We start from the raw sequence: 72,089 nt of genomic DNA, 5'->3' as shown, positions 1-72,089 counted from the left end.
GCAAAGTGGTCCCATTGGTCAGGATTTTCAAGCTCAGTTGGATGATATAGATGCGGAGTTAGAACGTTTTGATGGTGGGGAGAATAATGGGGAGGTTGTTAGGGGCAGCGGGGTTAATGATGTGGGAGTTCGAATGGGTGAGTTAGAAAGGGTGGTGAAGGATGTGCCTCTACAACCTGTACGTGATAGTGCTTCTTCCACGCAAACTTTGGAGTTTTGTTCTCTGAAACGTACTAGGGAAGATTCGAGCGAGGAAAGGGATCTTGTGAGAGTTAGTAGAAAGAAACAAGCAATTGTTCACAAAATTCAAACGGTGGAGGCTGATGCTCAGCCCCGCCGACAGCCATGAAAATCTTAGCTTGGAACTGCAGGGGGCTTGGGAACCGGCGTGCAGTTCAAGAGCTTGCCGATATTGTGCAAGCACAAGATCCCATGATTGTGTTTTTATCTGAAACATGGTCATCTAAGGAGCGTATGAAATGGGTTAAAGATCAGATTTTCTTTGATGGTTGTTTTACGGTACCTACGGATGATAGGGGTGGTGGTTTAGCTCTTTTGTGGAAAGCAGGGATTGATGTATGGGTGGATAGTTTTTCGAACTATCACATAGATTCGATTGTGCATGGTGGTTCGGAAATTGCGTGGAGATTGACTGGGTTTTATGGAGAGCCTGATACAGGGTGTAGGATGGAGGGTTGGAATATGTTACGTATGCTTAGTTCTAAACCTAAGCTTCCATGGTGTTGCTTGGGAGATTTTAATGAGTTGCTTGAAGTGCAAGAGAAGAAAGGTGGGGTACCTCGGGCCCACTACTTGATGCAAAATTTTCGTGATGCATTGGACCATTGTGGGTTTGCTGATTTGGGGTTTTCGGGACCGGATTTCACTTGGCATGGTAGGCGAAGAGGAGAGTGGATATGGGAAAGATTGGACAGGGGGGTTGCAAATTATGAGTGGTTGACTCGGTTCCCTACAGGTAGGGTGAAGCATTTGAATTGCTTTACCTCAGACCATAGGCCTATTCTTCTAACCTTGGATGCTGCAAATGAGTTCCAAAAGTGGCGCAGGAAGCCCTTCCGGTTTGAAGCAATGTGGATTTCAGATCCTGAGTGCAAAGAAGTGGTAAAAAGGGCTTGGGATTGTGCTCCTAATGGTACTCCCATGTTCGTTGCTGCCACAAAAATTAAGCGATGTAAGAAACGGTTGAAGTCTTGGAATAGGGTCCACTTTGGGAACGTAAAACAGCAGATCAAGAAAGCTAAGGATCAGCTGTGGCAAGCTGAAGCAGTTTCGGCCAGAACTGGGGAGCATGAGGAAGTGGTGCGGCTTAAGAAAGAATTGAATTTCTTATATGATAAAGAGGAGAAGATGTGGCATCAACGGTCCAGAGTTCAGTGGTTGCAACATGGTGATCAAAATACAAAGTTCTTTCATGGGACTGCTACACAAAGGAAGAGGAAGAATTTCATTAAGGGTTTGCGTGATGGGAATGGGGATTGGCAGGAGGATGAGGGAGTTTTTTCGGCTCTCCTTACTGATTTTTATACTCATCTCTTCACTTCTTCAAATCCACGTGATTTTGACAGGGTTTTGGATGGGGTTGAAGCTGTGGTAACTGAGACTATGAGCGAAGATCTTATGAGACCTTTTACCAGTGAGGAGGTGGGAGTGGCAATCAAGGAAATGGCTCCGCTCAAAGCTCCTGGTCCAGATGGTATGCCGCCTTTGTTTTATCAAACTTATTGGACTGATATAGGTATGGATGTTACTCAGGCTGTTTTATCCTGTCTAAATTCGAGGTCCATCCTCAGGTCTATAAACCATACCTTTATCAATTTGATTCCTAAAGTTCACAATCCTGAAAGAGTTTCGGATTTTAGACCCATAAGTTTGTGCAATGTGATTTATAAGATCATAAGTAAGGTGATTGCCAATCGCCTCAAGCCTTTGCTTAATTCCATTATTTCTGAGACCCAGAGTGCCTTCATTGCTGATAGATTGATTACAGATAATATTTTAATTGCTTTTGAATCTTTGCATCATATGAAGAATAGCTGCACAGGGAAGAAAGGTTTTATGGCTATGAAGTTAGATATGAGCAAGGCTTATGATCGGGTAGAATGGGTGTTTCTTGAAAAAATTCTCCTCAAGATGGGATTTCCGCCTGCTTGGGTGGCTTTGATTATGGAATGCATAACCACTATATCATACTCTATTCTTGTGAACAGTGAGCCAAAAGATTTGATTGTTCCTTCTAGAGGTCTAAGACAGGGTGATCCTCTTTCTCCTTATTTGTTCCTCTTTTGTGCTGAGGGTTTGAACGCACTCTTAAGGAATGCTGCATCAAAAGGAGATATACATGGTTTCTCACTTTGTAGAAATGGGCCTAAACTAACTCATCTATTCTTTGCAGATGACTGCTTAATTTTTTGCAGGTCTACTCTAGAAGAATGCAATAAAGTTCAAGAGCTATTGGCCTACTATGAGGTAGCCTCGGGGCAAGTGATCAATAAGGAGAAAACCACTCTTTGTTTTAGTAGAAACACAGATGAGGCAACTCAGGAAGCTCTAAAAGTGGCCCTTAATGTCCCTGCTATTAGACATTATGAGAAATATTTAGGCTTACCTTCTTTTGTTGGAAGGAACAGGACGGCATGTTTCACTCAAATCAAAGAAAGGATATGGGGCCGTATGCAAGGATGGAAGGAAAAGTTGTTATCTCAAGCAGGGAGGGAGGTTATGATTAAGGCAGTGATTCAATCTATCCCAGTCTATTCAATGAATGTGTTCAAGCTCCCGATGGGCCTTTGTAAAGATATTGAAGCCATGATTCGCAAGTTTTGGTGGGGAAGTGGTGATGCGAAGAAAATTCAGTGGGTTAAGTGGAGTTCTTTATGCTCTTCAAAATCAATTGGAGGTATGGGGTTTCGGGATTTCCAAAAGTTTAATAATGCGTTGTTGGCTAAACAAGTGTGGCGCTTTCTACATCATCGAGAATCCCTTCTTTTCAAAGTGTTTAGTGCTAAATATTTTCCGAATGGGAATATTCTTGAGGCCTCAGTTCATCCTAAATGTTCTTACGCTTGGCGGAGTATTTTACAAGCTCGTGGGGTTATTGAGAAAGGGGCAATATGGAGGGTTGGCAATGGCCAATTGATTGATGTGTGGCATCATAGGTGGCTGCCTGATTTGAACCATAGCAAGATCATTTCTCCAAGAGCTAGTTCATCAGTTCAGCGGGTTTGTGACTTATTCCTCCCTGACACTAGAATTTGGGACCCGGGTCGCCTAGCGAGTTGCTTTCTTCCGTGGGAGGCAGATATGGTGCGTAGGATTCAGGTTTGCGAGGATGGGGCTGAAGATACTATGATTTGGCCTCTAACCAATGATGGTGAGTATAGTGTCAGGAGTGCGTACCGGATGTTGGTTTCTGCTGAAGCTTCTCTTATGCCGAGCTCATCAACTTCAGACGAAAGTGGTCTGGTTTGGAAGAAGATTTGGAAGATCCGGACACCAAATAAGATACGGCATTTCATTTGGCGCGCTGCAAGGGATTCTTTACCAACAAAACAAAACCTGCTGGCTCGGCACCTCCCAATCAGTCCGGTGTGTGATGGCTGTGATGACCACACAGAAACAACCTTACACTGCTTATGGCTGTGCGATCATTCTCGCTCGGTCTGGATGTCAATCCCAGAGTTCCGCTCGCTGGTTCAGAAGAAGTGTCGGACTTTCTTTGAACTATTAGGGGAGCTTTTCAGTGGTGGATCAAGTTTCAGGATTGCTTTCTTTGCCACGGTGGCTTGGTGTTTATGGCAACGTAGAAATCGGTTGCGGGAACGACAACCTGTTTGGCCGCTGCATGAGCTGGGTGATCGGGCCAAGGCGTTGGTGATGGAATATGAGGAAGTGAATTGGCAGGAGCAGCGTGTGTCTATTCCACGGCCTAGAGTGCGTTGGTCTCCACCACCTGCAGATTGGTACAAAGCAAACTTTGATGCTGCTTTTTCCAAAGATTCGGGGTCAGCTGCGATTGGTGTTGTGTTTAGAGACCAGGCTGGGCAAGTCATTGCTGCTCTATGCCAGAATTTGGGCCAGGTTCAATCGGTGGATATGGCTGAAGCTTTGGCAGCTCGGAGGGCAGTGATTTTTGCAAGGGAGCTGAGTTTGTTTAATATTGTAGTTGAAGGTGATTGTCTCCACGTTATCCAGGCTTTGCAGCGTCCAGATCCTTGTTATCTATTGTTTGGGCATATCATTGATGAGACTAAGAGGATGGGCCAGCTGTTAAGAGGTTGTAGGTTTCAGCATGTTAGGCGGGAAGGGAATAGCTTAGCGCATAGTCTAGCTAAAAAAGCAGTTTTAACTGCAGATGCGGAGGTTTGGGTAGAAGCTCTACCTGAGGAGGTGGTTGATGTATTTCAGTCTGATTGCTCCTGAGTTTGTTTGGTTGTTTTTTTTTTTTTTTTTTTTTTTCTCTGAAGTTTTTTTTAATAAAATTTCGCTTACCTTTTTCTCAAAAAAAAAAAAAAAAACAAACAAAAACAAAGCACAAACATAGTGTTTTTTTTTTTTTTTTTAAACTTGACAGGCCATCAATAATCACAGTTTGGTTTGAGGTTCTATGCCAATCCATCTGGGTAAGATCATTCATAACATCATTAAAAGACCACATATAAACCTAAAATTCATTTAATTTTGAAAGGAAATGTTTCAGAATTTTTTTTTTTTTTTTTTGAGATGTTATTTTCTATGAAAGCCAAATAACTTTGTCCACCAACCATCATAATTAAGAATAATATCACCCGCTAACCACAAGGATCTTATTGCAGTAGGAAAAACCAATGTAAGAAAAGAAAAATATCTGCTTATGATTACAATGTAATGAAAACACATTAAAACAAAGAGAAAAACTAGCAGTGTTGCTGTCGGGGACGTTTTTTTTTTGTGTGCAACAAGGGCCGAGATTGCAGAGATGAGCCCAAAACTCCCCTTGGGTTCGTCAAATTCGTTAGTTATTTGGAGAGCCAAGCCCAAAATTCACAATGTGGGGTATACAAAGGCTAATGGTGCTTTATGGAAAAAGAAACCAACACAAAAATGAAAACATAAGAAAACGCAGAAACTGTATATTCATGAGTCAGAAATTTCAGCCCGCAGTCACACAGAGGAAGAAATTGAAGGAGGTCCCGAGCAAGAGAAGGAGAGTTCCTCTATCTCAATATTTTCACCCCCAACCCTTCAAAATCGTCCATACACTAGGTAGCTGACTAGGCTTTTTGTGTCAAAGTTTTTGGGTTTTTTGTGTGAAAAACCTCCCCCTTTTCTTGTGGGCTGGTGATGGATATTTATACCAAGCTTTAGGGGATGCTTGTGACCAGTTCTTAGGTGGGAGGAAGGCCTTGGACCTTTCAGATGCTATCTTTATGACTTGGTGTGTTATGTTTTATGCTTAGGGAAAGGTTTGGTTGCTTTTTGCATGATTTTGGAAAACAAAGTTGTTTCATCTTTATAGCTGCTGCCTCTGGTCTTTGTAGGCCTTGGGAGACTACATTTAGGTGGCTGAGTGGGCTAGGCTGCTCAGTCTTTTTCTTAAAGTCAGCTGCCTTGGTATGGGAAAATGGAGCTGGGCTGAAAATCAGGGGCACAGTCACACAGAGCATGGAGTCAAATTTGGGGTGGAAATTTCTGACATTGGACCTCCTTGATGGGCCCTAGATGCCCCCAGTGTCCCTAGCCCATTTCGTGGCACACACAGGCTGGGCCTATGTAAAATATCCAATGGGAACTAAACCACACCCACCAAAACCATTCCTATTCAATTCTCCAACTATTCGCATGGGCTTGGGCCACGCAACAGAGCAGAATACACTGATAAAATACATTAGTCGGACCCGCTAAGCAATTGGGCTTAGTAATTCCGTCGAACCATAAAATTTGTCGCGAAAATGACCATTAACAGTTGCAAAACAAACCCAATACAAATATTCATCAGTAAACATGCCTTTTTCCTTGAGACGGGTCTTTCCAACACTTGGTTTACTGGAGTTAATTGCAGGCTGTATCAAAGGAATCAAAATGATACATAAGCAAATTTTGTTGAGTGCATATTAAGTTTATCAAATATATAAATTCATATATATTATTTATGGGAAGAACTAAATACAAATTGAAGGAGTTTTTGAACTTGTTAATTGAGTTCATCGTAGGTTAATCTCATCTACATATCAAGATGAGAATGGACCTTTTTAATATTGTAGAACATATGAAGAATCATACTGTTTATCAATATATATGAAACTAATGACTTTAAGCACAAAATACCTTGGAGAGTGAATAGAGAATGGTTTCTAATCTTTGGTCACAATGAAAGCACAAACACCCTCTAGGGAGGGTCCCATTTGATATATGTCAAGGAAAGCCAAAAACTGTTTGAAGAACTGGAAAGATTAGTACATATATCATTAGAAGAAACTTTCAGCTGTCAAACTATCAAACTCCATTAAGCAAAAACGTAAACGTATGTAAACGTAAACGTATGTGAACATATACAGAAACATATTAAGCCAAAAAGCTGACACTATGAGATTGATTTGAGAAGATACTTCTAGCGCTTGCGAACATAAAAAGAATCATCCTGGCTCTCAACAAATTAAGACGCAGTCTTTTCTTTTGTAACATCAAATGTGGAAAGGGTCTTCACTACTTAGTCTAGAATAAAGATCTGGTTTTCTCATCAATATTCAGTAGTCAAGAAATGAATAAGAAACTCACAAACCACACTTCATGATAAATATAGCAACAACGTTAAGTCTTACAGCAAATCTAAAAACCTATACACAAAATTTACTTTAATTTTGGTTAAATAAAAAAAATTTACAAATTACCACATATATAGAAGTCTGTAGCACTTAAGAAATTGAATCAAAGGATTACAAACCACCTTTCTTAGAAAAATTTAATTAAACACATTACATGCAACAACTTTTTCTGTTCATAAAGTTGATCTTTCAAATAAAATAAACAAACAAAGGGATGAAAAAAAAATTGCATAAACATAGAGACAGTACATTCGTATTAAAAGGAAGAAGAATGATTAACCTTCAATTAAAAGCAAGTTAGGTCTAGCCTTTGAAGATTACTCCCTTAGTATCTGTGAATGTCTTAGGTTCATTTCACTTATAATAGATGAAAACAGGAACGTAAGAACAGTCATGTTAATTATGAGGAAGACAGAGAGGTTGGCAATTTGAAACAACTAAATCTTGTAGAAGAAGAGGAAACAACAGCTAAGCTTTTGAAGAGAAGACAGAGAGTGGAGTCCTACGTAGCACTGCACTGCACAATGTAAATGCTAACAGTAAAAAAAAAAAAAAAAAGGGGTTAACACGATGTTTTGGGTAACAGTAAAAAATGTATTTTAGCCCTGATGCATTAAGCCGCCTCTGAGCATTCTTCACCAATTTTTCACAAGATGAATTGCTAGTCAACAAAGTCTCAAATTTGAGAGGTTCATGGAAGGAGAACCAAGCCCCAGAAGTGTGCAGCTAGATAACACCGAGGTTGGAAGCAACAACAAAAAGGTGAAACACAGTAGTTTTAGGGAATGTCATTGTCCATTCATCCTTAATATTTTGATAGCCGACTCAACAGTTGCATCACATGAAAAAATTGTAACAAGAAAAAAGCTATTGTTACTTTCTCAAATAATAAATCTAAAGTCACAAAAATTTTAATTTTATTTATAAACCCAAATAAATAAGGAGAAATTATCATTTATCATCCTAACCGATGCCTCATATTACATTTGCCCTTCTAAATTATGGGAATGCATGTATACTTAGCTCCACTAAACTTTTACATCCTGCCAAGGGCAGCCCTAGGATTCTTGTATAGGGGTTAATAAGAAACATAAATTATATAAAATCTAAAACAAAAAAAGACTTGAATATATCAATATCAAAAAAAAAAAAAAAAAATGAAATTCTACAATTGTCAAAGTGCAAAAGAAGCTCATAACTCTATATCAAATCAATCCAAACACTTACAGTACCAGTAAAGAAACTCAAAATGCAATGGCTTCCAAAAAAAAAAAAAAAAAAAAACTCAAAACACTATAACCCATTAACCCCCATAGGCCCCATAGGCCCCCGCACACGGTCAGACTCACTCGGAGACTCAAAAATCAACCAGTCAACTACAAAAATCAGAAGAACACTATAACCCCACACACACTCGGTCTCAAAGATTCAAAACTCAAACAAAAAAATCAAAAGACCATAACAGTATAACTCCACACCCACTCATGGTGGTTCACTCACACAGATTCAATGAAAGAATATATCAAAACACTATAAACATACTCTCACAGTGAGAACAAGAGAGAAATAGAGAGCTGAAAAACCAGATCAAGCATAGCAGATCGTGGAGGCTACACAACGGCAGATTTTGTGTGTAAATCAAAGGCAACCTTTTTCCCTTGCACCCCACTGATTATTTTTCTTTTTAACTTGGATGGAAATTAGACTCCTGTACAAGTCATGTGACAGCTGCAAAGGTTGCATATTATCAAAAGACCAAATTGCCCCGTTTTAAATTGTTAAAACATCGCAAATGTCTAGAATGCCCTCCTCCCTCCTCTTAGCCCATACAGTAATTCAATATTAATTGGCAATCAAACACGGCTAGAAATTATTATTAATTTAACCCAGCTGGAGGAAGCACAGGTGTAACTCATAACACAAAGATCATGAAAGTAGCAGCACAAAGAACTTATTTAATTTAGGAGAAAAAAAAAGAAGAAGATAAAATTGTAATAGATTTGGATTGAGTGGAATTTTAGATTTTGGACAATAAGACCTAACTCATTCAATAAAATGTTTCCAAAACTTAACTTGTGTGAAAAAAATTATTGGTAGTATTACTTTTTTGACAAAAAAAGGATAAGATATTGTGTTTCATTAGACATGTAAAACCATGAGACAAAGATGAAGCCAAAAGGCAACTTCCCTTTTTAAGGGGTAATTCTAGTACGATCTAGTTTTATATACATTTTGTTACAATTTTACTATACAATTAACAATGAGGTGCGACAAATAGTTGTGAATTCATGTAAAAATATTAGATAATCAATGTAATCTACCACGTAATAAAAAATAAAAGATATGTAAAAAGGCGGGACTAAAATTATTTCTTTTTAATAAATTTGAGTTAAGATTGCATTAAACTCTCCTTCATAAATTTTTAGGACCCATTGAAAGGGATTAAAATACTCTTTTTTTTTTTTTTTTTTTAAGTGCCATGCAGTAGGGCCATGTCTAGATATAGGAGAGAAAAAGATATTTTATATTGTTTGGTTGGAAGAGAAAATAGAAAAAAAATCTTGGTGAGGCCTATTTCTTTTTTTTTCTTTTTTCTTTTTTTGGATCTACCCAAAACTTATCTTCCCAGTTTGGAGTGATTGAGAGGAGAGAAAATTGAGAGGAGGGGTAGATGTAAAATCAACAAATCTGCCCCTCCATTCATTTCCACTGTGTACGCACCTAAAGTTAGTTTTTTCACTTTTTGTTTCTCTTTTAATCAAAATAGGTAGCATTTCTTTTTCTTTTTTTTGAGGAACAATAGGTAGCGTTTCTTAACTCTACAAGTGTGGAGGATATTTTGTACTAGTTAGTTTTGTTTCAATGAAAAGAAAATAGTCATGTGTAGCTTCTAACCAAGGGCTGAAAGAGATCTTATTACCGAGGACCAAGCTACATCACAACAATTCCATGCTAAGAGAATCACAGCGAGTGGTAGAAAGTTTTAGCCCGCCTCTTTGGCCTCAAATGAAGATGGGATATTTGGCAAGGTTTTTAGGCTTGGCCTCAGTTTCTGCAAACTTGCTTCAGGGTTTCTCAGATGGTTAAGAGATGCATTGGAAGCTTTAGATGCGGGAGGGGATTTGCATCTTTTGCAATTACCATAATCTCATCTATACTAATACCACTATACAAGACATGGTCAGGGCTTTGGAAATTTATGGGGCTTGAGTTGATCTCAAATCCAGAAATTAGTATTTACTTTGGGCAAGACTATTTTCAATTGGGCTAAACTTTCTTTTTTAGATTCTTTGGGAGGGCTTGTGGACTTCGGAAAAATTTGGGGCCAAGTTTGATGGTTCAATTGGGTTATGAGAGTCTTTAGGTTCTTGAATGTTAATAATTTTGGATGCAGGTTAATTTGTTGAAAATAGAGGGGGCATTAGAGGGCCAGTTTTGTGAGTTTGGGCTTTTGCTTTATTGACTCTCTCCTCAAGAAGAAGCCATTCAGAATTCAAAAGTATATGGGAAATTTGGTGGGTATTCGAGCATTTAGATCAGTCTCTTTAGATTTTTAAGTAAACTAATCCAAAAACTCTAATTTTTCTAGTGTAGCAAGGATGTTTTGTATGCACACGTATCAAAGTCAATACTCTATTTTTTTACTACATTTTAAATATTAGTGAAATAGAAAGTCTAAAAATACGACAAAATGCTAAATATTTTTAATTGGTAAATTTGAACATAATATTTTTTATTTTATTTTAATTTATTCAACTTTAGCTACAGCTCAATTGTTGTGAAAATAATGTACCATTTTGTTGTGTTTTCGTAATACTGCTAGTCAAATTGTCAAGAAGTGAACAAATTATGGTTCCAAGAAATATTACTATTCATCTATCATAAAATTATTATCAAAACCACACATCATGATGGTAAGCAACTATTTTTAACAGTACATGTCAAAAATTGTATGAGAGAGAGAGAGAGAGAGATTAATTTTTTTGGAGTAGCAAGAGATAATAACTCACTCCTTCTAGTGAAGTAAAACTCAGTGTTAAATTATTTTGGTAGATTGTTGAGACTAATGCATAGACTTTTTGTGGTTTTTAGCTATATTTTTAACTTCAAGCTAGTTTATTGAGACTAATATGAATGCTCTTATTAATTATTATCTAATTGGAACTTTTGGATGGGATCCCTAGTTTGCTACCAAGGACATGAGTGGTATGATGGTAAGGTTTAGGAATCTTCGCATTTAGTTGAGAAAGTTTAGGAATGTAACTTTTGTTACAACTCTAAAGTGATTGACTGTAAGTGGTGTAGAAAAAGTGATAGATTCATATGAAAGTAATTGTTCATCATTCATAATCAACTATTTTTAAGAACAAAGTTTAGTTATAAAATTAGTTGTAAGCTAAGGTTACAAACTTACTAAATATCTTTTTATTGGAGATGAATTTTGATAGACCCACCATTGGATTACATCTTCTTTTTATATCCTTCATGTTTACAAAATTTCAAGAAAATTAAAGATCAATAGCTATGCCATCAATAAATTGTTTAAATTACAAGTTTTTGTAGTTTAAATTATGCATAAAATATAGACTTATAGATCATATAGTAAATAAAACTCAATTGACACAAAATTTAATATGTGTATTAAAAGTATAAAGAACATGCAATTTAACGGTTAAATTTTCAAAATATGAAGGAATGTTTATTTTATTAAATAAGATTATAACTTTAGGCTACAACCAATTTTGTATCTAAATTTTGTCTTATTTTTAATATAACTTTGCTCCATAAATAGTCATGGAGATGGGATTGAACAAGAGCTATTTTGACATGGTGCCATCAAAGCTAAATATAAGGAGCATTAGGGGTGATTGGTCTAGGATGGTAACGAGAAGACCTCATGGTTGTAGTATGTGGAAAGGCATTTTAGCTAGTTGGAAAATATTTCATAATTTCATATTGATTAGGGTGGGAAATGACAATAGTGACATGTTTTGGCATGATGTGTGATGTGAAGATCAATCTTTGCAGGTCTTATAACCAAAAAAAAAAAAAATCTTTGCAGGTCTTGTTTCCAAACTAACACTCCATTGCAGTGGAGAAGGTTGCATCACTGCATTAGTTGATTATGTTTGAAGAGGATGATAGGAATCTTTGATTCCATAGGTATTTCCATGATTGGGAGCTAGCTAGGAGTGAAGTAATTGATGGTTTACTTTACTCCAGGCTGATGGTAAAAAGGAACGAAGATTGTCTATTTTGGACTTCAAATGGAAAAGGGGAGTTTAGTGTGCTCGTGACGCACAACTAACTTTATCTTCACTTGTTGCCGGGGAGGCAATAGTGTTGTGGCTAGCAACAAAGAATTGCATTATGTGAACCATATGGAGGGATCCGAACTATTGAAAACAAAGAAGAATCAATATGCAAGATATTAAATATGCTCCTTGAGATCCTTTTTTTTTTTTTTTTTTAAATTGTACTTCGATTGGGGGGAGTGTCTTGAAGTTCTATTGTCATTTTTCAGACCTCATTTGTGTCCGTATGTATTTAAGGACTCTGTCCTTTGGGCGTTCATTCTTTCTAACAAATTATTCCCTTACTTACAAAAAAATACGAACGAGATTAGACCACATGCATATGCCATCAGTTTAGCAAAAAATAAAATTAAAAAAAAATAAAAAAGATGATAACTTACTAAAGTGATATCAAATAGTAATTTAAGTCAACAAAATCATACAATAAGTACCACTACCACTTGCACCAGAGAGAGAGAGAGAAGAAAGGGGGGGAAGAGTGTACAAACATAATTAAGCAGATCATCATGACAAACAAGGCATTTTGCTGTAACAAGGACCAGTATAAATCGTATAACGCAAACCAGTCATAGCCCTGTAATAAAAGTTCTCCCCAGTTTCTTAATTAAAGGAAAATGAACTACTCCACTTCAGCCAAGTAATCATCAATTTCAGCCGGTGTTAGTACTCTGCCAAAATTTAGATCATGTAAACAAGAAAACATAAGCAACCAAACTTCTGTACCTTTATAACCAAAGGGTGAATTAGGATAGTGAAGGTCAAAGCCAAAGTTTACAGAATTTAATTCAGAACTCAAATGGAAATATGATAGTGAAGGTCAAAGCCAAAGTTTACAGAATTTAATTCAGAACTCAAATGGAAATATGAACTTCTGTGATAAGTTTAAAATCAAAAACTGCATTGTTATAAATAACTGGGATTACTTTTAACATTCAACTCATATTTATGAAGATCCATAGTACATTTATGAATTAAAATATTATATCAAACAAAGTGTTTCATCTTCACATTTCTGTTAGGTCTTTAATTTTCAAATTCATGCTTGTACAAATGTAAACGAGTCAGGTTCAAACATGCCCCTGTGGCTTGGATAAAAACTAAGCCAAGCACAAAAATCAGATCTGTTTTACTTATTCATGCCATAGCATTATTCAACCATGATCTTAGATAAGAAACAAATACAAAAAAATACCAAGAAACCACCACCCCACCCTAAAAAAATTAAAAAATAAAAGGGGAAAAATCCACCTACAACCACGTGCAGTTATATGCAAAAGAGAACAGGGAAACTTGCCTGAACTTTTTGTCTGTACCAATTATGCCAATCTCAATGTTTTTGCTAGAGATTTGTCCCTCAAACCTAGACAGGACACAAGAATCATTAGCAAGCTGAATTAAACGAGAAGAATCTGGAATAATGCTAAAGTTAATACATTGCTACACAGTATTGTTGAAAGGGATTCCTCAGTGAAGCTATATTAAGCACGAATTTGATGAAAAATATTGAAAGAAGAGAGAATTAATTCCTCTTCCCTTAATAGATTTTAGGCAACTCTCTTTGAAAGGTAATGGGATATTAATCAACCAGAACAAAAAAGAACTAAAGAAAAATGCTTAGATTCATTTGATTGGCATTCATCAAAGAGAACCTTCACATTTGTACTGTGACAGTGGTTTTAGTATAGAAGTAGAACTCTAAGCTACAATGCCTACCCTTCCTTCAAGGTTAATATTGAAGTGTGGACAGCATCATCAAGCTCCATATCATCTGTATACCTGTAAGACGGACAGGTAAACAATATTATAGGAGGAAATTATGGCCAATGCAAAGAAAGTTGAAAGGGTAGTACATGTGAATTCCACATACATGAGCCCTAATTCAATTCATTTCATTGTATGAATTGAGACAAATGATATATTAACCCCCACCAACCAACCCCCCCACCCCCCCCCCCCCCCAAAAAAAAAAAAAAAAAAAAAAAGAAGAAAAAAGTTTCTCTAACACGTAGCTGGCAAGTGAATCAAACCTAATACCTCTTTTCAAGAAATGTCTTTGCATTAGAGACATTTTTCCCCATTGCAGAAGCTTTCCAAGAAAAATATGAACCTGATGGATCCACCTACAGCAAACGACAAATAACAGGAACATGTTAAGGTTGATGATAATTTCTACTGGAAAGTGTAATTTGAAAGAATAAATTCTAAAAGGCTTCCACGTCTGTGTCTCTGTTGCAAATCCAATTAAAATGCCTAACCAGAGTCTATCACATTTTTTTTTCAAAAACAATAGAAATGGGTTCAAGATACAAATCATGAAACTTTAACAATAAATAGACATTTATATGAGATTAATATTTTGTCAATCCTACTGTTAGATCACATGTTCTCTTTATGCTCATCATTTATTATCACATCCATGACTTCACACATTTAGTATATTTTTCAAAACATAAAAAACTCAAAATTTTGACATTTGTTAGATGAGATAGCCCTTAATTTCTGATCTTCTGTTCTATAGAAATGAACAAAAGTTTAACTTTGACATTTTTTTTCTCTGCAACCATGGAGCTCTCAGAAAATAACATGCTTTTTATCCAAAGCATATTGGAGGAGCATCATTTTGAACTCCAAAATCTGGGTTTTGGGTTTAGTTCAAACTATTTAATGCATGGCCATAGCATATATTATATATGGTGTCATAAATATAACTGGAACCAAAGTTCTGGGGAAAACAGAGCAAGAAAATTCAAGCCTGCTCATATGCATCACAAATATAAAATATAAAATCCATAGCTAACAGTCAGAAGACTGAAAAAGACTAGATCTTAACATGCCATGGGGTGTTATTCAAAAAAATTGGATTTTTACAGATGCGCACAGATGTTCTCATAAGCCCAAAATTTGTTGCATCACAGATTAAGAATCAGATCCAAATAAGATCTGACATTAATAATCTCTAACAGCTTGAGCTCAAATGCAATGGCATCTGAAAATTGGTTAACACAAGATTAGGACAGAACTGATGTACCTGATACAATTGTGGGCCTTTGTCGTCAAACCCAGCAACCAGTAGTGAAACTCCAAAAGGACGAACGCCACTAACAGAACCAAAAAAATAAAAATCAGAGTTCCAAAACAGGAATGAAATATGATTCTTTTGAAACTTTCCTTAGTTGAGTTTACACAAATCAAGCATCCACTAGTATTAAAGCTCTATAATTGAAAGTCAGGTTCAAAATCTGATTCATCCAATGACAATGCAGCTCCTCCTCCCCTTATAAGTTATAGGCGCAGGATGAGGTCATGGACTCATGACATATTGGGTGCATAACTTACCAATCATAAATAGATACAAAATCTAATTTGACCAACTTTAAGATCTTTTAAGTTTTTCGTGAAAATACACATCTAGAGAAAATCTTGGCAGATCATTTTCAATTATTCAAGTTTCTCAAACATACCAAATTATCCTCAACATGGAACAAATGGAAGTCCTGAGGGTCCCAAGGAACTCAATATAGGGGTATTCAAGATCATTCTAAAAGGACTAAAAGGAATTTTGGCAAACATGATTCAGTAATTCATTAGAAATCTGTTATTGATATCTTCATATCTTCTTTTTGTATGTAGAATAAGGTTGCAATTTGTGAACAATCAAGCCCAACAAGTGCGGGCCAAGCTCAACAAGCAGTTGGTCAGACCCAACCAATGGGGGCACCTCTTCCGTCGTTTTTGGGTAGTATCTAGGAAGCACGGGTGTGGATTCGGGTTCAGGTGTGGTGCGGCGACTCGGCAATTTTTGAAAAAGTAGGGTGCAAGTGCGGCAGAATACGTTTATTAATAAATTATTAAATATATTTTTATTTATATTTTCTATGTATTGCTAAGCATATTTTTTCATGTAATGGTAAACATATACCAATTTAAGAGCAATAGTGAATAAAAAACCTTTGGGATCAATTTAATATTTATAGCTAATATTTAGGGGTAAATTTTGCAAAATAATATTATTTTTTAATGATAAGTAATTATTTAAATTGATACAATTACTAAATTATTTGGCTATTATTAAGCTAAATGATATGAATTGTTGAATTTAATATAGTGTTTTAAAAAAATCATAATAAAGATATTCAAATTTGGGGGTTTTATTATAAATAAACAAATATGTTGGGATATTTGTAAACAAGGAGGCTTCCAAGAAGCTCCATTGCCAAGTCCCACCACTACCCACATGCATTGCTTTATTAATATCACATTCCAAGGCTCTATTTGAAAGCCTACACATCTCCACTTCGTCTTCTTCTTTTTTCTTTTTTCTTTTCTTCTTTCCTCACAAATCATTTGGTAGCAAATCTTTCTTCTTCTCCTTCCCTTTTTTTTTTCTCACGAATCTTTTGGTAGCAGATCTTTCTTCTTTCTCTTCTTATTCAGACAGAATCAGACCGAATCGGGGCCTGTTTCGGCCAGTTTCTCAGCCAGCTTCGGCGGATTTCGGCCCAAATTGGACCGAATCAACGCGAATCGGTTCCAAATCGGCTAGAATTGGCGCGAATTGAGGACAAAAAAAAAAAAAAAAAAAAAAAAGTGGCAAATCGGCACGTCGAGTGTGAATCGGCGTGTCAAAACAAGTTGGGTGCGGCGGCCCTGGAGCCGCACCCGTGCTTCCCAGGGTAGTATACCCCAAATGCCGCCACCACCTATGATGCCAATTCCCTAAACTTCACCAGACCCCTCACGATCTACTAAAGGGGTTATATCCGGCTTCTACATATCCCTTGAACAGACCAACATGGAACAACAGAAGCCACCAGACCAAAGTAACTTAGCAAGAGCTTGGCATCTGCCCCAAGTTACATTTTGTACTAGGAAAAGCAAAACTGATCCTAAATGAGTAGAAATTTCTCTGCAAGTTGGAGGCTACTTGAGGTAACAACTGGTGTCTAAACAGATGAAAAGTAAAATTCAGATTCGCATTGAATTTTAAACTCGTTTTGGAGTCATTTGCAAGATGATGTACTTGCATCCTTTCAAATCTCAATAACCTCAGCCTTGTGTCCTGTACATTTCTTTTTTCAAATCACCTATGATGAAGGTGCATAATGATACCCAACAGACTTCAACCACCCCCCCCCCCCCACAAAAAAATAAAAATAAAAATAAAAAACTTCCACTCTTCTCATAATGGGCATGAACTAAATGAAAGAAGCAAATCATATTCCAGAAGAGAAATAATTACCCAGACTGAGTGAACTCCTGCATAACAGCAGCAATTTCCCTTACAAGCTGTGTAACAGGGATGGGCTCCTATAAAATTCCATTGACATATCACTTAGCAACTTATAAATAATCAATTCACTCAATGAACAAAGTAACAAAAGAAAAGATTTTCTAAGTTGGGAATCCAAAATTTAAAAATAAAAAAAAAAAAAAAAATGCCATAAGTAAAACAAGCTAGTGAGTGAATCCAAAACTAAATTGACTTCAATCCAAATGAAGTCATACTTAACGCAAAGCATGTTCAACAAGATCAATTCAACTAATGTTCCTCCATGTAAGAGAGAGCAAGAAAAGACAATGCCCAAAAGAGGTGAATCATGAATGCCACTACAAGAACAACACAAAGACATTGCCACCTCAGAGATGGAAACAGAGTAAGATGCCAAAATGTGAATCTCTATTTCAAAAGAGCCAATGACCTTTAGGTCAAATAGCATTTCCCAGTCTCTCCAATGGAGTCATCCAAGGTATGAATTCCCCCTCTCTGGCCTCCCCCACATCAAAGAGTAGTGAAGTTTAACTCAAAATAGGAAGACGGAAACTAAGATTCCCTAATTAAAAAATCATAACCTAGATGCACAAATAATTGATGGTCCTCTCTTATTCTTCCGAGTAATTTAAAATATGTCAGCCCAAGGAAACCAGCAAGGGTAATCCAGGTTGTTTTAAAAGCCAAATACGGACATTAGTTAGCAACTAGTGGCATCTAACAGAACAAGAAAGGTCAAAATGGAGGTTTATGAAATATTATTGAAGTCTATGTAAATAAAACTTGATGGAACCACTATTAGAAAAAGATGAAAGATCGGAATGACAGAAAAGAGAAAGTCAGATGGTATGGTATGAAGACATGAGGTACAACAGCATATAATTAATATACAGCTTGAACTTTATTGTGTCGCAATGTGTGCAGAATGATAAATGCCAAAGAAAAATAAAATTGGTTACTATTCCACAACATAATGCACAGATTGATGATGATGATGATGAACTGACATGTCATTGGGTTAAAAACATCAAGAACCATAACTTGTCATCCTCACAATTTACATAAAATGAATATCTACATATATATATATATATATAGAGAGAGAGAGAGAGAGAGATAACTGGATGCTATTCCCCAACATAATGCACAGACTGATGATGATGATGAACTGACATGTCATTGGGTTAAAAACATCAAGAACCATTACTTGTTATCTTCACAATTTACATAAAATGAATATATATAGAGAGAAGCTTTTAGAAACATTATACCAGTGTATGATTCAGAGCAACTTCTGGAATGGCAGAAAATCAACCAAACAACCAAATTAATCATCAGTCACCAATAGAACCATGTAAAACAATCACCACATTCCTTAAAATTTTAAATGCAGAAAACAGCTAGTACTTCTCAAATGGAAGGCAACCAATTTCGATCAAGTTGGAAGGTTGTGAAATTTGCAGATTACCCTACGAGATCAATCCAGTCTAGGATACAGACTCCTAAACTATGAGTCTTTAGGAACACAATTGCAATCCAGTCAACAGAATATTATCTGCTTCAATCTAAACTCAGATCACTCTATCCAGGACACCAAAAAATTCATCCACGATAAATTCCTTTCAAAAAACTGTAAACAACCATTTTTTTACAAGTATGACATTGCCAAAAGCATAAACGATGTAGTATAAATCAAAGAGACAAAGGAGCAATAGCCTCTAATCAAAGCTTTACAACTTAGCACTATAAGTGAAACCAAATGATAATGTGACAAAATAATATCAAAGAGAGAGATATGGATGATGAGGAAAATGAAAAAAAACACAAAGGAAGTTGACACATACTTTGTATAAGCGGTGGTATTGCTCTGCCTGCTTTCTACTTTTTCGTACCAGAACTCGAAAGTCAGGACCCATGCCACTGCAGAAAAGTTCATTTTAGTTAAAACTCAATTGTTTACCATGTTTGAAGCGGAGGAAAAAATAAGTCCAACCAATACAATGAACACAAATAGAAAGGTTAATCATGTAGATAATGGCAACAACCAACAGGTTAGCTTGTTGTCAAGTGCCATTGTGCCAAATGAGATATCTCCTCCAACGAGGCAAGGAGAATAGTAAGAGAATTACAATGTAAATCAGCTACAATCTTATTTTAAAGGCAGGCATCCTTGCCATTTTGACTCTTTAAAAAGTGTTTCAAAAAGAAAATCATATGCTAAGACTTCCCCCAAAAGCTTAACATAAGCATACATACATCTTTGGATAGTAATATAAACCCGCAAATGTGGCAAATTCCATAGTCTATAGTTACTTACATTGTAATTCACAGTATGAGACAAAAGATGAATACATTTACTCAGAATTCACGTGATGACCAAGGCTAATATTTAATATGAGTAACCCAAGGCGTACAGCTGAGATGGTGGAATCACCTATTATACAACAATCCTCAGACATAACAACTAGTTCTCCACAAAATAACATTCCTAATCAAAATTGTCAGCCTAAATAAAATAACTAGCAAGGTCATATTTCTAAGTTAACCTAAATGTTACACAATTCTAGAAAAATACTTCTTAATTAACAAATAAAAGAAAAAAAAAATCCTCTATGTTTTCTCAAACTACTTATTATATCAAACACAGATATCATTACCAAGGGCATTAACACAATTAGACTACAACAAAACCTTAGTTCTAAAACTTTGGATTGGCTATAAATCCTCAACATATTAATTAGGTTCACCTCTTTGGGTTGGCTATATATCAGAATATATCATCAACATACTAATTAGATTCAGCTACATGTATACTTTTCATCATTCTTTCTGATCCAAAATCATACTCCCTCACCTTCTAACTTAACACGTCCTTTTTCACTATTTCTAGTTTTACCCATATATATAATTTTTGATAATTTAATAATAGGAGGAAGGGGGATTTGAAACCTATACATCTCCATTGGAAACACCAAGAGGTGCCAATTGAGGTACAAAGCTCTTGGCTTCTAGTTTTACTAATATTATTTTATGTTTTCCTCTTACCTCATTTTCATTCCCTCAATTTGAATCTAATAAGTTTTTCTTATTGGTACATTAATCACACTCCTTGGTGTATGACCAAACCATCTCCAACAAGTCTCCCTCATTTTCCTCAATAAGAATCACCCATCTTTAAATAAATTTCTTTATTTAGCATCCTATCTTTCCTGGTAGTTCCACTTATTTATCTTAATATTTGCATTTCTACTACTTCATTTTATGAACATGTTTCTTAATAGCCCAAGATTCAACACACACAGCATTGGTGTATGACCAAACCATCTCCAACAAGTCTCCCTCATCTTCTCATCAATAGGAATTGCCCCTATCTTTCCAAAAAAAAACCTTCTTCATTTAGTATCCTTTCTCTCCTTGTAGTTCCACTTATTTATCTTAATATTTTCATTTCAACTACGTTCATTTTATGAAAATGTTTCTTAATAATCCAAGATTCAACACCATAGAGCATGGCTGGCCTTATTTTAAGCAGTCTTATAAATTTTTCCCTTTAACTTACTACGTATTCGACAATCACACAATGGTCCACCCTTATGAATTATAGATCCAAGATATTGAAAGCACTCAATCTTTGGTATCTCTTCACCATCAAGTTTTACAATCCCTTCATCTTGGTTTCTACTTGTACTAGACATATGCTCCATGTACTCTATTTTAGTCCTACTTAGGCTACAACCTTCTAAAGCATCCTTCCAAATCTTCAACTTAGCATCAACTCCACGTCTACTTTCATCCACTAAAACTATCATCTACAAAAAGCACATGCCAAGAGACTTTATCTTAAATCAAGTTAGTAAGTTCATCCAAAACCTATATTGTGAGATATATACTTAATGTCGATCCTTGATACAAACCAATTATGAAAGAAAACTCATTTGTGATGTTCAACTTGTTCTCATGCTACTCACAACTCCGTCATACATATCCTTAAATCACCTTCATAAACTTTAGAAAAACTCATTTCTTTTCTAAAAACTGTCATATAACCTCTCTAGTTACCTCTTTAAAGGTGCATATGGTACTCATTCAAAAGAACATCTATCTCATCAGTTTTACACATCAAAATACAAAGGGAAAATCAAAATATGATTCCATTAATCAATTTCACACATCAAACGACAAAGGGAAATATACATATCAAAATATATATATACCAAAATTGTAGGGAATTCCCACTGCAGTAAAGACGTAGCAGTTGTAGCAATTATATACCCAATGATGAGGAAAAAAATTTACATCAATAAAATGCTGTGGGTTAAAACTAAAAGGTAAGAAGCATGCATTCTTTTGTGATGGCTTTAAGATGGAGTTAGGAGCATTAAGTCTAAGGCAGGAACCTTTTTAAGGCTTGTTTTCACATAAATGCCAAAAGAAAAAAAAAATGTATTCAGCACAAATGCAGCATCTATAGTCATGAGTAGTCCCCAATAAAAATCCATGATCCCATTATTCCTGAGGCAGTATGGCACAAAGGATGTAATATAACATTATATATATATATATATATATATATATTGAATAAATTAAACATGAAGGTCATATGGTACCTGTAAACAACTCCAATGTTTGGTGTTAATAATTGAATTTTCTGAACCTGAAAATCGAGCAAATTTAAAATATCAGCTCTGGTATACCATAAAAACTCTTGGAGAAGTTGTCCAAGAACCAAACACCACCAAAGTTCTGAAATAAAAAACTCATAATATGCACAAGATGTAGTTCATGGCATTTTTTTTTATAAGTACTAAAGAATTCTATTAACGGAAGGGCTTCCTAAAGATTACAACAGAAGACTTAAATGGTCAAAAAAGTCAACTAAATATTCCATTCCCTCCAAATAGGAGATAGTTCAAAAAACAAAGTGTGCATAAAACTTCCAAATCTTTGAATTCCTACAACACTGAAAGTTTCCTTAATAACATTCAAACATCTGAATCATCTTCTTTGACATAATAACATAACCAGACATAACCCAAGACACACCAAAAAGAGTAAGTACAAACAACCAAATATATCCTACCACTAGTCAATAAAGAAGGTGATTTACATACAATAATTCTCACAAGGATTACAGAAATTGTACTTTTGTCCTTAATACAAAATTGACCATAACTTGTTAAAGAAAAACTCAAATAGAAAAACCTGCTTCAATCCTAGGACACACATAATTAGACCTTTCAAATCACATGGATTTTATTTCAATTGGACTTCACGTGTGCCCCATAAGAAAAGTCTTGAATAGGAAAATTTACGAAGTAGTAACAAATTAATCTTCCATGGCCGCATCAATTGAGTTCAAATGTGTGCAAGTCTCCTGGTACAATAGATCAAAGAACAGGGATGCTCTAATGTTTATATTAGTATACAATTCCTTTAGGTGATGTAGCAATAAAAACATGTATGTAAGATCTCAGAGAATCTCTCCTAGTAAAACATAAAGAAAGGTTTGGAATGTTTCATTCATAACATAGTTTTTTCTGCACCAACAACATGCATTCTATAGACTGGGAAAAAAATGTCACTCACAGATGTTTCATCAACTAAGATAGATGGTAGTTTCTTCTCTGTTGCAATGACAACACCATTAGCAGCTGCAACAAGCAGTTGAACATATGTAAATAACAATAGCAATGACAACAAAGTAAGGCTAAATTATCGATATCACAAGACATTAAAACCTATAAAATAACATGAGAATGCAAACAATCTAGCAATTATTTTTAAGATCAAGGTTTCTGCTAGCAGGCAATAAAATCAGACATTATCCACTTAAGATGATAATAGAGAGAAATGTGATAATTTATTTTAAACATATTTTTAATGTAATGAACGAGAATATTAGAGAATATATAAGATAATAGGTGTATTTGAGAAAAAAATAGCAAACATGAACCTTTACAGTGAGAAGTTTTTTTAAGTTTCTACATACAAGTAATAAAATGAATAATCCTCAGTATTTCATGATTTTTTATATTTCTTTGTAAATCAAAACTAGAATATAATGCATCAATCTTAAGTTGTTAACCTTTTAAAAAAAAGGTAATATTTCATCATTCACAAAAAATAAAATAAAATAATAATAATAATAATAATAAAAGCTTTCAAACGAAAGGAAAACTGCAAGAACCTAAATTTTAAATAAATAAATAACAGAAATGTAGCGCAATGACTTATTTATTTTAACTTTATTCTAATAATAAAACTTTTAACAGTAATTAAACCAAATTAGAAGAGCAAATCTACTATACCACATCATAAACCATTACTTTACTACAATACCACAATTTGTTACTATTTTCCATTATCCATTGATTTTTATGTTTATATTGATTGAACTAACCATCCTGTTCAACAATTGGGGTGCATGTGTAACTTACCAAACACAGAAAAATGAATCCCAGGACTAACAAAGCATAGGCACTGTCAGATTACCTTTAATTCCTAAAGATGTTTGACCAGATCCCACAGCTGTTAGAGCATGTTCAATCTGGACAAGCTTCCCAGAAGGACTGTTTCAACATGTAACATGGTAATTGAAGATCAGGTGATTTAATCAAGGAATCACATAATGCTACAAAGTCATGTAACTTAGAATGTACATTCTAGCATACATCTGTGCATTCAGTTTTAAGTCCAAACCTGAAAGTGGTGAGAGAAAATGAGTACTGGCTATCCCCCATAATGTCTTGGACAAAAAATAACCCTGCAAAAAGGGAACTCACAAATGGTGAAATTTTTTTTTCAACAAGTAGTAGATAGTAATTAACCACAGACATGAGGCACACAAATGAGGCTACTATCACTAGGCTATCACTTGAACCCCAATCAGTCTTCTTGATATAAGTTATTATGGCCAAATTTCAAATGGGTTGGCCATCACAAATATCAAAACCCCTCAACCCTAGAAAACCTATATAATATCATTAAAATCATTAAAGTATCATTTTTTCCCATTGCTTCTCAATTTGTTTTTAGTTATGAACCATTTGAACGTAAAATTTCTGCTAGAGTCAATCTTATAAGACATAAATCCTTATTGGCTCAAGCCAATTGATTTTTTTCTTCTTCTTCTTTAAAAACACTAATCTAACTTTTGATTTGAGCAACGAAATCAATTTCAATTCTTTTACATTCTGAGTCATAGCCGTCACTTATTGAAAGCCATACCATTGATTACATCATAATTTATACCATACACATTGTATGTGTTAGATTCCCTAGAAAACCTATAAATGTCATTAAAATCAACAAATATCAATTTTTCCCATTGCTTCTCAATTAATGTTTAGCTCAGAACCAACTGAACATAAAAATTTCTGCTTGAGCCAAGTGTATTCATTTTCTTCTATAAATAAAATCATCTAACTTATTATTTCAGCAATGAAATCAATTTCAATGCTTTTACACTGATTCACAGCCATCACATATTGAAAGCCATATACCACTGATAACATTACAATATACAAAAACATGCTTCGAAGCTTACATTATATAGCGCACACATACACAAAGAGTTCAAATCTGTGTTAGATTCACAAGAAAAAAGCAGGAGAAAAAACGCAATACAAAGCGAGTTCAAAAATTTGAATCATAGGAAAAAAAAATTCTCCTAATCAGTCAATTTTGAAGCTTAAATTTTCATTATTTGAAAACTAAAAACAACTAAAAAAAAAAGGCATAAAGATCGATTTCGAGAAAAAAAAAAATTCTTAACTCTTCCGTCGGTTTTCTGAGCAACCAAACAGAATCTTAGTTAGGGTTTCTAGTAGAGATTTCAAATGTGTACCTGGATGGTTCAAAACGAGAGCGTTTCACACAGAGTGAGAGAAAGAGAGAGAGAGAGTTGAGGTTTCTTGCAGAGGAGTCTGTCGAATGTGAAAAATAAAGAGCACAAAGAGAACAAACACCGAATTATATAATATATAGCTTAAAGTAAAAAAATAATAATAAATAAAAATAAATAAATAAATCTAAACGACACCGTTTTGGGTTAGAGCATGCTATACTTTTCAGTGTTTCCGTGCTTTTCATTTTTCTTTTTTCTTTTTTTTCTTTTTTTAAAGTATTGAGAAGTTATACATTTACAATATTTTAACAACACATTTATAACAAATCCTAATTAGTAGATTCTTACAGGTTTCTTATTGAAGAATGATATATTCACAATATTTTCACAATATTTTTACAACAAATCGTAAGTAGTAAGTTGTTACTGGTTGTTATTGTTGGGACAAAAAAGTAATATTAATATTGGATTCAAATTTGAACCAATAACAACTAACCACTTATGATTTGTTATAAAAATATTGTATAAATGTTATAGACGTAACATCTCTCTTATTGATTTGAATCCACCACTGAAATTACTTTCTTTCCCACTAATAACAATAATCTACAACATAAGATTTGTTGTGAAAGTATTATGGACATAACATTTCTCTTAAGTATTACTATATTTTTCTCCAAAAAAAAATCACATACTTTCAAAATTCAATTCATACTCATCTTTTTCATCTAACTCACATTGCTAATTTTTTTTTTTTTTTTTTAGCAGAAACAACAATAGACTTATTTATACATAATCACATTGTACAATGAAAAAGAGAAAAGATGAATATTCTTTTACCAAACAATGACCTCATTTTTCTCTTCTTGAACACATGATGCAACAAACACTTCACCTCTGTTGTTGGGTATAAGAAAATCAAATCCCACTGATGTGATCTAGGAAAACCATCCACATCCAGTCAAGTTTTAGACCTTAAAAAAAAAAAAAAAAAAAAAAAACCCTATTTGGGACCTTCTTCTGTCTCTAGGATCCCAAGCCCTCAACAATTAAGGCTTAAAATTTTGATGTGGAAGGAAGGGGTGGAAGAGTACCACCACCAAAGGGTTGAGAAAGACACAAGCTATCACTATTAATAGCTTGTTTTTTGTGAGTAAGAGACTCTAACGGAGAAGGAACTATGGATGGGTGTTTGGTTGAATGAAGATAGTTATTTTGTATATCAAGAGATGATTGAATGTTGTAATTATCCTTCTCGCCTACCAATTGTTGCCTAGAGCACGTATCCTTCTTGTTATTTGTTGGAGTATTTGTATTTGAAATACTTTCCTCCAAAATAGTGGTAGACTTATCTGAAGGAAGTACCTCATTGGTTTTAGATACCTCCTGTGATGCCCTAATTTGATTGATTGTGTGATATGTGTGGGTGTGTGATGAGTCCCACATTGGGCATATACTAGGTTGAACTAGGCTTTATTAATAACTACAAGGAACCTCAATTGTGACTAGTCCTTTTGAGGTATAGCGCAAATATGACTACCGTTTTTCCTTAGATCGTTACATATGGTATCAAAGCATTGGTTTATGATTCTATAGACTTATAGGTTTAATCTTGAGATTATTTTGGAACAAGAGTGTGATCATGAGGAATTTTAGTGTTAGAATTATTTGACCTTTCATTGTTTTTTTAAAGCATGTAGGGATGGTTGTTGTACTAACTGTGTGCTTGGTTTGACCTTCAGGGATATTTAAAATATGTACTTATGATACATTGTTGTATTGCTTAAAGAAATGGCTTCACCAAGGAGGAACACAAGGAACGGTCAATCGAATGCTAGGGGAACCACTAATCTTCAGGCTATTATTGAAGTCATTGGTGGCTTAATCAATATAGTGCAACATCAAGTAGGAGCCACCAATCCAACTAGTGCTCTGGAGAAGTTTAGAAAGCTTGACCTTCCTCCTTTCAAGGGTACAAAGGATCCAATAGAGGCTGACAACTGGCTTAAGGAGCTGGAAAGGCTCTTTAGGGCAATGGAGGTTAGAGATAAGCAACGAGTTATCTTTGCTGTTTTCGTATTCAAAGGTGATGCATTGGAATGGTGGGAGTCCACGGTGAGGACACATGGGAGAGAAGTTATAACTTGGCAGCATTTTGTTGGGCTCTTTCGTAAGAGGTATTTTCCCGATAGTCTAATGGTCCAAAAGGAAGTTGAGTTCATTCACATAGCACAGGGTACTTAATCAATGTATAAGTATGAGCGGAAATTTGCTGAATTATCCTGCTTTGCTCCACACATGGTTGACACGGAAGCAAGGAAGGCTATGAATTTTGAAAGGGGCTTAAGGGAGGAAATTCAGGGACCGGTTTCCATGTTCAAATTGGAAACATATGCAGAGGTGGTATATCGAGCTCTCATAGCAAAGAGAAATTGCAATCGTCTCTCAAAGGCCAATGATCAGGAGAGGAAGCCAAATCAGAGTAATTTTCTTCAGGGAAAGTCTAGTGAAAGTTCATTCAAGAAGCAAGGGGTGCCTGATTCAAACAAGAAGACACATAGGACTTGTCCAAGGTGTGGAAAGGCTCATAGTGGAACATGTTATTTAGAGTCAGGAGCATGTTTTAAATGTGGCAAGACTGGACACTTCATCAAGGATTGTCCAAATTTGCGAGTTTAACAAACTACCAATACAAATGGGAGCCAACAAAAACCCAAGGTTCAAGGTCGAGTTTTTGCTTTGACTAAACAAGATGCCGAGGCATCCCCTTCAGTGGTTTCAAGTACACTTCTTGTTTCTAGTCAACTTGCACAAGTGTTATTTGATTCTAGTTCAACACATGCTTTCATCTCACATAGATTTACTCAAAGGCTAAATATGGTACCTAAAAGTCTATATTATGAATTGTGTGTTGCTACACCTTCTAGACAACAAATGAATACCAATAAAGTTTATAAGTTTTATAATGTTTTAGTTTCTGGGAGGGAATTAGAAGCATATCTTATATTGTTGGATATGTTTGAATTTGATGTGATATTCGGAATGGATTGGTTATCTACTTTTCATGCTTCTGTAGAGTGTTTTGGAAAGAAAGTGGTATTTAGAATTCCTAGAGAAACAGAATTCTTCTTTGAGGGAGATCGTGTGGTGAAACCACCTTTATTGGTTTCAGCTATGCAAGCAAGACAATTGCTTAGGAAAGGTTGTGAAGGGTCCTTTGCTTGTGCTTTAAAGGGTGATAAAATAGAATTAAAAGTTGAAGACATCCTAGTAGTGAAAGAGTTTCCATATGAGTTCTCAGATGACTTACTTGGATTACCTCCTGACAAGGCAGTTGAGTTCACCATTGACCTAGGTCATGGTACCAACCCAATTTCCAAAGTACCATATAGAATGGCCCTTGCAGAGCTCAAGAAATTGAAGGAGCAATTGCAAGACTTGCTTGATAAAGGCATTATTCGGCCTAGTGCTTCCTCTTGGGGGGCTCTAGTATTGTTTGTTAAGAAGAAGGATGGTAGTATGCAGTTGTGCATTGATTATAGGGAGTTGAATAAGGTAACCATAAGAAAAGTACACTTTGCCATGAATTGATGATTTGTTTGATCAACTTCAAGGCACTCAAGTCTTCTCTAAAATTGACTTGAGATCTGGTTACCATCAATTAAGAGTTAAGGAGGATGACATCCCAAAGACAGCTTTTTGAATTAGGTATGGTCATTATGAGTTCTTAGTGATGCCTTTTGGTCTGACTAATGCTTCAGCTTTTTTTATGGATTTGATGAATAGGGTATTTCATAAGTACTTGGATTGGTTTGTTATTGTATTTATTGATGACATCTTGGTTTACTCTAAAAGCCAAGAAGAGTGTGAGGAACACTTGAGGAATGTTTTGCAAATTTTAAGGGACAAGAAGTTGTATGCTAAATTGAGGAAGTGTGAGTTCTAGTAGAATCAAGTGGTGTTCTTAGGGCATGTGATCTCTAGAGATGGAATTATAGTGGAGCCTAGTAATATTGAAGCAATATTTAATTGGGCTAATTTAACTAACGTAAGTAAGGTCAGAAGTTTTTTGGGCCTTGCTGGTTATTATAGAAGGTTTGTGGAAGGATTTTCTAGTATTACAACTCCTTTGACTCGATTAACTCAAAAAAAAAAATGCAAAGTTTGATTGGACTAATGAATGTGAAAGGAGCTATGAGGTTTGGTAAGAAGGGTAAGTTAAGCCCTAGATATGTGGGGCCCTTTGAAATTTTGGAATGAGTTGGTTCTATTGCTTACCGGCTTGCCTTACCACTGGCTATGTTAAGGTTACATAGCGTATTCCATGTATCCATGTTGAGAAGGTATGTCCCTGATCCTTCTCATATTTTGAGTTATAAGCCACTCCAAGTTCAAGAGAACTTGTCCTATGAGGAAGTTCCAATTCAAATTTAGGATCATAAAGAGCAAGCGCTATGTAATAAGACTATAGCTTTGGTCAAAGTATTATGGAGGAATCATTCCACAAAAGAAGCCTCATGGGAGCGTAAAAATGAAATGCAATCCAAATATCCCCTGTTATTTCAATATTAGGGGTATGTTTTGAATTTTCGAAGATGAAAATTTTATAAGAGGGGGAGATTGTAACACCTACATCACTTAAATTTAATTTTTTTTCTTCTAGAGTGGAATTGGTGATTTATTTGATTTGTTTAGAAGGTGATCTTATTTTGTTTTATGATCATTACAAAGAAAATAAATAAAAGAAGATGTAACATGGAGAGTTACTTTGTGGGTTATTTATATAAAACCTTTAGTCTTCATTCTTATCAGTTAGGAAAAATGATAATGGATTAAAACCTATTTGAATTAGAAGTTTAAAAGTCTGTTTGGGAACAGCTTATTTAGCTGAAATTGAAAATTTTTTACTAAAAGTCTAAAAAATAAGGTTAAAAGCTAGTTGAATAGTATAATGAGACCCATGAATAGTACCAAAAAAAAGCTAAAAACTCAAATAAGCTGAAGCTTGTAGCTTATCCCAAACGGGCTCTAAGTGTTATTGGAATGTTTTAGAGTTCCAACCTATCTAAACAGATAAACCTTTATTTGGGGCTAATTGAGAATTAAAGTCTTGGAAGCATATTTAAGTTTTATGGGCTTCTTAGAGATTAAAGAGATAAGTTTTAGTGGATTTTAAACTCCAGCCCAAATAGGAAACATATTTAACGTGTAAAGCTGAAAAGTAAACTTAGGGTTTCTTGCGTGAAAGGTAGAGAAAGAGATTGCAAGAAAAAAATTCTGCATCCGTGTGGTCAGGTATATATCTCACTCAAAGATCTATGGGAACAAACTACGAAGCTAGTGTAGTCTATAGATTTGCATGATTATTCCATATGAACTCATGAATAGGTGTTAAGTCTTTAAATGTATAGTTACTGGACTTCGTGCAACTTTGGAGTGGTGCTAATTAAGTTCATGACCCTCGTAATCTATAATATTGTTTCTAGTTTCAAATACTTCCGTCAGTACATGCATAAACTTATTTGGATGCCATATATATATATATATATATATATTGGGTTAATATCATCAACAAGCATATGTTTATTTGGAAAGTCAACTTGTACTGAGAGAACTTCTAAATAACATAGATATCTACGTATTCGGCTCATTGGAATTGTTTACTAGGTATTGATTTTTGGAATACTTGATAAAACAATTGAGTACTAAATTAGTTGTAGTTTCAGAATAAGTTGTGATATAAGAATTTTAAGAATGAAATTTATATTTTCATTGCTGACTTAGGGTATCCATTCTTATTGAGTTGCCTTGTCCTTATTTAGGTTCTAGTTGACATTGATTCAAACAGTTGAAGTGAAGTTTGGTTTAGCAACTAGAGGTAAGTAGACTTCTAAACATGACATTTCTCAAGACATGTATATATATATATATATATATATATAAACATACTCATATTTGCAAAAGTGAAGTTTCAAAATCTTTTATCATTGTCAATGCTTTATACATACCTGAATTTTACTATTTCTTGTATGTTTCTTTCAAACTATATATGTTAAGAATGACTCAAAAACTATATTTTTGAGAAAGTATTCATTATATGATATATGATTACCAAATTGTAATAAAGTAAGAATGTTTTCTAGTGGTCAGTTAGACAGTCTGCAACCTTTGCCATATGGTAAGAATGTTTTCTAGTGGTCAGTTAGACAGTCTGCAACCTTTGCCAACACAGGCTTAAGTATTGGTCTTCGGGCAAAGTAGTGTTATTGTGGTATGGTGCAGTGTTATCATTTGCTCTTTGAAGCCAGTGTTACCTCTTTGAGGTTATTGTTATTGTTTCCCATGGAAATCACCCAAAAGTGTTTTTGCATTTTATGTCTTGTCGGCTAACCTTTCTAAACTAAATTATTGATTTATTGTTGTTGGCCTTTATAAGTGGAAAAAAAAATTGTTTATTACCATATTATACTATTTCTATTTGTCAGGAAGAAAACATTTAATTATAACTATGTAATCAGTAAATAAAATAGTAACCACTTTAGTTGGCCAAAATACACTAAATAGGTAAAAACAATATAATATAGTAATAAACAAATTTTTTTTTCCACTTATAAAGGCCAACAACAATAAATCAGTAGTTCAATTTAGAAAAGTTACCAGACAAGAAATAAACTACACTAAAACACTCGGTGGGTGATTCCCATGGGAAACAATAACAATAATCTCAAAGAGGCAACATTGGCTCTAAAAAGCAAACAATAACACTAGCTCCAAAAGACAAATGATAACACTGCATCACACCATAATAACACTACTTCGCCTGAAAACCAACACTTAACCCTATGTTGGCAAAGGTTGCAGACTGTCTAGCTGACCACTTGAAAACATTATTACTTTATTATAATATGGTCAATACAAATCATATATCATGAATACTTTCTCAAAAATATAGGGCACGTTTGGTAGACTGTAATAAGCACTGTAATGTAACAGTTATTCCTATAGTTTAGCTATTCAATAGTTTGATTATGTTTTTATTACAGGGAATAGTCGTTCCTTATGAATAAGAATTCTTTAAAATGAAGAATAACTATTCCTCTCTAAAATGGTTGTAATAGCTATTCCTTAGTAGATATAATAATTTATAACATTAATATATTTCCAAATAAATAAACTTTCTATATCCACCTAACAATTATGGAAATAAAAAATCATCAAAAAATAACTCATCTCTCTAAAATTTAAAATATATTGTTTTCTAGGAAATATAATTATAAGAATGAGATATTTCCAGAAATAGATCATAAGTTTTATTCTAATGTTACAACTCACAACCAAACTAATAAATAGGTTTAGTTATTCCATTACAACACATTTTATTCCTGGTAATAAAGATTACCATTCCTGTTGTAATCCACATTCAGTGTACCAAACGTACTCATAGTTTTTGAGTCATTATTAACATATACAGTTTGAAAGAAACATATAAGAAATAATGCATTGACAACGATATAAGATTTTGAAACTTCACTTTTGCAAATATATATTGTGGGGACCGGCCCAGAATAGTAGGTTGGCTGGGTCCTGGGCCCGTCCGAGGACCATTCTGTCCGAGGAGACGTCGCGGCCCAGAATCCTTGCTCAGGCCCACTGGAGCAAAGAGGACACGTCCGAGGAGTAATTCCTCCTCGAACGTTCCAAAGTCCAAGTCAAAGGTGCATCCCAACTACTGTAGCTCTCACTCCAAGCACGTAAAAAGAAAGGAGACCCAAAATATCCCAGCAAAGGCTGTCACCACCGCATTAAATACACCACAGCTACTCTCCTGGCCGCATTAATGAAGAGAATACTCCTGAACAGTGCTACCTTGGTCACCGCAACTCACAAATAACTAGTAGGGGTGTCTGATGGGACAGGTGCTCAAGTAGGGGTTTGGATGATCAACAAGTATAAGGCTCAGATGATAAAAGAGGGTCTATATAATATGTAAGAGTCCCCCAAGAGAGGGGGACGGAGGAAAAAAGGAGAGAAGGAATAGAGGAGCAAAGGTTCATTGTACGAATGCATGCCCATGAATAAAATTCCCCCCTTCACATCCACTTTCTTCATTCTTGTTGCTATATCTCCTGAGCCCATGCAACGAACCGTTTAAGCCAACTGGAACCAAGTTCTTCAGCCCACACTCTACAAAAATTCATTGTGTGGGACCTTTTGGGCCAAGGCCTGACCATCCAGGACCGAGTCAACCAAAATCGTGTCCCTATATATATATATATATATATATATATATGTTTTGGGAGACGTCATGTTCTGAAATCCACTTACCTCTAGTCGCTAAACTAAACTTTACTTTAACTGTTTGAATCAATGTCAACCATAACCTAAATAAGGACAAGACAACTCAATAAGAATGGGTGCACTGGTAGCAATGAAAATATAAATTTCACTCTTAAAATTTGTATCTCACAACTTATTTTAAAACTACGACTAATTTAGTACTCAATTGTTTTATCAAGTACTCCAAAAATCAATACCTAGTAAACAATTCCAATTCCAATGAGCCGAATACGTAGATATCTATGTTTTTTAGAAGTTCTCCCTGTACAAGTTGAATTCCAAATAAACATATGCTTGTAGATGATACTAACCCAATATATATATATATATATATGGCATCCAAATGATCTTATGCATGTACTGACGGAATTTTTGAAACTTGAAACAATATTATAGATTACAAGGTTTATGAACTCAGCACCACTCCAAATTTGCGTGAACTCCAGTAACTATACATTTAAAGGCTTAACACCTATTCTTGAGTTCATATGGAATAATCATGCAAATCTATTGACTACACTAGTTTCGTAGGTTATTCCCACAGATCTTTGAGAGAGAGAGATATACCTGATCACACCGACCACATGGATGCAGAATTTTTTTTCTCATAATCTTGCAGTCTCTTTCTTTACCTTTCACACAAGAAACCCTAAGATTTCTCTTCAGCTTTACACGTTAAATATGTTTTCTACCTGGACTGGAGTTTAAAACCCACTAAAACTTATCTTTTTAGTCTCAAAGAAGCCCATAAAGTTTAAATATACTTCCAAAACTTTGGGCCCGTTTAGTACGTATGTTTAAACGACAGTTTTTAGTTTTTGGAAATACGTGTGAATTAAAAAGTGTGTGAAAATACGTATAATGCTATTTAAAAACTGAAAACATGTGTTTAAGTTGATATACCAAACAGGCCCTTTATTTCCCAATTAACCTAAAATTAAGGTTTATCTATTTAGATAGGCTAGAACTCTAAAGGATTCCAATAACACTTAAACTTCTATTCCAAATAGGTTTTAATCTTTTATCATTTTTCCTAATGGATAAGGATAAAGACTAAAAGTTATATATAAATAACCCACAAAGCAACTTTTAGTGTTACATCTTCTTTTATTTATTTTCTTTGTAATGATCATAAAATAAAATAATATCACCTTCAAAACAAATCAAATAATCACCAATTCCACTCTAGAAGCAAAAAAAATAAATTTAAGTGAGGTTGGTGTGATCAAACAGATTCTAAGTCAATGCCTTCGTGACTTGATACTAAGTTGCTCGAACCCTATTGTTGATACCAAGCTTGAGCCTTGTGGCCTGGACTAGCACCGCTATCCCAAAGCTCGGCTACGATCATGGCTTGCTGCCAAACCCAAAATTATTGAAAAGCATAGGGTCGGGTGGTTAGACCCTCTCAGGTCTGCCCTCACCTCGGAAACTGACCTTAGTCAAGTTGGGTGGTATTCTACTCCTCCACTATGGTTACATTCGAACTCCCAGACCAACTTTATAAGCAAATGGATGCAATCTTAAGAAGATTCACAACTAGTTTGTAGGTTGAAAAATCCAAAGGTTGCTTCTCTTGGTAATAGGCCCATGGATAAAGAGTTCGATTCTCATTTGTTTTATAAGATTTGCAATGGCAAGATACATTTGATTTGATAGTTCTTGGGACTTACAGAGTAAATGCATAAGCAAAATTTTTGCCTTATTTGGCAACAGTACGCACGGAAATGACCAAGATAGCTCTTTAGGATGACCAGGTAGCTCTTTAGGATGAATTTTGAAGGATCTTCTGTCGAGGGTGACGTAATTTTTTGTTTCTAAATTCTCTTGGTTTAGTTTAATAGGTCTCCAAAATGTGGCTACAAGATAGAAGATAGTAGTCTTAAGCTCAGTGTTAACATATAAACATAATTAAAAGAACAAAAAAGAGAGATCCGCTGGCTGTAAATTAATGTGAATTGGATGATATTCCAAGTGGATAGAAAGTGAAATTTTGGCCTTTGAATTTTGAAGAGAAATAAGCTAGGAAAATTTTTAGTTACTCTCAGAGTATGGAGAAATGATACTTCCTCTTCTCACATTCATGATAGACCCTATAATGAATTTAATAAGTAGACCTCACTATAAATATAAAAGGAATGAGTACCATTCTTCATGCTTTGAAAGTACCTAAAAATTACTCATCTGCTGGACAGGCTTAACAATTACCCTCAACAAATGGCTTGCCAAAGGCTTATGCTGTCATCACGTTATTTTTTAACATTCTACTTTGATTTGCAGTCATTACTCATTAGTGACAATATAGAAGAAATGATGCACCCCAACTGGAATTCAGTTATAAAAAAAGAACACGTACCCCAGCTGGATATTTTCTCATTTGCTTAAAAAATAAATTATATTTAAGCACATATTATATACATTTTTTCTATGCTACCAAAAAATCGAATGGGGTATATCATGTATTTTTACAATAGATGCTTGGGGTTTGACCCAAACACATGCCTGTTGATTGGAATGCAATCTCATATTACCCCTTTTTTTTACATCGTCCTTGGTTTCTTGTTGTTCATCCATCTCCCCATTTTCATTGTCATTATCTTCCTTTTCTTGTTAGCACGATGCTTAGCAGCAATTCTCAACTTCATCTTGGCATTGCGCTTTGGATTGACAACAGCCATGATCTTTTCTTCTTGTTTCCTCTTATCCCTTTTCGCCTTGAGATTCTTCCTGATCTCACTGTAAATTTGTACAAAGCTCTGGATGCCTAGAACTTTCCTTAGAGTTTCACAAACTTCCTGCGCCAATTGCTTAACATCATCTGGAGGACATGGCAAACACATTAAAAGCAAATTCATTAGGTTGCACTAGAAAAACAGTACGTACACGACATGACATAGAGCATGCAATTTCTATCTGATATTGTGTGAGAAAATTTCAATCATATCAACAGATGATTCAAACCATAATATTGTATCACGTCAACTCAGGAGATTGTAGAAAAGATAACCATATTATGGAAGCACTGCAGGATTGTGCAGGTGTGTGTGATGTGTAAAAAAGCCCCACTTCAGCCCAGCTGCTACATCTTATTTAAGCCCAGAAGTTAAAAAGTTAATTCCGTGGAAGCTTTGACCAAATCATATACAAATTAACAAAATATCAAATACGGGGGAAAAAAATCAACGGATAGAGACGGCATAATACATTAATGTATAGTCCCTGTCACACATTCTTCAGACGATCAGCTAATGCCTAATAATAGACATCCATTTAATCATCCGAACTCAGTGGAAAGAAACCACTCCCCAAAAAAAAAAAAAAAAATCCATATTATTAATTTAATAGGCAACAATTTTGAATAATTAAAAAAAAAAACAAAGCTCACACATAGTAACCCACTAAAAGGATATTAAGATTTAAAAGATTATATTATAAACAACGGATAAAGGCTCAGAACCCAAAGAAAGGGAGTAAACAAAAAATCCCTTGCTCCCTGGAAAAAGTGAAAAACTTGATGCATAATTCATTATCACATATCTCAATTACTTAACACTTGAAACAAAACAAAGCACCTGAGCAACAATTCAGACAGAAAATAGATATATTTGTAATGTAGCATCACTATTCATATATGGAATCAAACTAGGAATGTAGAACAGTGGGAACCAAACTCACCAGGGATCACTTTCCCAGCAAACCCTTCACAAACTTTATATAGGGGTAGAAGGATTTCATATGCATAATGCAGGCAATCGTCCGGACTGATTTGTGATGAAATTTTTTCAAAACTATTAAATACAATTTTCATCTGCATAAACATTTAAAAGTTCATTAGTAACAAGTATTTTAGGAGGTAAAAACAGATAAAGAAGTGTGTTGATTTCAAGAGTATGACTAGTGTCTGAATAGGAATCAGAACCATTGTGGAAATTTTCAGGGAATATCTATAATGAACCTAACAAATCATATTTCTCAACATCTGGAAAACAAACCTGAATAGCATCCATCTGAAGGGCAATCTTTCCAATTCTTTTAAGCAGATAAGAAATGATCAAAGATCGAATATCTTTGGAGTGGTCATGATCCTTTTGATCACCAGATGTAAGAGAGAAATATACGCTTCTCCCTTTTCTTGAATCAAGCAATTGGAAAGCTTTAAGAAATCGGCCTTGCTCATGCTCTTCAAGGCTAGACCAGAAATTTGGAGAATCTATGTACTCCATTTGTCCCATTAAAGAATGCACACCCCATATTGTGAACACAAAGTTTTGTGTTATGAGGTTGCTGGCAGCATCATCATTGAATGGTGTCTTCAATTGGCAGCAGAGGGAAACAGCTATAATAAAAAGTCTACTTGGTTTCATAAGAAAATAAGTCCCTAGTGATTTCTCTTGGTTTTCTCTGCTAGCATCTATTACATTGGCAAAGTACAAGGATATAAGGCGACTTGATATGTGGCGTAACCACATGTGTGGGTGCAAAAGCAGCTCACAGATTGCTTCCCAGATATCCTGAAAATTATACAAAAGAATAAACAAACAACAGAAGAAATGAAACCAAAAGGGACTTATATTATTATTATTTTTTTTTTTTTTTTTTAAATCCAATAAACCCTTTGGGTTTGGCTTACCTCCAGTAAACCCTTTGGGTTTGGCTTACCTCCAGTACTTTTTCAACTAAACATTTAGTTAGTTTTTCTTTGAGAAAGAATGATGTGGTAGTGGATTTTAATCTCCACCAAAGGATTAGTTAGTGGGTGATGTGGCTGTTTCTCATGTCTAGTTAAAAAACTACTAGAGGTAAGCCAGACCCTAAACCCTTCAATCATCAAGTTCCAAAAAGAGAAAATTAAGGAAAGTCAACATAAACCAAAACCAGCTTAAAGCAACAAAATCCAAAATTACAAGGCCTTATCCAGCTACCAAGGGATTGTTGATAATTGATAAGCAAGAATGTCCAACTTGGTTAGAATCCAGAAAAACAATTTCACAATTTAACCAGACAATCACATTACAATTGCCTTGTTGGCAGCCAATTTCAAAACAATATACATTTTCAGTTTCAGATTATTTAAAAGATCATTATGTTACACTAGGAATAAGAAGAATTGGCCATATATTTCTCAGACAAACCATTCACCATGACTAGGCCTGTCAGAGGATTTTTCAAGGATATGATTTATGACTAGATAGCCCAAAGGACTTCATTCTAAAAGGATATGAAGAGAGATTATAATTTTGGTTTGAGCACCCATAGTACTGACCATCTCCATTTTTACACAACCACTACAATATTAAAAAAAAAAAAAAAAAAAAAAAAAAAAAAAAAAAAAAACAGTTGCGAGTACATTTAGACTAATAATGTAAAGATTTCTTGAACAATACTGAAATTCAAGGTTGGATTGTACCAGACCACCAACCACACTAAGTTCAACCAACAAAAGTCATTTTCAGAACATTATCTAAATGTACCCCATTCAATGAGTTAATATCAACCTAGAGTACTCAATAGCCCATGTCAGCAAACAACATGTGTAACTGTAGATTTCCCCAGCTATAACAGTTATAACTGCCCACCAAGGCCTAACTTCCACAGTCAGTGATCACTGGCTTAGCCAAGTAGGGAACAGTAGAACTTATTGACTCAACTAAATATTATGCAAAGAGTGACATACCTCAAGATCACTTTCAAAGAACAAATCATGGAACTGATGCAGCATCTTTTCCAACATGATGAGTGAGTAATATGTCTCTCTCCAGGAAGTAACAGCAGTTTCCTCAGGAAAATCTAGTTGCCTATTAGTGACAACATTGATGGCAGATTGCAAAATTTTTCTAGTCACAGGCAATACTTTATTGACATATCTTTGAAATCCTTTCTTCATAACCTCAACTGATAATCCCAAGACCTGTACCAAAAAATTCAAAGATCTCTAAACTATGAATATTTTAAAACACAAGAAAGAAATTTGAATGAGCATCTAAATTTATTAGGATTTCTGTTATACACAAGGGGATTAGATCATATCAGATCATTAAATCTAGTTTACAATGTTTGGAAACAAAATGTGATGAAATACAGATCCCACTGCACTTCTGGAACTGCTATTAATCTCATAATACTCAACAGAACACCTTATGACGCCATATCAAATATATGAACACTGCAAGATTACATATCCCAATGAAATGTAAAAGCACCATCCACTAATGAAAACAGCTTGGGGAATAGAGTTCTGTTTTAGCATGGTTGTTAGTGTTTAGATCAGCTGCTTAAAGTGGCTTTCCCACTTTTATTGCTACAAATCGGGAGGCATCTGTGAAGAAGTTGGTGGTGTGGCAGAGTGTGGGGGAAAGTCGGAGTTGGGATGTGCAATTCCAACGTGATTTTAATGATTGGAAGGTGGAGTTGGTGGGGGCTTTTCTTCAAATGAGGATGTGGATTGGGTGAGGTGAAAGTTCAAGAGTAATGGAGATTTTAACATCCACTCTTTTTATAGTTCTTTGGCATTGAAGGAATCTTTTTCTCCACTTTCCCTTGGAGAAGCATTTGGGGGTGAAAGCTCCACGTCGGGTTTCCTTCTTTGTTGGATGGCTACATGGAGGAAGATTCTCATAGGAAAGAATTTGAGGAGAAGAGGTTTCTCAATAGGAGATCAGTGCTGCATGTGCTGGTATAGCGGAGAGGATGTTGATCATCTTTTGATTCATTGTGAGGGGGCTTAGTTATGGAATGATGCTTTTAGATCTTCTGGAGTCTCTTGGGTCTTGCCTAAGAGGGTGCTTGATTTGTTAACTGGGTGGAGGAATTGGTTGGGGAAGCGCTTGTCAAATATTTGGAACTTGGTACCATTGTGTGTGATGTGGATAATTTGGAGGGAGCATCACAATCATATTTTTGAGGATTTGGAGTATTCAAGGAATCATCTCATAGCGTTGTTTGCAGGGAATTTTTTTTTTTTTTTGATAGGTAAGAAACTTGTATATTCAAAAAACTGCTAAATTTTGCAGGGACTTTGTTTGATTGTTCTTGGGCTTGGGGACTCACTTCTAGTTATTCCATTCCATTTTTCATACTCTCTTCTCTGGTACATAATTTTTTTTTTTTTTGGTTTTGGTTGCTTGTACATATGTTTTTAGGCTACTTCATCCTTTTCGAATGAAGTAGTCCTTTCTTTTAATAAATTTTTTCTTACTTATCGAAAAAGATTTGAAAAAGATTAGTAAGCACGCAGCTTAGGCAAGCTAGCCCAGACCAACCAGGCCAATCCTGAAATTGGGCAAGCTTGATTTGGTGTTTCTAAGCCAAGGTTAGCTTTTTGATGAAAATCCCATCCCTAATTTAGTTTGGGCTGGGCTAGGGTTGTGGTTCCTACAATCCAAAGCTAACCTGTCACTTCATCGGTTTATGTGATTTCATTAAATTATTTGTTACTGCCCAGATAAACCCATGATTATTTGACTTTGGTTATCTGCATTTTTTATAAGGTTATTTTACTTTCTTCTATAGCCATGTCTTTGGTTTTTACATATCTCTCATGTCTATGATGTCATTATTTGCATTTTGTAATTGACGATTAGTAATCTTATCATTTTATGTACCCCTTTGATATTGTTAGGTCATGATAATAAGGACAAAAATTCAAATTATTATCTTTCTAACATGAAACTAACTACCAGCCTACATTGACCTAAACCTCACCCTGCCTGAAGATCAATTTGACTCAAATTAAGCTAGCTTGAGCTATTCCAAACCCAAAAACTTGGTTAGGATGAGTAATATGACTTAAAGTTCAAGCTGGACTGCATTAGTATTTGAGGTTTAAGAACTTGGGTTGAGCTTTGAGCTTGGTTTGGCCTCCAACCAAACCAGCTGACCCAAGCTGGAGCACTACGTTAGTATGTGCACGGTATGCATGCTGGACCATTTTATAACTGCCCAAAATTTTTGAAGTAATGGTTCTACAACATGACAAAAGAGCCTGGTTGCCTGTCTTTGTTCCTTGTATATCAACTTTAGGTATCCCACTTATATTGACAATTCTATCATTAAGCCTGTAAGTGTGGGGGAGACAAGGGGGTGTTAGTGTCTGAATAGTTAAGATTTTTAAATTCATAGCTCTACAAAAAGTTTTTCTTTTTGATAAATAAGATAATTTATTAGAGGAGAGGATCGCTTCAAATAGTTCTACAAACAGTAAATTTCAAAAAAGCTGCAGGTATGCAAAATTCGTGGTGAAGACGATTTCAGTAGTTCTTGACATCAGCCCTATCTAGGTAACTTTGAGTGATAAAATAACTAGATTCAGAAGACATTAACACTTTAAGCATGTTTACAACCATAGTTGGAGGTAGTGGTGCCCCAGAAGGGGGAGGGGGGGGGGGGTGGCGCAAAGAGAGAGAAAAGTACCATTAAGTGCTACATGAGTATACTGACACTACTTTAATTTCTGGTTGATTTCTTCTTCTCAGAGAAACACACTTTTGTTTCATAAAATTTCACGAGTACTCCGGGTCTTGATATAATAGACTTATATACTTTTCATCTTTTTCCTATTTTATCTTAAACTAAAAACAGACTATTTTCTACTATTATAAATGAAAGATATTGATGATACAAAGTACAACGAGCAATACATGTATGACAGGATTGCACTAATGAAGACGACTAATCCACCCACATCAGAATTATCCACCTCAGAATACTTACAAAAACTGAAATAAAATTAACCACCTCAGAATAAAATTCACAGAATATTACCTGGGCAGCAGCACTCCGCAGTTTCTGTGTCTCTTCTGAATATGAATACCAAGATAATGTGTAGTCTAGAATGGAATGAAGTGAATGTGGGCTTACACACCCAATGAGTTTCTTTATAGCAGCACCAGTCATGGACCGAACTTTATTATCATGATCGTTGGATAAGCAAATCACCAGATGTGTAAATAATGTCAGTGATTGCTCATCAACATTTTTTTTTGGAAATTTGACTATGATTGCATGAATCATTTCGAGCACAGATTCTCTCCCAGTTGAATGCTCATATCTGAAAGAATTGTCAAGTCATTTTAGGAAAAATAAGGAATTTTTATTTTTTATAAAAAGAAACCAAAATTTACTTGCAGATACTTGCCTTAGATTTGAAAGCAGAAAAGCTAGATGTTGTTGCAAACGTTTTACAGAAAGCTGATAACCAAGTAAAAATTGCAACAAAATTTGACTAGATTTCTTTCGAATTGAATCCACTTGACTTGTCACCATCAATTCCCCAACTTGAGTTACAAGATCATATATCTCGGGAACAACTAGCTTGCGACTAACAATTGCCTTGAGCAAAGAAAGGGCAAGGCTAGAAGGATTTCTTTCAAGGTCAACAAACAGGGGAAACTGAATTAACAGATGTAACTGAGCTGATGAAAGGGTAATTTTGCTACTCCGCAGAAGCACAGCTAGCAATCTTAGACATGACTGCATTAGAGGACTGCTAGAAGATACCAAACCTTGTGCAATATCCAAGACTGCCACCTTTATTTTATCAGCTTGAGACTCAAGGGATTGTAAAGGCAGTCTTACCAATGGAGTAAGGCAACTAAGGGATGCAGATAAAATATCTTCATACCTGGAACCTAAGCAGTTGCCTAGAAGTGTGACAAAAGGATCCAACATTGATAACACATGTTCATCAATTTTGTCCCGTTTCAAACTTCTTATTCGTTTATGCAATATCCTGAGAGCAAACACAATAATAAGATGTGAAGAAACATTCACAACTCGGCCAGAAGTTATTCTTTTTCCACTCATGTCTTTTCTAGGATGTTTTCTTGCCTCTGCACCCAATGATTGTTCACCTTGACCATTTCCATCTTTAATCCCATCTTCAATGAGGCCATACACAAAGATGAATAGGTCAGTCTGATCTACAGATGGATTACGTTCAATGCCAACAGCTATGTGATTCAACATCCTTTCCAATTCTGTTTTGATTTTTGGTGTCATCTGCTTCTGCAAATGAGTTGTAACAGGTGAAAGAAGCTTCAAGGCATGGGTTTTGAATGTTATGCTCTGGGCTATCAATTCCAGTGTTTTAAAAGACATTCGTGTCTTTGTTTCTTTCATTTTTGAAGCAATCTTTCCCACTTCTTTTTCTTCGGCAACATCTCCCATTATGTCATTTTCTACTATGGAAAGGAGATCTCCCAAACAGTAATCCAACTTCCCAATGACAGGTATTAAAAGAGACTTGGACAAGATGAAATTGAGAGTGTATCCCAATACATGCATTTCAAATCCTCGTTTCAAGGTCGCTCGCAAAACCCTGAGCACAAACTGCAGGTATTCCAGCCCCAGCTCCTTCAAACAAGCAGCCAAAGCTGATCTAGCTTCATCACGTATACTTTCCAAACGATTCTTTAAGAAGTTTGCAATGCGATGAATGATACTTGAAAGGAGTGAGTCCATCACATCTCCAGGAAGCAACTTTAGTAGCTTCAGTGCAGCAAGATTGATGTTAACGCTGACCTTATCAGGCTCAAAATTCAGTAGCTTCTGTATCTTCGGGAGAACAGTTTTATGCAGGCACGTCTGTATCTCAGTTGCAATATTAAAAGTACTACACTTGTGCAAAATGGCTGAAGAATCACTACCAATGGTCATGGAATCAGAATCATTCACGAAAGAGTCGTTGCCTTCTTGGCTCTTAGAAATTTCTAGAAAATGAAATTGGTCCAGAATAGAGCAAGTTAGTCTCAATAAGAGCTTTTGCTTGTCTGGTTTCAGAGTAATCTCTCGAAGGCATCTAACTAATAATGCATAGTATGACTTCCATTCCGCATGACCAGAAATAGCTGCAAGGGCCTCTATGCATGCACCTCTAACATGTTCTCCTTTTCCGTCTTGTACATCAAACAAAATATTAAAAAAGAGCGGCACAAAAATCCTATTTATGATTCCCTGAAGCAAAATAGCAGCACAGTAAATTTCAGTACTTAGCAGCACATTTTGAGGAAGCAAGAACATAAAGCGTAACATAATTACCTCCGACATATTACTAGTACTGATAACATTCTTAAAACGTAATAATGCCCTTGCTCTCCTATGCCTCTGCAAGAACACGTGGATACATCAGAGGTAAGTCTACTTGCTTGGGAGAAACTAATGATAAAAAATATTTCATTAAAGATTATAGCATACTGAGATCTGTTACAAATAGTTATAACCATGACACTTAAAATGCTTCTCCCAATGTTAGAGAAAAGAAATGCAAAGGATCATCCTTATTCATTCTGAGTCATATTCTTTCAATAGAGCAAGGTGATTATTATCAAGAAGATTAGACATAAACAACTCTAATATCACATGTAAGACATGGAATGAATAAAGTTCAGATAATGATAAACAAAAAAACATGTGAAGCCTTAGGAGGAAATAACACAGAAAACTCACCTGCAAATGAATAATATTATTGAAAAAATCTACTTCAGCATCATTACTGCACAGCATCCCCAATGAATTAAGATTTGCTACTTCTGGAAGTTTCAACACCATTTCTCGTAGTAAATCTATCCATTCCTGAAACAAAAAACATAATGATAGAAAGGATTTAATTTATGCAATTTTGGTTAATTAAAATAATCATTATTATTTTTAATCATGAAAAAGTTTTAAAAGTTTTTTGATATTTCTGTCTGCCACCAACTCTTTGCACAGTCCTTTTAAAGGTATGGAGAAAAAGGTCCAAGTAACATATTGAACTATTATTAAGTCATGCATGCAAGGAGGCAAGTGCACTTGTCTGTCTCTGTATTTTTAATGTTAATTTATCATCAATTCCTACAAGATGAATCACAGAAACTTGATACCTTTTTTATATTAGTTTCTCTACTCAATGTATTCCCCACATGCTTCAAAAGAAATTTGTTTGCTATACGCTGAATAGATGCTCTCGTCCAACAACCATCATCAGAAGTAATCATCTTAGCAATTACTTCTTGGTGACTTTTTCCTTCTTGGCTGATAACTAGTGCAGAAAATTCAATAAACGAACACATTGATCTAAAAGCACTATGCCTTAAGATCAAGTCTTCAGATGACATATCATACACACAATGTGATAAAATGAGCAACACATGATCCTCGTGAATAGTATAGAAGAAATCAACACAAATCTTTTCATAAGCATTGACTATAGTGTCATAATCAAGTCCACCCATTTCTGCAGCAGAGGTTGCATTCAAGTCACGAACAAGTTTTGCCTGCATTCCAGTCAAAGAAGTAGACAACAGGGACAAATGGGTTTTAGAAATCAATTAGGTTCCGTTAACGCTCTGTTCATTTTATGGAAAACCTTGTGTGAAGATCGTTTTCCGCATTTTCTTATGTTTGGTGTGTTTGGTAGTATCAGAAGAAAAAAAAAAAAAAAAAAAAAAGTCACGGAAAACTTCCCTTATTTAACTTGGCATGAGATAGATTTGTTTTCCGCTAATTTTTTTGGAAAACAACTCTATCTTACGCCAAGCTAAATAAGGGTAGTCTAAGAGAAAGTTTTCCAACTTATTATAAGATCACTACCAAACATAGGAAAATGATATAATTTTCTAGAAAATGATTTTTGGAAAATTATTCATTTTCTAGAAAATGTTAATGTTGAAACAAACAGGGCATAAAGCAATACTTAAACGTAAAAATAATTGAAGATATGAGTATTACCACTAACAGGATAGAAGGATCTACTTCAGCAAGAGAATCAAGAAGATCACAAATAGACAAACGCATATCCAGTTCAACAGAAGTAAGTAGTGGAGAAACTGCATTCAAAATTGTTTTAGTACTGTCGCTCCCTAACACTGGTATAATATCTCGAAAGACTTGCACAGCTTCAGAACAAAGATCTGCAAGAAGAAATAGAATTTTGAAGAAAAATTTAAGACTCTTACAGAGAGTACCAAACTTATGTTTCATGAGATATTCTTACCAGAATTTTGAGCTCTTTTTGCTAAAAATGGGAGCAAGATATCTACAAATTTGCTTGCTAGCAATGGATCCTTTATATACTTTGATAATAATTTGAAAATTCTTATGTCTCTCTCCCCAGGACATTTGACCAATTTCCTGGTACATAAAAAAGGTAAGTCAGAAAGAGGACATCTTTAACAAGAAGCTTTTTCCTTTTCCATAAATACTTTTTACACTAAAGGTACATACATTCACAAACATAATGCATATGCAGAATGACCAGAAATAGAAGGGAAAATGGTGGTTTAAATGTGTTGATTCTGACCAGAACTGTCAGTATTTTTTGTTTTTCTCAACTAAAAATGATAATTTTCATTTCACTTTACAAGATGGATGTGAGTGTGGTTTATACAAAATTGTATGACAATAACAAGTGACAAAGAACACACTAGTTTGTTTCCAAAATTTTGGACACTAGGGTTTGAGGATAGTTTATTCCAATAGCATGAATGGAAGCATCCTTGCATATGTGGAGTCTGACACATGCAAAAGCACATGAATACAAAATAAATAAATAAATGCACCAAAAACACCATCCATACCTCTTGGTGGCACTATCACTTAGGAAAAGGCAATGCAAGCTGCAGATAAGTGCCTCAAGGTTTGGAAGTAGAACTCTTTTTGCAGCATCATCTTTATCATCCAACTCACTATCAAGATTCAACAAGTTCTCAACAAACTTAAGAACACATGATACAATAGCTTCAGAAGCTGACTTGACACTAAGTATTGAAAATATATCTGGAACAAGTTTTGTTTCTCTACTTAGCAGTGATACAAGCCTGTGGCTTCTACTCATAGCAACAAAGCAAGAGAATAATGAACTTGGCTTCTCACTACTGGAACCCTCCTGTTTAAAACCGTCAACTAAATTTTTCACAGATGCAAAGAACAGGTCCCAGAACTCACAACCGAATTCATGATCTTCATACTTATTGAGGACAAAAGAAATTACTTTCAGGCATAGAGACCTTAAATCTTTGAACTGCTTCATAGCACTGCTAGTCTGCATGTTGACCATAAATTTTTATTAATAAGTTGCCATGTTCTCATCTACAACATAACAAAAAAGCACACTAGCTTTCCCTAGAGCTCTTACAAGTCAAAAATATTGGCTGATAAAGAAGATATTGACCCTACCTGCCATCTTACTAAATTGGGACAATATTAAGCACTATTAAGATGGGTATTATTTACCTAGACAGCACCAATACAGATACAGAACATGTATGCAACACGGTACAAACATGGTGATACATCAATCTAAAATTTAGAATATGATACAGCATGGATACTTCAATAAATACATAAATAAATATTTGTAGGCACTTATTCTCTAATTTTATGTTTAAAAGATAAAGAAGAAATGCTAAAGTGTAAAATACAACTAAATAATAAAGGGTGACATACTAAAACTATCCTAAGGTTTGCACTAATACTAGGTACTATCAAGACTTTTCAAAAATATCAAATTTGTTCCCAAAGCACAAACGGCACTGAACACCATTTTAAAGTTCCGTACTCCTCCAAGTTCTCTGCATCCTTCCAACAGCTTGCCTTGACTACTCAAGTCTTGCATTATGAAAATTATATGCACGAGGGAGTTTCTGAGTAGCCAATGATTGATAAATAACAGCTAGAGATGGAGAGGATGTAGAAGCAGGGGAATTTTCAAACAGTGTTAGGTGATGTTTATGCTTAGGGAGAAATTTGGATATTTTTGAAATGTTTTGGTAGTAACTGACATTAGCCCAAACCTCAAGGATAGTTTTTAAATTTTACCCAATAATGAAACTAAATAAGAAGCTATTACTTTCATAGGGAGATCATAAGTGAGGGAGAGGAAGAGAAAAATTAGAAGGTTAACGAAGTATCCTGTGGCATCCAAGGGATCCGTATCAAATACAGAGAGTTTGAAGTATCCATGCTTTCTAGATTTTAACCAACCTAGTATCAAAGTATAAGATTAGGGGAGTTATCAATCAACTATGACAACAAAACTTTCAGTAGTATTCGAGATTCAGCACCCAAAATGATAAACATAGTACCAGGACATGATTTGTTGGAGCATCGTCTTTCTCAAGTAAAGTAAGGTCAGCACTAGAATGATCTTCAAGTGAGGAAAATCCATTGCACTTTGCAACGTCAATATTTGATGCACAGCTTCCCAATAGCCGAACAATACACCCCATTAATAGATCAAGAAAAGGTCTAAGATGCAATTCATCAAAAACTCCTAGAACATCTTCAATCACATGCAGAAAACCATATCTTTTCTTCCAAGACAGAGCTATTATATTATCCACGGTGAAATACTTTAAGAAATTAAAAGCCTGAAATTGATCCATAAAATTTTCAGGTGAAGTCCAAAGCCAACAAGCAGTACTATCAGCTTCTTGTGAAATAATTTGCAGTGGCTTTATTAACAATGCAAAGAAAAGAGGAAGCTCCTCAACATCAAGTTGAGCAATGAAACCCAAGACTGCCTTTCGGTGATTAATGCTTGCATTCTGCATAAAAAGGTAAATCATATTGAGTAAATTAGATGAGATTTTGAATGAAAAGTGAGGAAAACATACGGAGTGAAAACCCCTACAGATATTAACAAGATTGCATAAAGGAATGACCATCATAGAATTCAAATTAGGTATACCTTTCTAGAGGCAAGTGTCTTCAAATTTCTGACTTTCGGCATTAGAAGACGAATAACTATAGGAACCAGATAAGCTCTGTGTTGGTCTTCAATTAGATTAGATTCTTTGGATAAACTCCATGTTGTTAGTTCTTCTCGCAAATATTTGGAGCTTATCAACTTTTTCAGATGCTGATCATATGGGAGCAAAAAATCATCCTTCCAAATCAAGAGGCAATCAAGAACCTTCATCTGTATTTCAGCATCATTTTCATCCAAAAGCCTAATAGAAACATCCAAAAGATTCAAGGAAAAGCAAAACAAGAAAAAGGACTTAGTGCACCCGGGCTGAGATCAAAATCAAACACATCAAAAACTAAAAGAAAAGATGAGCATTAAATAAATATATATTATTACATCATTAAAACAGTGCACTAACCTATTTTGCAGAACCTCTTTAAGAAATTGACTCTGATAAAAGGACCTAGGGTTCCGCATTACTTTCAGCAAGTTCAACCATTCTTTAAGGACACCTTTCCACTCTTTGCCTTTACAAGCATGTGAATTGAAGATTCCCACGCTGCAATACAACATTAAAAAGAAAACCAACTTTTAATGGGATAGGTTATAAAGATTTGCTAGTTCACCGAGTCCAAAATATATCCAATAAAAGGCATAAGATCCTGCAGATGATTACCTTGCAAGAACATTGCAATCATAGCCAAGAAACTTTAAGAACAAAGGTACAAATTCTCGTGACCGAGATTCAATAACAATTGGAATCTTTTGTAACGATTGGAGCAACAAGGATAATATTGTTGCACAAGGAGTGCTCTCAGAGCCCGGATATACAAACGAATTAAAACGCTTGACAAGATCTGGAAAAAAAAAAAAAAAACTAGGTTAAAAACTGAACTTCAAAAGGAATTTTGGATTCAAGAAAGAGATAACTCAGGAAATAACCAGTTTATTATTCTAAAACATGCACAATAAAACAGCAGCTGAGTCAAAATAAATATCTACCAATACATGATAATATCAAAACTCGACTTGTCACATACCACTTGACTCGTAAGCTTTAGAATTCCCTTCATATACTCCATTAGATGTATGAAATATGGATTGGTATTGCTCAAGATAAGAAACAAATCTATCTCCTACAAGTCCAAAATGTTGGCTCATCAAGACTGCAAGGCACTCTATTGCTGGATTCCAAAGATAGCTAAATCGGTTATTCAATATGCCAATTATCCCATTCAAAACAAGGGGCGCATAGGCATCAGGTAATCTGCCGGCTGAGAGGCCCATTTGTATTTTAGAAATCAATAGGATAACTTTCCTGCTGGTAGAAATTGAAAGAGGAGTTTCCTCAATAGACAAAAGCAACTGAATAACCTGACATTTGAAGGAAAATCAGCCCAGGATCATCTAGTATGATATAGTGACAAACAACAAGAACAGCAAGAAAATAGACACATACATTAATACCCTGACTTTCCACAAGGGAATTTTGAGAGACTTCAGTTCTCATTTTCTTTGCAGCCGGTTGATCATTTGTAGAATCCACACACCCCAGAGGTTGATAGTGACACAATATTCTAAGAGTTGAGAGGCGAATCTCCTTGTTTGAGTGGCGCAAATTATCAGAAAATATGCTTACTGCATCCACAACCTTCTCGCCAGCAAGTTCTTGATGATACATTCTATTGCTGTTGACAGCTTCTGATGTAGGCCTAACATTTATGTAACATCAAGAATTTAGAAAAGCGGAGTTTTTAACATAGCCAGCAATCAACAAGCATTAAAATTTGAACAACGATAAGAATTTAGATTAGTAATATATTAATATGTAATCAATTATTGACACAGGTCAACTTACCCATACACAAAATCCAAATAATCAGCAACAGCAGACAATACCGGCAAAGAAGATCTGTATCTTTTCACAAGATGCAAAAATTTGCTCGTTTCTTCAGAGTCAGATTCTTTACCAAGATGTGACTTGTTGTAAGAACTCAAAGCAGCCCCAATTAGGCATTGCCAAGTTTGTTTAGGAACACCAGCTATGCAGCCTGAATGAATAACATATAGATGAATATTAAGAGAGACAACGACAGCATAATATTGTACAACAGAAAATGAGAAAAGTTCTATTTACTAAATAGAATACCGTTTGCTTATCCTGTTGTGAGCATTTAAAATTCATTGAGAAGGCCAAGCATTGTGGATATAGTGAAAAGACGGAAGAAAATGTCAACAGAAACAATCACAAAGACATTATTAGAATATCCTCCCTGGGATATAATACACTGATGGATCCATAAAGTGCATAAGTGCGGGATACAATACACTTTGATGGGTCCCATGAAGTACAGACACAAGACATTGACGGGTTCCATCAAGTGCATTAGTGCTTATATGAAAAACCAAGATAGACATTATATATTCAGGGTGTTTAGTATATCATAGAACCAGGCCAGCTAAGAACAACTTAACTGGTTTTAATTGTTTTTAGCTTGGTAGCTTTTTTATTCAAACTGAGACCATATATCATCCCTAATAAACTAGTTTTAACTTTTAGTTCTTTTAAACATACCTTCCCTACAAAATCAAGTTTTAAAATTTTGATGTTTTTCACATGAATATTCTCACCAGACTAGTTTTAAATTTGAAATTTTCAGATGCATATGTTATTAATACTAGATCTGAGCTGATTCTAGACAAACTTGATATAAAATAAACTGATTTGGTTCAGCTCGTATCAGAACTAAACTAATTCCGAGATTTGCCAAGCACCCACACTATCCTCACTTGAAAATAAGGTGAAGAGACACAGTGTTTCAAAGTTCATATAGAGCAAGAAATTAATCAGAATAATACAGAATGTTCCATACCAGCTTCCATCATCAGTAGCTGATTGAGTGCATCTATCAAATCCATTAAACAGGATGATTTCTTTTGGATATCAATCAATTGAGGATAGCATCTAATGATTCCCCACAGCAGAGCGAACTTAGTCTCATGAATATGAGTTGATGATGGATCTATGCGCACAATTTCTTTTATTTCCCTTATCCAATCAGAGACAGCCTCCTGCAAACAACTCTGAATCTTTGGAAATCCTTTTCCAAATGTGCCGACTAAAAAGTTGGACCCTTGTGCCTTCCCTTCCATTATTTCACAGAAGGACAGTAATAGATAAATAACTTCTTCCGAAGTCTCTACCATATCATTCAAAGCACTGAAAATTATATCAGAAAATTAAGACTGTCCTATAAAAAGAACCATATTGCATCCCAGAAATAACTAACATATAACATTACCTTAAGATGTTAACTCTGAAGATATCTACTATGCAAGGGTCCTTCTGTAGTAGTTCTCTAATAAAAGTCAACAAACTGCAAGACAAGCCCAACAATCTATGTCAAATGATATTAAGAAAAGGGAAAGAGGTAGGGGGCAGGGGGGCACCAAACTAGGAATTACCTTGAGTTCCTTAACTTAAATACAGGAGCCCATTGCAATGAACAACTTGAGATAGTTGACATATCATTAGAACTATGGAGCCCATTGAGAATGCATACAATCAATTCTAGAACCTTATCAACAACTTCTTCTTGATGATCCTCTGCCTTCACCAAGTCAGAAGGCACAACAAACCTTTGCACAAGCAATCCCACATGTTCAAGTAATGATTGGTAATCTGTGCAACATCATAGTAGTTTAGCTTGGTAGGACAAGAACACAAATATGCAATTGACATTATTACAGTAATTGAACTTAAAATGTACAGCTGTAAAACAAACCAAGCTACTCAAGCTCCACTCAAGAAAAATTGGGTGAAGTGATACTTGAACGATTAACTACATGGCTCAAAAACCAATAAGAACTGATCTCGAGCAACCTATTATCAGGATCGGCACCAATTGATTGTCTACTTTAGAAAAGTCAAACTACTAAAGCTCCGTTTGTTTTGAAATAATATATTTTACACTGAAAATATTTTCAGGGAAACATTTTCATTTTACCGTGTTTGGTTGCTTACAAGAAAATGCTGAAAATGTTTTCATTTCATAGTGTTTGGTTGCTTACATGAAAATGTTGTGGAAATTATTTTCCAATGTTTGTTTCACCGTAAAATAATAATAATAATAATTTTAAAAAGATTTCATATTTCATAAAACCCATCAAATGCAAGCACAGCTGCACACAACCGCTGAACCACCACCAACCACCCAAATTCAGAAAATAAAACAAAATTCCACTCTCAACGGTCAAAACAGACACACAGATACATGTATAGCAAGTACTAGGAACCAATCGAAGTAATCAAACTCAAGTGCCAATCGAGACAGAGACCCATGGCTGTTGGAGGGAGTGGACCTAGAAAGTCCACCACCAAAGTCGCCATAACCACCACAAAATGAGCAACCCACAAACCCAGATCCGAAAAAAAACCACCCAAAAATCTTAGCATTAGACCACAAATCCAGATTTCAAAACCAAAAACCCACGAATCTAAAATCCCAGATCAGAACTTGAGAAGCTGATTGGCGAGAGAGAGGTTGGTGGCATTTGCATTGGGTCGCGAACCTTAGAACCGGTGGGTGGCTTTTGCGTTTGGGTCAGACTAGAGTTGGGTCATGAACCCGAGAACCAATTTGAGGATTGATGACAGTGGAGCTAGTGATGAGTGGTGCCGACAATGGTGGATCTGGGAATGAGTGGCTGGTCTGGTTTGTGGGAGAGAAGAGCTAAGAGTGAGAAAGGCTAAGAATAGTCGAGAGTGAGACACTGAGAATGTGTAAAATGTTTAAGCAGTTTTTTAAGCTTAAAACATTTTACAACTTTTTGCCTTGAGTTTGAAAGTTCACTGAAAATATTTCACAATTGACCAAATATTTTACTACAAAACAAACATGGTAAAATGTGTAAAATGTTTAGTAAAAATATATTACTTCAAAACAAATGGAGTGTAAAGCTCATTGAAATTTGGCTTTATGGCCCTCATCAAAAAGCACATTTAATAAACCAACCAAGCTTGAGTAGCCAAATATTTGACTCGAATCAGCTTGCTTTACAGCCCTTCTAAAATTAAAAAAAGAAACACTAGTTTTGATATGTAAAAAGAAACACTAGTAAATACAAATATTATACAGCTCACCATAAACTATTTGTCCATTGTGGATCTGAACAATGGAAATAAGCAGCGACAATAGATGACTTAAATGCAAAATGCATCCATTAGTCACACACTCAGTAATTTTCTCATATAAGCATTTCCACATCAAATCCAACTCCTTTGGCTCTATGTTCTCACATAGTCTTTGAAAGGCAGTAATTATAACTTCAACAACCGCATCTGAACCTGCAGGGAGGACAGAGGCAGAGTCTTAGAAAGATTCATAACCATGAACTTGTAAATTGTGTCAACCTACATAGTAACACAACCATTGACCTACAAATTCAAGTAATTGTTTTTTAATTGGTAAGTTACACAAACCCAGTGGGCTTTGAACCCATGACCTCACCCTCCATCTAGAACTTGTAAGAGGAGGTGTCAGTTGAGCTAGAGCTCATTGGCATATTCTAGTAAACAAATTAATGCGGAGTACTATGATTATGAGCAGATGAGGGGAAAAAAAAAAAGTAGGCTTTTAAAGTTAACACTCGGAGCCAAATTCGGCAGTAGTATAGAGACTAAAGGAAACTCAGAAAATCACTTACTACAACAAGACCTATCATCTACAAAAAAAATCAAAATTCACAAGACTTATACCACTCTTGATTCTTTCTTCTTCTTTTTTTTTTTTTTTTTTTTTTTTTTTGCCTCCCCTTTTCCTTGTTCCACTCATAAATTTTAAGCTTTCTTCTTCATCACACTAGACAACAAGTAATGTCCACGTGCTTACATAATCTGCTCCATAAAGCACACTTCTTTCTTATGTTGCAGTTGTTCACAAACTACTGGTTTACAAACTTGCTGTTAACACACTAACAATAACAAAATTAATATCTAAATCCAAATAAATAAATATTATAGTTCTCTTTGATAGCCATTTTCAGACCATGCTAAAGACTGCATTATCATTGATGAAGTGCAGGATGTATTGATTTGTGCCCTTAGCCATACACTCATTTGATGCATGAGACATGAGATAGTATTTCTTCTTTAGGGACATATCATGCTATAAACTTCATTATCACTAGGATCAACTAATGATGATGCTGATTTCATTCCTAAAAAGGAGGTTTCTAATTTCATTATCATGGTTATGAATACATATATCTCTATAACCTTTTTTTTTTGGGGGGCCGGGGGGAGGGGGAGGTGGGGTGCATGTCATAATTATAGTAACTTATAAGATATGATACACCTATTTCTATAATTACTTATACTTTCCCTATGAAATGTACATCAATCACCTCTCTAGACATAGTCAAACAAATTTAAAATTCTTTTCAAGGTCCAGCCTTTCTCTCATAGACCAAAATCTTATCCGTGTTTATTAAAACTGTTTTGGCTTCTGCTGCAAAAATCTTATTCCATAAATTCAATATTTAAAGCCCACCTAAGCCTAAATGCCAAATTGATTGAATGCAACTACATAATGTATCCTTTTTACAGTTCTATCTTATCTGGAATGTGATAATGTCATTCACCTTTCAGCTGTAGATTTTATCCCTTTTTCATTTAAGACAACGCTTTTTATGTCCAAGATAAATGTTAATCGAAACTCAGTGAATTTCAGCTTTTATATTATCATTTATCAAAAATGTTTATAGCAAAATCATGCCCCAAAGCACATGGATAAAATTAATTTACAGCACTCCTATAGATAAAATTCTTAAATCTTCATTATTATCCAAAACAAACATCTTTAATCTTCATTGTTGGATGAAATACTACTATAAGTTCATTATGCATGTCAAGAATCAAGTATGCTTTCAATACCCACTAAATCAATAAATTCAACCTTCTTTATGTAGATGGAACAACGCTTCATGCCGGTCAGCTTGATACATAGAAAGCAAGACAGGCATGATGAGAACCATACATCTAATAGTGAATTTATATGAATTTTCCAATATGAGTCCAGTGAAAATTTTGAGTTAGAAAGTGGTATAAATTATACAGTTTTAACAGATCTCACCTAACATACGTAAGATCATGCAAATACCCATAGAGATGCATATTTAAGCAGGTATTTGTGGCCATAAATCATTAGAGTATGTATTATTTTAATTGTGCTGCATAATTGTAAATGGAAATTTATAACAAAACTCAAACATTTGTGTTGGCAGTGGCGCACATATGTATATGTATGTTTGCAATACTAGTGTGCAATGTTATAGTTGTAAAGCACAATTCTAAATGGATCTCTCTCTCTCTCTCTCTCTCTCTCTCTCTCTCTCTCTCTCATATATATATATAGCAACTGGAGCAAATCTTACATAACAATCAATTACAGAAAAATAGAGATCCTATGATATTAAGAAAGAAACTAGAAAAGATCGTCATAAGAATCTTGTGGGACTAAAAATAAGTATAAATTAGAAGTGAAACGCACAAATGAAGATATGAAATACATGCAAGAAAGTTGAAATCATCATTACCAAATATTGAATCGTCCATCAATAACCGCAATACTCGCTCTGCTCTTGAGTGGAACCTTGATGACGACCCTCTCATAACATAAAAAAGTAAAGCACTGATGCCACATTTCCTGGCAGGCAATGGTTTCTTTATGACTTCAGTCATGATCTTTTTAATACCTGTTCCAATCCCATGAAACATTTATTTAGTCAGCTTAGAGTAATGCAAGTCCATTAGAAGACAACTTTGGCTATGCTATATACCAACTAGTTGAAGTCACATAAATACCATTTACCAACACAATAGTCAAAGAACAAAAAGAAAATATGCACATACAATCCGTCTATTTCCAGCCAATTATAAAAACCCAAACCTTGACCAACCTTTTAGTGCCATGTCACTTCCAATGTGCCACAATGTCTGGCACATGTATATCAGTATGCAAAACATATATAAGTGAAGTTCATAACCAAATGAAAAACATGTGGGAATAGAAAAAAATGATGAAGAAGTGTAAGTAAAGCACCACGAAAAAATTACACAAAATCAACTTAGTATTCATGTGGTAACAAGGTTACAACGAAAGAACATTCTAAAACTTAGGACACTGTTTGGAAAGAATGCATCAATGTGAACATTTGATGAACCACAAACTAAAGGCTACTATAAATAGCCTATTTTGAGTCATTGTAGGCAATCTACCTTATGAAATTTGGAGTTGAATATTTCTTGAGCTCTTTCAGCCTAAAAATTGATATTTGATTGTTCCAACTCCAATCCTACTATCCTTTTCATTTGCTTTAATCTTATGGTTGCTGAAATTGCTTTTTACAACTTTCTTCTACACTAGATCTAAGTTCTCTTTATATGTATATATACATATATATATACACACAGATAAGATAAAAGTTTTTTTGAGAGGTAAATAAATTTATATATATATATAAATATATACATGTTGGTAGGAATCAACTTACCTTGAAAGAGACTTTACTACACTAGAACTTCATGTATGCACTTTTAGATGCATATTAATAAGTAGCATTATAAAATAGTATCTGGATATATTTTATTTTTATTTAAAAAAAAATTGGAAATAAATCACAAGTGCTTTTCTTTTTTGGCTAGGTAAACATTCACACAACCAATGGTTTAAAATTGTGCTTGGACTTTGTTTTTTTTTTTTTTAATACTACTAATAAATATTGCATACATCAAATTCTAGCAAAGTTATGCTCACTATGGAGATGGTGATACTGATAATGGTGGCATCATAAGGTCATTTGAGTGACAAGGTGGAAATAATTGTGGCAGTCAACGAGCAGCATTGATGATGTTCAGGTGGGTAATGGACCAAAATAATGCTTAGAAGTTAAAGTAATTTGAAACATGGAAAGACAAGTCCAGTATCTTTGTCAGCTTTATGCATAGTCTCAAGCAAGAAGAATAAATAGATGAATTATCCAAGTCATAGTTACTACTAAACATGATGAAATTTGTACAGTACAATTTTCAATATTTTTTGGATAAGTATATACAGTACAAAATATGAACGTACTTTTATTTCGAAGAAGTTAGAATAGAAGTATATGCTAATGGTATTTTAAAGAGTAAAGTTTACTATATTCCAATTAGTAGCACACTTATGCTACCTTAATATAATTTCTAAAGATAATATATTTATCAAAAAAACAAAAAACTTAAGATTTGAAAAAAATCAGCTAACATAATAATAAAAATTAAATATACCTTGCTATGTTGTCATACTTCCTCTTTCAAGCAAAGTAATAAATAATGCAAATATTATTTATTTCCTCATATTATTATAAATGAAAATAGTTTAATTTTTGTTCAAATATAAAATTTAAATACACATGTATGTGTGCGTGTGTTTTGAGTGTGTTATTTTAATAAGGTTGTATATATACATATATACAATGTATATGTATTTTAATTTAACACACATATTTGAAACTAAGATTTAATGATCTAAATTCTATAAAAATATTAATAGCTCAAAGAAAAAAGATTAAAATATACTCTTAAAGAAAGTCAGTCCTTCACGTAGATGAATGGGTAAAATAATCAGTTGTCCTTGTGGATCCAACATTAATCCTCTCACACCGACTAATTGGTGTTCTTGAGATGCATTTCCTCTAGTTCCCGGAAAAGACATCATATTAAATAAATATAAAAATTTTGATGTCTAACATAAATAGAACATGATGGAATTAAGATTTTTTTTTTTTTTTTTTTTTTTTTGATAGGTAATAAAACTTTTATTCAAAAAAATTGAGCATCATGTTCACAATGGTGAACATTCTGATCAAGAAAAATTACAGCAGTGTCAATAGGATGATTAAAGTTTAGTTGAATTGGAGTTTTTTGTTTTTTGTTTACAAAAAAAAAAAAAAAAAAAAAAAAAAAAAAAATTGAATTAATGATTACAAATGGGCAAAGAGTACAATGGTGTGGGGGAATCAATTAAGCCATGATTCACATATGAATACAAATAGCTCCTTATGGACAAACTTAGACAATAAAGCATGGTCTTACCTTCCTGCAGCTGCTCAGCTGGTGCATTCCTAAACAAGAATGATATTGCCTCAGCCATAAATTCTTGGACGTACTCCTTGGGATAATATCGTAGTTTTAATGTAACCCTTAAAAAAATTTGAGAAAACCATATAAGTACATATGTTATGTAGGTTTGTAGGTAAGTAAATATGTAATGAGGCTTCTTCACAAGGAAAAAAAAATGCAATGAGGTCTCCAGTATCTAATTGCTACAGTGAGCTCCATGACAGAAAAAATCTACACAAATGTATCAGATAACATGTAATCATGACGCTGACAATGAAAACCAACCAGATTCTGATAAGATAAACACCTTTGGGGAACACGAATTAAATCATACTAGTACAAATGTACTTACTTGAGCACATAAACAAGGTCACGAATTAGATATTTTTGCAAGTACATCATAATATATGACCACGACGTAAAAATCTGCATAATATCAGCCAAAAATTGAAAAGCTTAATGATTTTGAGGCAGCTAACAAAAAATACAGCAAAGAAAAAAATGGAAATTATAGCTAGACCTGCTCAATTATCTCTGGTTCCCTATCAGCACCAGTTTCCAGGAGAGACACTAAAGAATCAGCAATCCTTGGCATAAAGCTGGGAAAGCTCCAATACACAACATATAAGTCATAAATATAACAAACTATAGAGACATATATATATGTAAGAATACCACAACTCTGGCATAGGACAAATTCAAAGAAATTTATAAGGGGTAGGAAATCTTAAACAACAATCTAGGCACTCTCTTCTTAAGTAGAAATTCTAACAAAGTAAAATCAGGAACAAACAGAGTAGCAATTTTAAGGTTAGAAGCCTCCACGACTAGTTAGCGACAGGGAAAATCCTATGAGATATGTTAAATTCAAATAGAAAGAACTTACGGTATAAAATCAACCAGGAGATCTCTAGATAGAGCTGCAAGTAACCTGCAAAAAAAAATAAATAAATAAAACAATCAACCTACAAGAACTTAAGGAGAACACACAAACAACTAAAAAAAGAAGAAAAAAAAAAAAAAAATCAACAAACAGGTTGAAAGAAGAAAATACACAAGCTAGAATTCTTTTGATAGTTTACCTTATCAAAATTAACCCTAGTATTTACAGGTTTGATTTTGTACTGAATAATTAGTTTTTCTAGCAGGACGTCATTTTTTTTCTTAATAAATCTCTCAGTGTATAAAGCAGTGATATTACATATTGAATACCTATTGACTTCATCTTGAATTCTATAACAACACAAGCTAATTCCCCTACTTGTTGTCTACAGCAAAGAAACAATTCAAAGCCCAACACCAGAAAGAAAATTTAACAAAATAAAAATTGCAAACCCTTATAAAAGTTCAGGTAAAACTTACGTACACCAAAAATGTATATATCTCAGGCATAGCAAGTTAATCATCAAATGCACAATATGAAAGTCAAAAGGATCTGGAACCAGGTGGATGGTTGGGAAATAAAACATGGGAGTATTTTATCGTATATTAATACAAGGGTTTTTCCCGGAAAATAATATTATTTATGATGAATTATTAAAAATAGCATTGTGGTAAAATTATTTGCTAGAATAGCCTCTCTTTGGGAACCTTGTTTTGAAAAAACGATTTTAAGCATTTAAATTTCAACATTTGCACTGAAAATTGTGTTTCCAAAACAAGATTTCAGTTATATCACACTTTGCACTGAAATAGTGTTTGGAAAACACATCATCAGTGTAAACATGTTTCACACTGAAATTGTTTTTTGGAAACATGATTTCCAAAACATTATTTTCAAAGGAAGGCTATCCTCCAAATAATTTCCCCCACAGTGCTATTTTTAATAATTAAAAATAAATAATATTATTCTGATATTCTGTAAACTGTAGTTCTTCTGAAGAAAACGACTAAAATAAATAATTGCAAAAGAAGAAGAATGGTTGAAATGGCAATTCACATAACAATAATGGCGGTTCTTTGGCACACTAGCATCCTTTGGCCTGAAAGAGATCAGCATTTCTAATTTCCACATGACATACCTTCCTTCTTAATTCCCTAAATGCTTTTACAATTCATTGTTTCTTTTGAACCAGAAAAATACTTCTCACACGACTTCAACAAATATTTTATTTTAAATTGAATTAACCTACTTTTCAGGGGCAGTTTTTACAAATCATTCACCAGTAACCCCATTAAAAATAACATGAATTGAATCCTTAGTTAATTTCCAACTCTATAATTCTAATTTGCATCAGCTACTGCTTCTGAAGATTTACATCAGACTGACAATCCAGATTCAAACAGAAAAATTAGTCAATATTTAGACACCCACATAAATTGATGTCATTGATTACTACAACCATATCTAAGAAGAATTATATAATATCAATTTTTATGCATTAACAATATTGAAAGCCAAACAATGGATTCATAGACTGAAGAACAAAACTACCCTGCCTGAAGAAGTAAATTCAGTTATAGTTACTAGATACATGTAAGAACATTTTTCTATCGAAACAGAAATATTGAATAAACAGATAACACAAGCACCAATATAAGTTTATCATTCAATTGTAACACACATAAATATCCTGAACACTGTAAAGAAGTAATTAACAATATAAACTAGCTTACCTAAGAATAGGCTCAAGAGATAGCCTCGCACTCATTTGTAATCGTGGGATAAGTTTCGAGAAAATTAACTCCTTCTGTAATATAATCAAGGGTAATGTCTGGACCAGGGGCAACATTTCCTCGTAAAACGAAATAAAATCCTCTGCAGTATTCAATTCCTGTTCATAACAATACAATCACAAACAAAAAATCAACAAATCAACAAAAAAACAGAAAACGATAGGATGTCCTATTCAAAGTATCATAGCAGCAACAAAGAACCAACAAATAATAAATAAAAAAAACTTCAGCACTGTTTTGATGGGCCGTTCCTTTTTCGTTGAATACTAGCAACTTAGCCAAAACAAGCTTCCAATTACAAACTTCAAATTATAAACGTTACTAATTACAACAACAAAAACTTTCCTTTTAATCCCACTTTTCTTTTTATATAGAAAAGAAAAATGTGAACCTTTGGCATCCTCACCATGGTAATTACTCTTAACCATTAAGTCAACATACCAATGGGTTTCTTTTTGGTATAGATGAGATTACATGGGCGTTTACCAGTCGAGTTAACTCTTTTTTTTTTTTTTTTTTAATTTATAATTACTAGTTGAGCTGATTGGAACCAATAAGTCTAGAGCCACAACAAAAAAAAAAAAAAAATATATATATATATATATTTCACAACTGCCAAAATGGCAAGTTGGTCTTAGTCAGTAAAAAAGTGATGTCAGTGACGGCCGAGAACCAGTAAATGTTGTGTACTCAAACCCACATTTTAATATTTTTAGTTTTTACTAACAAAGTAAAGACCAAAAGCTATAAACAAAAACACAGTAAAAAATAAAGGCATACCCTCCATTCTGTGAGGCAGTCACGGAAAAAGGAAGACCCTTCTGAAGGCTCAGCCTTCACTTTATTAAGGCTTCGAAACACATCGATTTCAATCTCCTCTACTCTCTGAGAAAAATTCTTGAACTGCAATACAAAACAAACCCAAAAATAAAAATCAAATAAAAACCTTAAATTTAATTAAGATTTAAGCTTTTGAATTACTAATTCAAGCACGCGAATAAAAATAAATCAATTTTTGTCAGGAGAAGTGAATTTCGTGAAAATTGGGGTTTAGGGTTTAAGGGTTTGTGAGAGGGTTTAAGGTGAGTAGGGGGGGGGGGGGGGGGACTTACAACAAAACGGCGTCGTCCTGGGGATTTGTTGAGAGACTTCACTGCCTGAGCTTGCGACGGTGTCGCCATTGCTTGAATTAGGGTTTTGATTCGATTCGATTCTCACCGAAGCTCTTCTTTCCTCTTCTTCTCCTTTCACAGAGAGAGAGAAAGAGAGAGCAATATTTCAGAAGACAATGGAGGCGCCGACTTTAAAAATGTTGGGTTTTTCAGGTTTGTATTCGGGTTGAGTCGAATGGGCCGAGCTAATTCGGGTTTATATGGATTATAAACTGGGCTGGGCTAGGCTTTTTTTGGAAAAGTACCCCCAAAAAAAACCATAGTTTTACTGTTACACATTAAACACTGACTTTCATTATTTTTTTTTTTTTTTTTTTTTTTTTTTTTTTTTTTGGTTTCCCAAGATATCCCAAGTTTTTATCTCAGGACTAATCCTTCGAGGTACTGTTAGGCGCCAAGGCGAGGACCTCTCCCAAGAAAGTTTGCTGCATCCACAAGGGGCTCAAAATCGAGACCACTTGCTTAAGTGACCAGAACCCCTTCCACTCAGGCCAACCTTCATTGGTTACTTTCATGTATTTATGGTTATTAACTTTCATGTATGTACCCAAACACGCTAAACAAATCCCATTCTCACACATGAAATGTATACCTATGGCTCAAGGTTACCCGGGTTGGATTGTTTGGTTCGATTCGAGTCTAACAACCTTTCTCTACATAATATTGATAAAACTATGGGATTTTTTTTTTTTTTTTGGTACTCTCTCCCCTTTTTTTTGGATTTTTTGATAGTCAAGGTCTTAAGGAGGGGGAATGTTTGGATTTGAAATATTAGAAAGTGTTAATTGAGTTACAAGACTTTTGGTCTGGAACACAAATTTTTACGAATAAAGTTATGGAAGGGCACAACATTGTTATGCATTTCATTATAGATTAGTGCACAACTTAAGGAGTGTTGGAAATTGAATTTCACTTTTAATGTCATTGAAGATCAAATTAAGACATTGATTTTAAAGAAAAAAAATTATGAGATTGATTGTTAGAGTTGCAAGATTGACGCATTAGACATGCAATTCATATTCAATTATTTTGATTTGTATATAATCTCATTATAAATATGGATTCCATTGTAATATAATATCAAGAAAAGTTTATAATTAAGATACCACTTATGACTTTCTCTATAGATGTAATTCAACAAATCAAACCATATAAACCTTGTGTCCTCTCTTTTCTTGCTTCCAAATCACTTCTCTACAATTTCCTACATAAATTTTATCTTTTTTCTTTAGATTTCAACATGTTCTTAGTTGTTTAGTCAAATAAGCATAGTGAGGTGACTAGGGAAAGACATCACTTGCATGCTAGATAGCATGGGTTTCTTTTTACAATTTGATTTTGATATTTTTAAAGTGAAAAACTGTATCTAATGGCTAATGCTAGATTTAATATATATATATATATATATATTTATTTATTTATTTATATTGGGCTTTGGTAAAAGCCATTATTTGCTTCTTCCTGAAAACAAGACCATCTTATGGCCAATCACGTAATATTATGTTCACGATCCTATTAAAAAAAAGGAGCTAATATTATGTTCACAATTTTTTTCTCACAAATTTTTAGGTGATAGGATATGATTAAAACTACATTACTTTCAAATATATAGACCCCACCATTGATACTACTTTTACTATACATTAATTACAATGTCATATTAGTAATTGTAAAAAAAGAAAAAGATATTTAATTAAAGTGGAAGAAACGACTGCATGTGTATAGTGACATATGGTAAGTGAGATAGTTTTTCAAAAAATATTGTTTTTTTGGATGACTTATTTTCTTCCTCAAAACAAGAACATCTATGTTCACAATTCTATATAATAATAATAATAATAATAATAAGTTAATATTATGTTCACAAATTTTTTTTCTCACAAATTGTTAAGTGATAGGTTATGATTAAAGCAATATTACTTTCGAATATATAAACCCCACCATTGATATTACTTTTACTATACATTAATTACAATATGTCATATTAGTAGTTGTAAAAAAAATTGTAAAAGTTTTTTTGCGATTAAACTTATTAGACTTAATCCAATTACATGTTGAAGACTATTAAAAGATATTTAATTAAAGCGGAAGAAACGGCTGCATTTGTGTAAGGACATGGGAGATAGTTTTTTTGAATATGTTTTTTTTTTAAATGATATTTCCTTTAATATTGAAACAAATGGAACGAAAATGAAAATGCTAATGTTACTATACGTATTATTATATAAAGCTTATAAACTAACGCAATAATAAATGTGATTGATAGATTTCAACTACCTCATAAATGAATGTTTACATTGCCTTTTTGCAATTGGTTACACATTAATTTGTAAGCTTAATATAGTAAAATTTGTAATACTTCTATCACTACTCAAACTAAAATACAAGCATTTTTCCTATAAGGCCTTAACAAAACATGAGGGAAATAGTCAGGTGACTTAAGTAACCAACAATCTTATCAACAAAAAAAAGTAACCAACAAAAATTACATTTAATGCCCATTTTTCCAAAGCATGAGCAACCCCATTTTATTATGTATGAACCCAATTAAATTTACTCCCAGAAAACTCTCTAGCTAATATATTAGCATCTTCCAATCTCCCAATAGAGCCTTGAGGAATGAGAAGTACAGAATCTATACAAAGTTTTGAGTCTGCTTCCAAAATTATATTTGAGAAATTCCTTTCATTTGCCATTAAGAGAATCTGTCATAAAACAAAAATTTCAGTAATTACATATAGGGTTTTGAGTATGTATAATAGTAAATATTTACGAGAAAACATTTAATTCATACGCAGTATTTATATTAATTAATTAAAACCAGTATGTACAATGAGAGTATGTAATGATGATAGCACAATACCTTCATCGTGCAACCATACTGGAAATGGACAACCCATATATCGAGTGAGTTTCTGATTCTTTGTCAGATATCTGTGCTTCAATCGCTTTTCTTGCAAAAGAAAATGCAGGTTTTTTAGGCGAAGGTAGTACCAAACTTTCATTTGTCAACATAGATATGACATCTGACATTGTTGGCCGATCAATTGCACTATCTTCTACACATAAGAGACCAATATGAATGCATTGAAGCATCTGATCCTCGATACATGAATCCGTAAGTGCCGGATCCATTAGGTTTAATATGGCACCTTCTTTCCATAATTCCCATGCCTGGAGAAAGATTATACAATGTTAGATGCATGTATTAAATGTCACAAAACCATCCAAGCTGAATGTTTTTTTTTGACATACATATCCAACTAGATTGACTGAGTGCTCAGTGTGGTAGAAGCTGTTGTTTTTTCTACCACTCACGATTTCAAGCATTAGAACTCCAAAACTATAGACATCAGATTTTACAGAGAAAATTCCCTCCATAGCATACTCAGGGGACATGTATCCACTGCATTAAATCATAAAACAACTTTTAAAACTATATTTGACTTCATTAATCATGTGGGAGCAATAATGTTTAGCATCCAAAGTAAAACAAGTATAAGAATATATGAATTAAATTTACTTACTATGTCCCCACAACCCTTTTGGTATTTGCTTCTAATTCATTTTGTTGAAAAATTCTTGCCATGCCAAAATCAGAGATTTTGGGGTTCATATTTTCATCAAGGAGTATATTACTAGCTTTTAAATCTCTATGGATTACTCTCAATCTTGAATACTTGTGGAGATAAAGCAATCCTTGAGCAATTCCTTCAATTATGTTGAAACGTTTTGGCCAATCTAACATCTTGCTCTTGGTTGAATCTATAGGATATTAATTGACCAGCAGGATTAGTAATTTACTTTGAGCAAAATCATATTCAAAAACAAATTACTTGGTGGAAGAAAAGAATTCAAATGTTAATACAAAGTGAATGTTTTCCTAACCAAAGAGAAAGCAGTCCAAGCTTTTGTTCGGCATGTATTCATAGATTAACATTCTTTCTCCTCCATGAATGCAGCAACCCAGAAGCCGAACAAGATTCATGTGTTGGAGTTCAGATATGAGAATCAACTCATTTTTGAACTCTGAAATTCCTTGTCCTGAATTTCTTGAAAGTCTCTTTACAGCTATTTCTTGCCCTTTCGGAATTTTTCCCTGATGCAATACTCAATAAGTTATCACATTGTTGAATACAATTCAATCAAAACATCTTTGTTCAAAGAGTAATGTAAAGCTAACTTTATAAACGAGTCCAAAGCCCCCCTCTCCAAGCTTGTTTTCCAATGAGAAGCTATTTGTGGCAGCCATGATGAATTCATAGTTGAAAACTCTTAAATCATGCCCCTGCTTCCTATCATTTTGAAACTCATGGGCACTGGTGAATCTATCAGAGTTTACTAACTCAAGCAATCCATCATCAATCACTGCTTCATTCTCCCCTGTTCAGATGCAGAGCATTAGAGATCCTAATGGGAAAGTTACTCTAACAAGTGCATACCAAATGTGAAGCACCTACCTTCAAGTATTACATTTCTCCTTCTTGACAGATAGTACAAGATGCATAAGAAAATTACAAGAAGAGCAGTAGTGCCTCCTATGACAAAACCAATCCATGTCGATTTCTTTGTATCTGCATTCAGTAACTAACCTCTTAGTGATTGTCATGTGAATAATTTGCTATTGCTTTGGATCAAAATTACAATATCCATTTCAGCAGTCAACAAATAGGAGGGAGGTCAGTGAACTTTTTTGCATGATTCATTTCTTTAATAACTTCATCATTGCTAATTTAAGAGTTTAGAGCTGTGCATTATGGAAGGGGGAAGAAAAGAGATATCGTACTGAAGATAATTTAATTATTGTTAATTAAAAAAAATATATATTTTGATTGAATGGCTGCACAGGCAACACAAGTGGGCAGACCCCCATCTCAAATTAAAAGGGTAGGTAAGTAAGGCTGGTTCAATACTTCAAAAAACTAGAAACCCAAGTCGCTCAGAGGAAAAAAGTAGGTAAGTAGATACATAAAAATAAATAAATAAATAAATAAAGGTAGGAAAATTATTTATTTATTTTATGTGTTGCATCTATTATAAGTATGTTTCTTGGTAAATGTAATGAAAGTGAAAATTTCTCCAGATTTTTCGCTTGAGAAACTTACCATTTTGGGAAGGCATTGGTATTAGAACATAAATAGGTGGAATAGAACCAGAGAGGTCATGAAAGAACTCTCCTTTGTTGATCCAAAATTTGCATCCAGTCTGATTATCATATAGAGAAGTATAGGCATTGCAGTCACACTGGTTCCAGCAAGCAACCTTGCAATCATTCAGGGTATGACTCGTGTTTGTATCCAAGGAAGTATGGTCTGGCCCATGAATGAAGTAACCAGATCTTTTATCAAACATATCATCATGACGACGACACCTTGGCAGCCATCTCTTGCAGCCTCCATCAGTATTGTATCCGTTACAGTTTTCAGTTTCTGCAACATAGGATCCATCAAAGCTAAGTAGTTTCCCCCCAAAATTTAGAAACCATGCTGATTGTCCACCTTGCTTTATATTAGTATAAGACAAGTACTCTTCATCCTCATTTGAAACAACACTGAAATTATACATGCCCTTGGATTTTTCTGATATAAACTCAAAAGTGTCACCTTTTAAGACTCCACTAGTCCAAAACTCCACCCCGTGTCGCCGAATGATCATTTGGTGTCCCTTAGGATCCCATTCAAGACTAAAAGGCCCTGGAGCTGGTATAAGATTGTTCCACCATGAGGTAAGCGACCAAGCACTTCTATTCTTGTGGTTAATACCTAATTTCATCTCGGGCAGAAGTGAGTCTGTAGGCTTATCAAAACTTTGCCACAAAACCCTTTTCAAAGTTCCATTCGAGTTCAACTCTTGCAGAACAAAGTTCCCGGAATCCAATAGGGTAGCACTGATAGTACTATTGTAGGTGACTTGAGCAGGAGAAAGAGTTACTGCATCTCCACCTTGCGACATAATTTTGAGGCTCCCTGTGGTCTCCAAAGTAAGAACAGCAGAAGTGTTGACAACAGATACGTTTCTGTTGCCAATCCAAGCTCTTTTTTTCTGATCATTGGTGAACCATATTCCTAAGTAGCTGTTGGTGGTATTGATGCAGGGGTGGAAGAACCCCAAAGTGAATGCTCCTTTTGAAGAAACTAGGTAGCTTGAGGAATTGAGAGAGTCGCCAGCTTTGAGAGTATCCCTTGCTTCAGCAAAGAAAGCAAGCAAGCATGAGAATATTAGCAAGAAAATAATGTTGTGAAGGTTCTGGTTTGCAGCCATGAATTAGTGACCACAATTAATTTCTTCAATTGGTAAACACTTTGCTCAAACTCAAACTTACCCGCAGGCAGCATAGATAATTGGGGTTTTAAGACCTTATTTCTTTACCAATCTTTATTGTGTGAGATGTGGGGTTTGAGCCTTTGAGGACTGTCTCTTTACCTATCTTTTTCTTTTTGTAGAACCATTTTACACGCAGCCAATGAATGACCAGAATCGGTGGAAATTATAAAGCATTATGATGTCCACAGGTCTGCTCTAGGTAACTAAAGTGAAGGTTGGTAAAGCACCTTGTGTTGTGTTTGTTTGGTTGGTAATCCTTAGCTCTCTATACTTTGTATTTTGGCTGAATCTATAGTGTTATACCTTACTCATCCAAAAAGCAGAACTTAAAAAAAGAAGATAAGAGAAAAATAATGACTTCGGGGGCTGGTTTAAGTCATGCAGGTATCTTGGACTCTTTTTTTGAGAAGAATGGTATCTTGGACTTGGTAAGCAGCTAGCGTTGGCCGTAATCAAACACCCTGTTAACGTGATATGAAACGAAAAGGGAAAAGGTAAATAACATAAAAGAAAATGACAATTAAATGCTTTTTCTTTTTCTATTTCTATTTCTAGTTCCCGATTTGGAAAAGGTGTATTGAGTTTCCTCATTTGAATCAGAATAGGTAAACGGGTAATGAACTAATAGTGATACTCTTACCCTTACTTTTTTTTTTTACATTTAAAAAAAAAAATCTAATTTCATGTATAAAATGTGGACATTTTTTTAAAAATTTTTAAAATACAAATATTATCACATTAATTATAAATATTAGTGTAAAAGAGTGGAGGTAAACTAGTTCTAATAAAAAAAAAAAAAAAAAAAAGATATCATATCATAGATAGGGTCATTCTACTGTACCCCTTTATTTTTTGGGGGATACGGTATACACACAAATACTAACAATTAATTTAGTGTTGTTTTGACCTTAACCGTTCATTTAATTAGTTTTAATGGATACCGTTTACTAGTAAAACAAGTCAACATATATAAACAAAAAATAATTCAGATGGTTCCTCTCTCAGTTTTGTCATGGAGGCGGGCATAGGATAACATTGCATGTTGAGCCGTTAATATCAATGGAATTGCTTCCATTAATTGAGATGAAAAAGGAAAAGAGAAGTCACTAGACATATCATAATTTGTGAAGCATAAAATGGAACGCAATGAATGAAAATGAAAATTTTCATCCTTAAGCTTATTACACATAGACATAATAGTTTCTCTATGTTAACTATATGAAATACATTACACATATTTGATACATTATCAATGAGTTGACTCTGGATAAATTTAGAATCATGTAGCAATGATGGGGCTTGTGAGTGCCTAGATAGTTTTTGCATGGCGATTGCATACTCGGAGCTATATGGGGACGCTATGGATGAATTCATCTATGAAATTTATGTTGAGGGACACAAGCTGTAGGTTAATTTAATTTAAAGAGGTACAGAGATCACAATTCACTTTAATGTTTGCATGTGCTTGCCGTGGAAAAAGAGTAGTGATTAAAGTCATGTTTGCCGTGGAAAAAGAGTAGTGATTAAGATTAATTCTATATTTTATTTGTATTACAAAACAAAGATATAAATCATTTGATTTTTAAAGTATATAGATATTTACATTAATAAAAAGAAACATTAATTTTAAGAATTTTGATAATTATGTTATAAAAAGTTAATCTTATTTGTATAAGAATTTTGATCAACCATAAAGTTAGAATAACTATTTAACATATAAATATATATATATATATATATTATATTATTTTAGTACCTATTTGCTAAAGACAATATATCCACTCACTAAAAACTTCTAAAAATAATAATGAATATCATTATCTTCCAATAATAAACAACTGAATCTTGCTAAGAAAATTTAAATAAATAAATAAAAGATAACAAAATGCATGTGTCATCAAATTTTCCATTAGATAAATTATAAGTTTCAAAAATTTAAACCTAAAAAATCAATGTTCTTTAGATAACAAATAAAACACCTTATGTGTGCGTTTGTTTGCACTTTTAGGAGCTGAAAATGCGCATATTAGAAAAAGCTGAAGAAAAATTGCGTTTGGCTTAGCCCAAAACACAACTTTTTGATAAAAGTTGCGTTTTGGGCTCAGGCAAAAATCGCGTCCAAAACGCGCAAAATTTATGGACCTCCTGAGGTCCATAAATCAAAATGTGCATACTGTTACCGTTAGGCTGATGATGAATTACGAAAATACCCATAACAATTCTTCTCTCACGCCTGAAGCCTCACGCCCCTCATCTAATCTCTCTACTCTCCCTTTGCACGAAGCTCCTTTCACGCCTCCCATCTCAAGCATAATCAAAATACAAACTCAAAAACATAATTTTAAATTAATCAAACCACAACAATAAAAGCAAAAAAATTCTCGCTCTCATAAAATTGATATAATTTAAACAACAAATCTAAAATCAAAACAACAACAACAGCAGATCAAGAACAGAAAAAAAAAATTAGAACAACAATAAATGATCAAGAAAAAAAAAATCGATA

General features: G+C 34.4%; 4 protein-coding genes, 1 long non-coding RNA gene and 1 pseudogene across 6 annotated transcripts; 2 read left to right on the top strand and 4 right to left on the bottom strand.

Annotated features, from left to right (window-relative positions):
* LOC126721381 (G-type lectin S-receptor-like serine/threonine-protein kinase At4g03230) overlaps positions 1 to 349 on the top strand; it is a 13,585-nt pseudogene extending 13,236 nt beyond the window's left edge.
* Positions 350 to 5,961: 5,612 nt separating this feature from the next.
* On the bottom strand, positions 5,962 to 7,329 carry LOC126720596 (uncharacterized). Its single transcript, XR_007653524.1, has 3 exons — positions 7,102 to 7,329; positions 6,325 to 6,428; positions 5,962 to 6,059 (listed from the first exon to the last, which is right to left on the bottom strand). It is a non-coding gene; the product is annotated as an uncharacterized LOC126720596 (long non-coding RNA).
* A 5,183-nt stretch (positions 7,330 to 12,512) lies between these two features.
* On the bottom strand, positions 12,513 to 25,364 carry LOC126720595 (proteasome subunit alpha type-2-B). The gene is made up of 12 exons (XM_050423198.1): positions 25,252 to 25,364; positions 24,105 to 24,168; positions 23,898 to 23,974; positions 22,992 to 23,056; positions 22,013 to 22,059; positions 19,250 to 19,325; positions 17,376 to 17,443; positions 15,165 to 15,234; positions 14,171 to 14,256; positions 13,850 to 13,912; positions 13,431 to 13,496; positions 12,513 to 12,804 (listed from the first exon to the last, which is right to left on the bottom strand). The coding sequence occupies exons 2-12, from the start codon at positions 24,143 to 24,145 to the stop codon at positions 12,756 to 12,758; spliced, it is 708 nt and encodes a 235-aa protein (XP_050279155.1). The 5' UTR covers positions 24,146 to 24,168; positions 25,252 to 25,364; the 3' UTR covers positions 12,513 to 12,755.
* A 1,678-nt stretch (positions 25,365 to 27,042) lies between these two features.
* Positions 27,043 to 27,495, top strand: LOC126721379 (uncharacterized). The gene has a single exon (XM_050424422.1). The coding sequence runs from the start codon at positions 27,043 to 27,045 to the stop codon at positions 27,493 to 27,495; it is 453 nt and encodes a 150-aa protein (XP_050280379.1).
* Positions 27,496 to 35,923: 8,428 nt separating this feature from the next.
* LOC126720593 (uncharacterized) lies at positions 35,924 to 63,386 on the bottom strand. The gene is made up of 31 exons (XM_050423196.1): positions 63,200 to 63,386; positions 62,868 to 62,990; positions 62,028 to 62,185; positions 60,298 to 60,342; positions 59,932 to 60,010; positions 59,764 to 59,837; positions 59,385 to 59,491; positions 56,849 to 57,007; positions 54,396 to 54,599; positions 52,718 to 52,934; positions 52,555 to 52,629; positions 52,126 to 52,472; positions 51,111 to 51,303; positions 50,712 to 50,964; positions 50,293 to 50,626; positions 49,929 to 50,109; positions 49,671 to 49,811; positions 49,253 to 49,514; positions 48,648 to 49,109; positions 47,142 to 47,605; positions 46,559 to 46,695; positions 46,294 to 46,475; positions 45,447 to 45,839; positions 45,031 to 45,156; positions 44,623 to 44,688; positions 42,722 to 44,538; positions 42,349 to 42,634; positions 39,263 to 39,496; positions 37,581 to 38,099; positions 37,264 to 37,396; positions 35,924 to 36,406 (listed from the first exon to the last, which is right to left on the bottom strand). The coding sequence occupies exons 1-31, from the start codon at positions 63,266 to 63,268 to the stop codon at positions 36,129 to 36,131; spliced, it is 8,118 nt and encodes a 2,705-aa protein (XP_050279153.1). The 5' UTR covers positions 63,269 to 63,386; the 3' UTR covers positions 35,924 to 36,128.
* Positions 63,387 to 65,498: 2,112 nt separating this feature from the next.
* On the bottom strand, positions 65,499 to 69,894 carry LOC126720588 (G-type lectin S-receptor-like serine/threonine-protein kinase At1g67520). Of its 2 annotated transcripts, XM_050423190.1 has the most exons (9): positions 69,582 to 69,894; positions 68,365 to 69,444; positions 67,720 to 67,833; positions 67,443 to 67,642; positions 67,148 to 67,358; positions 66,787 to 67,024; positions 66,515 to 66,665; positions 66,123 to 66,433; positions 65,499 to 65,964 (listed from the first exon to the last, which is right to left on the bottom strand). In XM_050423190.1, the coding sequence occupies exons 1-8, from the start codon at positions 69,592 to 69,594 to the stop codon at positions 66,125 to 66,127; spliced, it is 2,316 nt and encodes a 771-aa protein (XP_050279147.1). In that variant the 5' UTR covers positions 69,595 to 69,894; the 3' UTR covers positions 65,499 to 65,964; positions 66,123 to 66,124. The 2 variants fall into 2 exon arrangements, with proteins under 2 accessions (XP_050279147.1, XP_050279145.1); XM_050423188.1 differs by having other exon boundaries at positions 68,365 to 69,894.
* Positions 69,895 to 72,089: the final 2,195 nt, after the last annotated feature.

Source organism: Quercus robur, chromosome 4 (genome assembly GCF_932294415.1).
Source record: "Quercus robur chromosome 4, dhQueRobu3.1, whole genome shotgun sequence".
In the NCBI taxonomy this organism is placed as follows: Eukaryota; Viridiplantae; Streptophyta; class Magnoliopsida; order Fagales; family Fagaceae; genus Quercus; species Quercus robur.
Note: the sequence above shows the minus strand (reverse complement) of the source record. Positions and strands in the feature narration are given on the sequence as shown.

Excerpts from the sequence above, each read along its gene's own strand:
- LOC126720593 (XM_050423196.1), bottom strand. The coding sequence starts at position 63,268 with ATGGCGACACCGTCGCAAGCTCAGGCAGTGAAGTCTCTCAACAAATCC. Across the intron at positions 60,011-60,297 it reads CTCCTGGTTGATTTTATACC|CTTTATGCCAAGGATTGCTG; the intron begins GTAAGTTCTTTC and ends GAGCTTTCCCAG. Across the intron at positions 49,110-49,252 it reads AGACACTTGCCTCTAGAAAG|AATGCAAGCATTAATCACCG; the intron begins GTATACCTAATT and ends CTTTTTATGCAG.
- LOC126720588 (XM_050423188.1), bottom strand. The coding sequence starts at position 69,520 with ATGGCTGCAAACCAGAACCTTCACAACATTATTTTCTTGCTAATATTC. Across the intron at positions 67,359-67,442 it reads GCTTTGGACTCGTTTATAAA|GGAAAAATTCCGAAAGGGCA; the intron begins GTTAGCTTTACA and ends GTATTGCATCAG. Across the intron at positions 67,025-67,147 it reads CTTGGACTGCTTTCTCTTTG|ATTCAACCAAGAGCAAGATG; the intron begins GTTAGGAAAACA and ends AATATCCTATAG.
- LOC126720595 (XM_050423198.1), bottom strand. The coding sequence starts at position 24,145 with ATGGGGGATAGCCAGTACTCATTTTCTCTCACCACTTTCAG. Across the intron at positions 14,257-15,164 it reads AAGGCCCACAATTGTATCAG|GTGGATCCATCAGGTTCATA; the intron begins GTACATCAGTTC and ends CGTTTGCTGTAG. Across the intron at positions 13,913-14,170 it reads AAGACATTTCTTGAAAAGAG|GTATACAGATGATATGGAGC; the intron begins GTATTAGGTTTG and ends TCCGTCTTACAG.
- LOC126721379 (XM_050424422.1), top strand. The coding sequence starts at position 27,043 with ATGGCTTCACCAAGGAGGAACACAAGGAACGGTCAATCGAATGCTAGG.